Source organism: Apium graveolens, chromosome 9 (assembly GCF_009905375.1).
Source record: "Apium graveolens cultivar Ventura chromosome 9, ASM990537v1, whole genome shotgun sequence".
In the NCBI taxonomy this organism is placed as follows: Eukaryota; Viridiplantae; Streptophyta; class Magnoliopsida; order Apiales; family Apiaceae; genus Apium; species Apium graveolens.
Window position 1 is genome coordinate 240,568,434 of NC_133655.1, and position 72,089 is coordinate 240,640,522.

Genomic DNA, 72,089 nt, shown 5'->3' on the forward strand with positions numbered 1-72,089 from the left:
ATGGCATTGTCATAAGGAATAAAGCCAGATTGGTTGCTAAAGGCTATTCTCAACAAGAGGGAATAGATTTTGATGAGACATATGCTCCTGTTGCAAGACTTGAAGCCATCAGAATTTTTCTAGCCTATGCAGCCCATGCCAATTTCAAAGTCTAACAAATGGATGTCAAGAGTGCATTTCTAAATGGGAAATTGGAGGAAGAAGTTTATGTAAGTCAACCTCCAGGGTTTGAAGATCCAAATTTTCCAGACTATGTGTATTATCTGTTGAAAGCACTCTATGGACTGAAGCAAGCACCTAGAGCCTGGTATGAAACCTTATTAAAATTCCTTTTGGAGAATCACTTCACTAGAGGTACTGTTGATAAAACTCTCTTCTTTAGGAATGTTAATGGCTCTAGTATACTTGTTCAAATTTATGTAGATGACATAATATTTGGTTCTAAAGATAATAAACTTTGCAAAAAGTTTGCTAAGCTAATGCAAAGTAATTATGAAATGAGCCTGATGGGAGAACTAACCTATTTTCTTGGTTTACAAGTTAAACAAGTTAGTGATGGAATTTTTATTAGTCAAACTAAATATATTCATGATCTTTTAAAGAAGTTTGACTTAATGGAATGTTCATCTGCAAAAACTCCCATGGCCACTGCCACCAAACTTGAATTAAATAAGACTGAAAGGTCTGTGGACATTACAAGTTATAGAGGCATGGTTGGTTCACTTTTATATTTAACTGCCAGTAGATCAGATATAATGTTTGCTACATGTCTGTGTGCTAGATTTCAAGCTAATCCTAGGGAGTCTCACTTAATTGCTATCAAGAGGATTTTCAGATATCTCAAGGGTACACCAAATTTAGGTATTTGGTATCCTAGAGAATCTGGCTTTGATTTAATTGGTTATTCAGATGCAGACTATGCAGGTTGCAAAATAGACAGGAAAAGTACAACAGGCTCCTGCCAATTCCTGGGAAACAAGCTTGTATCATGGTTTAGCAAAAAGCAAAATTCAGTCTCTACTTCTACAGCTGAGGCTGAATACATTGCTGCTGGAAGTTGCTGCTCTCAAGTGTTATGGATGAGGAATCAACTCCTTGACTATGGACTTCATGTTGATAGAATTCCTATCTTTTGTGACAACACAAGTGCCATAGCCATAACAGAGAATCCTGTACAGCACTCAAGGACCAAACACATTGATATCAAGTACCACTTCATTAGGGAGCATGTCATGAATGGTACAGTGGAACTACATTTTGTTCCAAGTAAATAACAAATTGCATACATATTTACCAAGCCACTTGATGAATCAACATTCACAAGATTGGTAAGTGAGCTAGGTATGCTTAATTACTCTTAAAAATTCATGTCTTAACTGCAATTTGATTTGAAGCCTGAAATGTATTAGCTGCTAGAACAAATTTAATTTTTAACACAGATTATTCCATCAACGGATATTCCCTATCCGTTGAAAGTCAAAATTGTTCTGTCAACGGATGTTCATTATCCGTTGAAAGACATATACATTTCTGGAATTTTTATCCGTCAACGGATAAAACTGAAGTGCTCTTCAACGGATGATAGTTTACTTTATCCGTTGAAATATCACATCAGTTGATTCAGGTGTTTCACAACCGTTGATTCTATTTTCTTAACCGTTGATACTCATACATACAGCTGTATGTATTTGTTTTAAAGGTAGTTTTTAGAATACTTACAGTTTATTCTTAAACGGCTGAAATTCACTTAAATATATTTATTGTTTAATCTTTTATTTATGCTTTTTAATTTGAGAAAGTATATAAGCCCTTCTGATTTTTCATTTTTACTTTACGCTTTCTTGAAATTTCAAAGCTTTTACCATTTTCTCTCTGCAAAACCTTCAAGTTATTCTCTGTAATTTCTACTCACAACAATGGCACCAGTAGTAAAGATTATATCTCAATCTGGGTTCATCTATGAGAAGAACAATTTCATAGCTTTGGTAGAAAAGAATGAAGCCCACTCAGATTATCACAAAATGATGGACTTCATCAAAAACTGTAAAATTAGCTCTGCAATGCTGGAAGCCCCAACGATTTACTGTGAAGTAGTTGAGGAGATTTGGACAACTGCTGAGTTCAACTCAATAGATATGACTATCTCCTTCACTCTCAAAGGTAAAAATCACTGTGTTAACTGTGATGATTTACTAGCATGTTTTAAATTACCTGAGAACAATGCCATGACACCACACACTGATAATGATGTATCCAGCATGTTAGATTCCATAGGTTATTCTCTTAACTCTGCTAGTTTAGGGAGTATTAAAAGAAAAGGCCTTAGGAAAGAATGGAGTTTTCTTGGGGATGCCTTTATCAAGGTTTTCTCTGGGAAAATTAGCAATTTTGATGCCATAACTTCATCTCTTGTTAATATGCTCTATATGCTTGTTTCTGATAGGTATTTTAATTTTAGCAACTATGTAATGCTAGAATTGGGTACTAGATTAGGTAACAAAGCTAATAGACCTAATAACATCTATTATGCTAGATTCTTTATGTTATTGGCTAACCATGTTGCTGAAGGTTTGGTCATAACCAATGAGAATAATAAACTCAAGTGCTGGGCACAAGAGAAAAGAGTTCTTGCAGATTTAGTGAGAATGGATCTAAACAGCAGTGTGCCATTGGTATATTTACCAATCATGAATGCACCTCAGGTAAGTGAGGTAATTGCTTCTACAACTCCTACTTCTTCCAACCCCTCTATTTCTTTATCTTCTAGTGTGGCCATGGAATCTGTGACAATGCCCCAACAGATTCCTACCAAGGTCACCAAAACTAAACTTTCAAAATCAAAGACAAAGAAAACCACCTCTGTTGTTTCTCAAAAGACAACAGTTGTAACACCTACCATTAACCCTGAGGGGAGTGAACAGGGTGTGAGTGGTGATGGGAGGGGTGAACATCAAAGAAACCCCCAGGATAAGGAAGGAGAGATAAGTGCTTCCCAAGCTAGCCAAGCCACAGTTTCTCAAAAAGCTGTGGTGGTTGAAAAGGTTACTAGCATATCCCTAGCTGCATCCTCCCAAAGGGATGTAACTATTGAAAATAGTTCCCAACCAGGAACACAGAACAAATGAGGGAGGGACACTGAAGCCAAACACTCACCAACAAAAGCCTTTATTAGAAGAAAGAGAGCTAGAACCCAATCTTCTACACAGGGTGCACACACTGCACAGATACATCCATCTGTATCTATGCCTTCTCAAACTCAGTTTGATGTGGCTCCAACAAATGTGGAGTCACTGCCCCATTCTCTCACAATTAACACACATCAATCACCACACACTTCATCACCATCTCTGGATGTGGATATGTTATTCCCATCAATTCCTGATTCTCCCTCTTTACAACTCAGGGAGGAGCCCCACTCAAATACATGTGATCATCATCTTTTAGATGATTTGTTGGATCACCCGCAAATTCTTTCAGATGTAATTGAAGGATCTGTGTCACCAAAACTCACATCAATCTACACAGATTCAACAGTTATATCACTTTCAATTTCTACTTCTTTTCCTTCTTCAACAGATATCACTCATCCGTTGACAAGTGGTTTTTCTTCAACGGATAAGCTTAACAGCAGTTATCCGTTGATACCATCAGTTTCACCCTCAACGGCTATTCCGCATCCGTTGATAGTCTCTACACACACAACTGAAACAATTCCAAGTGTAGAAGACTTGATTACTGTACAATCACTTCTAGGACTGAGGGAAGGGAGTGACAATTTGAGTGAGAGGCTGGGTTGCTCCCAGGAAAAAGGAGAGATTGAGAGCTCAAATATGCATGCTATTTCTTCCAGCATGGCAAAAGTAAGTGAGAGGAGTACCACCTTAGTAGGTGAAGGTGAGGGAGTGAGTTGTGTGAGCCAGGGGGAGCCCCTGATGCAAGAACATAGAGAAATGAGAGAAAGGCAGGTACAGCAGATATAAGGGTGGATCCAGCCATTGCTAGTGAGTCAATGATTGTGGATGATGCTGAAAAGGAAAGACAATTACAGCAATATTACAAAGCTGTAATTGATAACATTTCCTTGGATGCTGACACTTTTACTCATCCTGTTTCAGCCTATCAATTATTGGCTGCACAGGGCAATGTGGAGGCAGAAAAGACACTACATCTAGTACATACAACAGAATCTCTTCAAAGGGATAAAGCTGCTATTAACAAGATGCCTTCTCAAGCTGGTGAGCCATCTGAAGAATTTGGAGTAAATTCTAATGATGATGACTCTAATTCTTTGAATGAGAGCATGAACTTAGGGGGAGTAGCAGGCCCAAGTTCTGTTCCTAGTCTTCCTGTATGGGCATGGGCAAAACTATCAACACCAGAAGAGTTTGGTGTCACTTTGGTCAAACAAGTCATGAAAATTCAGCAGGCCATTCAGGAGACTAAGGATGCTAGTACCAAGGCAATTCTTCAAGCTCATCTGGAATCTCTGCATCTCTTGCAGTTGCAGCATTACCAGCACAATCTCAGTGTGGATGAGCTCAAGCTAGACATTGCTGATCTGAAATCCTACAATGCTGAGAAATTGGATTCAGTAATACCCTATGGTACTATGCAAGATTTATTGGGGAGACTGAGGAAGGCATCTGATGCTGACAAGAGACTGGCCAGATTGGAAGATAGGGTTCAAATCATTGAAGACTCTATGGTCACCATTCTTCAGAATCAACAAACTCAAACAAATCTACTCATGTAGCTGGCACAAACACAAGGCTTGACCCCTACCCTTGATGATAACAAAAAGGGGGAGAATAAAGGGGAAGGGGAAGGAGAGCCATCTACAACAGTTCAGATTTCTCAAGTGCTAGTTCCTGTCATCACAACTTCTCCACCAATTCAAGTCAAAGGAAAGCTAGATGGAATTGATCTAATCCAGATAGCAGTAACTGAATTGCAATTCAAAGAGCAAAGGAAGAAGATTGATGAAAAGATGCAACTAATATTTGGTTCTACAACTTCTCAATCATAATCTGTGAAGCATAGCACAAAAGTAGAATCAATTATTATGGAACTCAAGCCAGTAGGGAGACATAAGGATGGAGAAGCTTCTTCCAAAGATCTGCAACCTATGATTCTCAAGCCCAACAACAGATCCAATAAGGACTCTACAAAGAATCCTTTAAAAGAGGTGGATTTTCATCTTCCAAAAGCTGATGAGAACAAGCTTTTAGGTAGAAGTATTGCATATCTCAAAGAGACCATGGATGAGGCTGTAAGGAGAAACATGGCTATTATCTTTAGAGAGGGAAATAGCATATGTGTGATGCAAGGACATCCCAAATTCTCAATAGCCAAGAGGGAAGAAACCAAAAGGTTGAAGGAAGAAGCCAAACAACTAAAGGCTGACAAAAGAGCACAAGCAAAGCTTGAACAACAGCTAAAGTCAAGTCTAGTTGAAGAAGAGAAAGGAATTGAAGTCAGGGGTGAAGACAAGATTGCAAACTTAGATGAGATTTTTGGGAGTATATTTGGTGAAAGTATGGAGGAAAAAGAGGAATGGCAGAAGGGAAACAGAAGAAAGGTCAAGGCACATAGAAGGAGTGAAGACAACACTGAAGAAACTAAATCAATATCTAAACCACTACCTTCCATACCTGAACCCTTTGTTGCTGATCCCACTATAAACATCCATGGTGAACCAATCATCCCAAAAGAGGAACCTATTGATTGGAACACCATCAATTTGCCTACCTTTTTAACCACTCTTCCACTACCAAAGAAACAGAAAAGAAAATCCAAATCTACACCTCCCCTAACCTCTAAGAAATTCACTCAAAAACAGAAACCTAACCCTAAGCCACCCATTTCTAAAGATGATTATGTTCACATCTGTGACATAAAAGAAATTTCAGATATTGAACTCTATCTGGATGAGCTGGAGGATGTAAGGGGAATAGCTGCCTACAGACAGCTACCAGAGAGATTGATGTTCAGATATAAAGGAGCCGGGGAAAGAACATGGCCTCTCTACAGGATTCTGAATGAAGGCTACTCTACCTTGATCAGAGTCTTTTCAGCCATACAAAAGGATTCTGGCTTTACCAGGACTGCCTAGACTGAAATTCTCAACAAGATTACCAACATAAGGAAAACTTGGAGGGAGCCCAATGCTTTGCCCAGAACCTTACTCATTCAAGAAAGGGGAACTACAATTCACAAATCACCTCATTGGTTGATGGAATTCAGAGATGATAAAGGAGTCAGAAGATTTTTCAGACTTGAAGACCAACTCAAGATTGCCAACAATGAAACTCTCAAGGAAATGCAATCTAAGTTGGATATCAGTGATGAAGATGAAGCTGAATTCTTCAGACAACTCCAACTCCAAATTGAGGAAAATGACAAAGGACTAGGAAAGAAAACCAGGGAACAAAGAAGAAAAAGATGATTTGCTCAGGCTAGAGGAGCACCCTTGGAAATACTGTAAATCTTCAATTACCTTCTAGTACATACACTTTTGCAGCACTTTTAAATTTCTACTTAGTTTCAGTTCATATATTTGTTAAGTGTTTTGTTATCATCAAGTTAACCCTGAATTTATGCCTACAATTCTTGTAGACATAAATAGGGGGAGATTGTTAGGAATATATGTGCATTAGTTTGATGATATGTTTAACAAAACACTTAAGTAGAAATCTAGTGTTTGTAGCCTCAACGGATAAGACCACTTTGGCTATCCGTTGATGGTGTAGCTTTACTTAGAAATAAGTCTAGTGTTGTAGCACATTTCAGTCTCTGAATTTGAGATATAATTCTTAAATGTTGAGGGAAATTATAAGTCATGTTGACTACTAGAGGATATGCAGATAGGAAGGCCAATTGTAAATATTTCATGCCTTGTAATTTTGTATAAATGAAGTGGTGTCAACGGATAACTTAAAGACCTTCAACGGATGAGAAACAAAGCTTCAACGGATGTCTCTAAAGCTTTAATGGATAACATCCTTCAACGGATGAGTGCATCAACGGATAAAGCTTCAACTGCTAACACATCAACGGATAAAGCCATCAACGGATGAAGGCTTCAACGGATGTTCTGTTAAATAGCAGTTGATAAGTGGTAGTTGTACCTACAAACAGAGGCACATGGGTTGACAGAGACAACTGAGATGTGGCAGCCTAATTTCAGGAACATCAGAAAAAGCAGCCGTTCTACTCTAGTACAAAGAGGCAATAGTCAACAATGCACTGGAGTAAAATGGAGAAGAAACAAGTGGAGAACTTATTTTATTATTGTATTTTATCTTTGTCTTCACTTGTACACTTGGTAATATATAAACCAAGCAGCAGCTAGTAATTAGATAAGAATTTTTCCAGAGCTGTTTAGAAAAATCTTGAGAGAAAAATTATCTAGTTTGTACTAGGACGCAGCTGTGATCAACTTCTTGAATCACAGATTTTCTGAAATACCATCTCTGGTGGAACAACAAATCCACCAGAAAAGTTTTTAAGGTCTGTTGTGTTCTGTACTTTTGTGTTTGAATATATATCTGTCTGTATTAGCTTAAAGTAATTCACACACTTGTTTATCTTAAACACATAGCCCTTGAAGCTGCTCAAAACTTGAAAAAGTTTTGAGATTTACATTCAACCCCCCTTCTGTAAATCTCATTGTTAGTTCACTAGGAATAACAGCCCCCAAATCTATTAACACTTTGGTACATAAAGAATTCACATTAAGCGTACCTGCCACGACATCAGTATCCTGGATAGCGTCCTTCACAGACATATCAAAAACTCTAGCCCTCGGAGTCTCATTTACTGCTGGAGTAGATACCATAATTCTCAATGCATTACTGACTGGGGCTGGTGTCTTGCAATCCCTGGCTATATGTCCTGGCTTCCCACATTTAAAGCATGTAAATCCAATAGATGGAACCTTAACTGCTAGATTACGGGTAGGCTGATCCTTGTTCACTAGTTCTCTCGCTGGTTGATTGCGGCACTCCCTCAAATAGTGCCCTTTCTGATTACACTTAAAACAAGCCACGTTCAACTTATTACAAACTCCTCCGTGCTTCTTCCCACATACCTGATAATCGGGAAAAGTTAACCTCAACTGATTCAGCTGATTCACATTGACTAGACGGTTGCCTTGGCCTCCGTCACCTGCATTTTGCTTCTTGAAATTAAAATTTCTCCCTGGCTGAAACTTGCTCTTTTTAAAATTTGGAAACTTCCCTGGTTGTGACTGTCCTTCATTCCCTTCAAACTTCCTCTTCTTACTTTTATTTTCTTTCTGTGACATCTCACTCTCAGTTTCTGCAATCATGGCCTTCTATACAACTCCTGCGTAGGTATCCAATTCAAATATGGCTACCTTCCCTCTAATCCATGGCTTCAGACCTTGCTGGAATCTCTTGGCCTTCTTCCTTTCAGTATCTACATATGATGGCACATACCTTGACAATTCTTCAAACTTACTTTCATAATCAGCTACCGATATATTTCCTTGCTTTAGCTCTATAAACTTTAGCTCCATTTGATCCTGAACAAACTGGGGAAAATACTTTTCTAAAAACAATTCTTTGAACCTCTCCCAAGTAATAACATCTGTACCTTCCAATGTCTTCACAGTCTCCCACCAATAGGTGGCCTCATTCTTCAAATAATAACTTGCAAACTCCACCTTTTATTCTTCCTTCACTTTAACTAAATAAAATAACTTCTCTATTTCCTTTAACCAAACATTCGCTTCAATTGGGTCTAAGAAACCCTTGAATTCTGGTGGGTTTACCGCCTGAAAAGTTTTGAAAGTTACCTGGTGATGGTTTGTCTTTGTTGTTGTTGAGTCAGGTGAACTGTTTGTTGAGCCAAGATTTGAAGAATCCGGGCTATTGCTGGGTCTATGGGTCCTGGGTTTGCATTCTGGTTGGTATCATCTTGGTTGTTATTGTTGTAGTTGGTTTCTTCATTCTGGGTGTTGGTGCGGGTATTTCTTCTGAGAGGCATTTTTTGTAAAGAATCAAACAACTTATTTAACTTTTAAATCAAATCCTTTGCATAAAAGAAAAGTTTTTTAAAACGGAAATATCTCTTGTTAAAAGCAGTTGTAACAATTGAACTAAATAAATTCCATGCTTCTTTACAGAATATAAATAATTAAGAGAATAGGGTATATGGTATCACATGGGTATAACTGGTGCAATAAATAAGGTAAAGTAAAACAGGCGCAGTAATGTAAATGACAATGCTGGAAAGGAAAAGGTACTGATATATATAGATCAAAAGTTTTAGGTAGTACAAGCGTTAAAACGCTTCGGAAGTAAAAGCAAAAGGGTACAACAAAGATCTAGTCTATAAATAGAACCCAAAAGTCTACTGATACATACTACACACTACTGTACATACTAAACAACCACAACAACACTGATCAGTATCTCCATCTCTGGATCTAACTTCAAGGAAACTCTGGTCCGCCTAGCCTATCAAGATCCTCCATCACCTCACTAGCCCATCCCATAAATGCATCAGGGCCTCGGCCAGGTAATGTAGCTCTATGTAGCCTAGCCTCAAGAACCCTCCGTGTCACATGAATCTCCTCTCGAAGCTCCCTCACACCATTATCAACATCTGTAGTCCGGATGATATGCTGTAGTTCTCGGATCTGGGCCAATAAGGAATCACGCTCCAATAGAAGGGCCTCATACCGGTAATAAGGAACATGATGCAATGTAGACTGGAATGGGGCACCCGCAACTGAATGCCCAGTGGAATTTGAATCAGCTGGTGGGGGTCCTCTAATAGATGGTCTCATGCCTCAGGGTGGAATAGCCTGCAGTGGTACGGGCTGCAATACAGGTGGAGGTAAAATATTCAACACTGGTAGAACAACAGGACGTGGATCTGAAGATGGTCCTCCAACTGAGGGCTCTGAGTGATCAGCTGGTACGGGGATGAAAGAGTTGGTCATCGCTGCTATCTGAAATCATATCGCAATATAAGAATCTCGAACCACAACGCGAATCATACTAATACCTGTTATACCGTCACACCCATCCTCTTGACGTTCTATTTTTTTCTACTTCTTACTTCTAATCCTAACCCTCTACCCATTCCCGTTAACCTCGGCTTGTGTCAGTGACTTTTAACCTGTAGCTCTGATACCAAACCTGTGGTGCCCTCCAAACCTGAGTTAGAAGTTTGGGGTCTACACACACACACCTTAATTATAACCTGCTTATAATAATAATAAAGATAATAATAATATGCAGTGACCCTACTTACCAACTACCATGGATCGCAACAGGTTAAAGTATGTACACAAGCCACACACACACACTTATTTTACAAACACCCAAATCCCAACTATTCAAACTTATAACTGAATATTAAACATTATTACAAACTTCATAAACTTAAACTATTCCAAAAGCTATTAGCTAGCTTAACTCGAACAACCTGGACCCCTAGCTCTCGCACTGGATTGGGGATCCTCGCTACCAACAGTTTCCTTCTTAACTGGAAAAGAACATAAACAACATCGCACAAATGAGCTAACTAGCTCAGCAAGTCACATTGACAAGACTGAGAATAATGATCATCAAGTGAAAAGAGTTAGGGTATCAAGTGAACAATGATTAATGATTTAGAATTGGATATTATATTTTCATTTTAAAAACCAAGTTTAAGCTGCTGATTAGTCACGCACTAACCCCGAGCAAGGCACACAACTCTGCTCTAATTACTGGATCCAAGGCACACATTGGCCTAACTTGACCACCAATCTGGTCCACAATTTTATAAAACAATCCAATTCTAACATAATAACATAATAAATAATGTAAAGCAGTAAACAAAATCATAAGCAACATTGGATTTCCAATAATGAGATGGTTTTAATCTTCACAAATGAAATATGGCTATCAAAAGAATCAAGGTTTTAAGGTTACAAGAATTTGATCTTTTAAAGTATAAGGTACAATGGTTTGAATATGTAAGCAATCTGATTCAGTATTTGGTATTTAGTTTATATGTATTTGTGGAGTAGTATCATGTATCTGTGATTCGTATTCGGGTATTCAACAATCAATGGTTCAGAAAGAATAAGGTTTATGGCTCAAATGTCAATAACTGGAATCAAGGTTTAGGGTTCAGTGCTTCAAAGCACTTGCACTATAGGACTATCAATAATCTACAATATATCTCGAGAAAGTTCAAAACACTTTCCTGGTACTAGCTTGCTATACTTCACCAATTTCCAATCACAATCTCCTACTCTTCGACTATCTGTTTCCCTTTCCTACGCCTTGCCTCTTTTTCTCACATAACATAAGTATCTATCAATACTCAACTCATATGATTCTATTCACTATACACTTCTATCTACCCTTCGTTTTACCCAAATCCGACTAACAGATTGAAAGTCATGCTAAAAACAAGTAAACACTGAATATATAGACCGACAGTCAAACAAACAAGTCATATATAACACATAGCACGTAAAACAATCAATGAAATTTCATTTATAAGGAAGTCTCGGGTCATAAACAGTCTTTCAAGTATTTAATATGATTTTTAAAATATTTTTCAAAGTCAAAACGGGTCGTTGGGTAGATTTTAAAGAAATAAACAGGGTTCCGTTGGCCACGCCTGGCTTTAAAATAATTTTCTAATAATTATCGAGCCTTGAAAACAATTTAAAATAATATTTTAAAGCTCGAAACTATTTTTCGGAATTTTTAAATCATTTATAAATAATTAAATCTAATTAAATAAATAATTAAATCAATTAATCAATTAATTTTCGAATTAATTGACCAATTAATCAATTATTTATTAACTAAAATTAATTAACTAATTAATTCAGATTTATTTTTGAATTAAAAATAATTTTTGGAATTAAAATAATAATTTTTGGAATTTTCAGTAATTAAAAATGAATTTTTATAATTAAAATAAATAGGAAATATGATTTTTAAATATTTTATAAACGGGGATCCAATTTTTGAAACTTCTGGAAACCTCAGGGACTTTATTGTTTCTTCTTCACAAGTACAGGTACTAAACTGCAAGTTTTACAGGGCTCGCCGGAAAACGATCGGGGTTCGCCGGAGATGGCGTTCCCGGAATCGTCACACATCCAGGAGCTCCAAATATCATCTAAAATTTATGAGAAACATAACCCAACCATCTATTCATCCTAATAACCCCAGAACTGGCCGGAAAATGGTCGGGAAGTTCACCGGTTTCCGGTGAACTTGACAAAACTTCAAAAGACAACTCCCTTCAAACCAGGGATCGTCTGTTAACGAGCTACACACCAATCGATTGCAAATTTCAAGAGGAACAAAACCAACCCATCTAGAATATCTAATAATCCCTGGAACAAAAAGCCCTAAATTTCAATTAAGAACATTCATGCGGGTTATAAACCCTAATTTCAAAATTCGAAAATCAAACTCAATTTTGAACATGTTATTGAACTCCAAATCAATCATATGACATACCAAAATCACCAGGAAAACAAGCTCTACAACATGCAAGCATCAAATTATTTAAACAATCATCCGTACAAAATTCATATTTTTAATCAAAATAATTTAAAAATAAAGAAAAATATATAAAATCAACCTTTGATTCTGCAGTAAAACGAGTTCTGGAATCTAATAGTACTCCTCAAACACTTCGATTTGGTTACTCGAGCTTTTCGAACAAAGATCAATAACACCTCCGATTTGCAGTTTGATTCTTGAAAGGTTATATGAATATATGTATTTTCTCTGTAAAATTCTATCATTACTGTTTGCAAATGATTTTCGGTACGAAATAAAATAAGGTAAAGGCTATTTATAATTACGGAAAATTAGTATCCCGTTGGATCATTCCGAAAATAAAATAGTACGTTTATTTATAAAAACAGATCTGAACGGTACTGGTTTTTGGGATAATTATCCAAATATGTATAATTTGTACTGCGGTCTTGGTCTCAGCGCCTGGTTACACGTATTACGAGGTGATAATTATAATAGTTTTATAAAAAGATCCCGTTTATAAAAAATACGAGTTTTATTGATTTACCAAAACGAATTTTGTATCGAAAATATTGCGCCGGGACCTGCACAGGACAAACCGTACGCCAGATCGAAAAAGTCGAAACATGGAAAATGCTCGAAATATTTCAATTAGGTTATGAAGGAGTTCTCGGAAGAGTTTTGGGTATAAAAACGTAAAAACGGGTGAAGTCGGCTGGTTCCCGATTATATAAAATAGTTTATGATTACTCGGAAAAAGAATTTATAAAATCCATAAATTTCCAATAAAATCATAAATCAACATAAAAATAAATAGGAAGATATGACAATTATCTATATTTTATTTTGGACATATAAAAATTAAAATACTCAATTTATATTATTTTTAAACATCCAATAACATATGCCACTTAACAAATACTTTATAGAATAAATACGGAAAATGTATAATATTTATTTATTTGCAAAATAATTACACGATATATCCCAGATATTACAGTATCAAATTCTTCTAAGGAGGCAAGATAATCACCATTTTCTGATTCATGAAGAACACTCCTGAACTTGGCGTACATACGACATGAAGCAGATAAAATTGCAGAAGAGATTCAACGAAAGCAACGATAGCAGGTAAATACCATTATTAACCGTATGTCTTTATTAGGAGACATGAAGCTCAAAGGTTCATTTAGTCCTTTCGTAACATGGTCCTGGCTTATCTCAAGATAGGACCTTCTAAGATAGATAGCCCGCTCACAGTGTTAACATGAATTAAATCTTTACCAAACTACTACTACTACAGTTGAGTATCGTACAATCATCAGAAGAAATATCAATCTTTCAAACCATAATACAACCTTCACGGCTTTAACCAACATCACTGTATTCCTCTGGCACGAGCGCCTATAATTGTCCTCTTACACTTAAAGTGTCGGCCACCTCTTTGGCCTTTCCTAGATAGTAAAATTTCCTTACAATCAATGTCATTTTAACCACCTCCAACTAAATTTTCTACCTCACTTCAATCAGTGCTTATGTGAAAATGCTTTTCTTAAGTCCCGGTGAGAAAAAAATCACCATTTTTCCATAAGTCATTGCCTTAGTCTTTAGATGTGAACATTGTCATGACTGACTCTCGATCATACTTAGGACGTCTCTTATCTTGGGTCCTTCTTGTTTTCGCCAATCTCGACCCTCATTGGATCGATCTATACTTTCTTATGGTTCAACACGTGCACCACCTGGCATTATATAATTATGTCATATTTCCTTTATCAAAATTTTTATTCTTGAGAACTTTGAATATTACCTTTCTCCTTGTAAAACCTCTAAGGTTATCCTTAAATCCTTCATCAGGTACACCCTAGGTACATGGCATATCAAGATACCATTTACTAATACCAGAATCATTGTCTATATAATTCTGAAAACTTTCTCCACTGATCTTTAAAGGTTGTTGTTGCCTTAGTCCTTTATTTCATACTACCCGAACTCATAATGTCCCTATTAAGGATGAAATGCCAACCTTTATGCATTCCCGCATGGTTCATCTCAAGTTATCGAGGTTCTATCCTTAATTCCACCTTTAAAAGGTACTTACATCCTCCCATAGATAAATCAAGTCATACATCCCTGATAAGGGTATCTTATTCAATCATATCTACCTCGATAGTCTAAACTTAATTTCACAATAGCATCCTTATTCAAACTGCGATCAATCCATATGGCCTCCAAAAGATAACAACGGTTATCCGCTTTTCTTGCTTTATTTGGTAATGATAACATGGATGTTCTGGAAGATACTGGTCGTGTTCAACGTGAACTTTTTTTTACTAAATCCTCATTTACTTTTGTTGTTTATCTCAACAGTCATCTCAATGTGGAGATATCTTCTATACTTGGTGTCTTCCTTTTGGGCATCAAGTCACAGGTCTTACATACAGTTCACATTCTTGAAAGTCACTTCCTTCATCCCATTTTCCTAATTTCTTGTTATCCTATCTCCTCAGTCCATCTATTTTTCCTTATTAATCCATCAGTCTATCTCAAAGTTTCATCGAATACTCTCAACTTAAAGGGGGATTAATTATATGTATCGCTTACGCCTTCAACCCTTGACTGTATTTCATGATCAGTCACCATCGCGCTGATGATGACACGCTTCTCTATATTTATTGCTAGGGTTTCTTAGGGTTTCACATACCTAACTCCCTTATCGCTTCTCAACTCTATTTCCTTTATATCCCTTTATACTCCTTCCCCTTTCAGTCTTTTATTTTCGTTTCTATTACAACCATTTCATGAACCAACACAACATAAGCATGATTTCAAACATCCCGTCAATCTGGATTCGTGTCCTTCATACGAACCTTGATGACTTTCACAACCTAGATTCATGATTCATCATACTTGTTCGCCTCTGGCCTGATTTTAAAACTTCTACACTATCTCTCTATCTTCCTCAGCCTTCCACCATCGGGTGGCCTCTCTCTTAGGAAAGTAAGTGGAAAAAAAGTCTTTTGCGCTTCGTCAATCATTTAGAATCTCAAATGATTCCTCTATTTCCTTTAGCTAGGCTCTTGCCTCGACTGTGTCAACTTGTTCCTTGGAACTCTGAGAGCTTAGCAACTTAAAGGTCCTGAAAGAATTTCCCACCGCATTATTTCCTCAAGGTGGTGGTTGGGGATAAAAGTATAAGTTTTGTTTAGGCAGGTCCATGAATTTCCCGATAGGAGTACCATCCTGGTTATCCCTATCTTGCTCGACTTCTGTTTTCTCAGTATGAAATATTTCATCTTTCTCCCATAATTGGGGTTATCTTATACGTTAAAATCCTTGTTTCCCACTTCAATAAGTTATGGGTTCCTTCTTTCCTGATGGAGACCTCCCTGACTATCACATTCAGGGTTTGCCCTAAATCTTAATCTTCGAACTATGGATTTCATCTAAGATCCATTCCTTAAGCTCTTAAACGTTTGGAACCCAAATTTTTTAGGAATACCTCGTTATTCCCTTATCATCTTTCCCGGTATTAATCTCTTCTCTAGTCATCACTTTTTCCTGGAACCATATGATCTTTTCCAATAATTCAGGCTACATTACAATCTCAACCAACTTTTCAGTACCGGCTCCGGTTACCTTCAATTCTATTTCCATTTCCTCAAAATCTCTTATCAACTCTCCCAAAGACATTATCATCTTGAGTCTCTCCTTTCTACTAAGGCGTTAGCCATCATATTGGCTTTCCCTGGATGAAAAAGAATCTCATAATCGTAATCCTCGATTAGCTCTAACCACCTCCTCTGGCGCATGTTGAGCTCTTTCTGTGTGAAAATATACTTGAGCTCTTGGGGTTTGCGTAAACCTCGCACCTCTCTCCATAAAAGTTGTACCTCTAATATTTAGGAAAAAACTTTTGCCGTGAGCCCAAGATCATGGGTGGGATATCGAATTTCATATTCCCTTAATTGTCTTGACGCATACGCGATTACCTTACCGTGCAACATAAGCACGCACCCTAAGCCCCTGTGCGAAGCGTCACTACAAATCATAAAATCTCCTTTTTCATCCGGCAACGCCAACCTAGGGGCCGTCACCAATCTTTGCCTCAGTTCTTGAAAGTTGTTCTCGCATTTCTCTGTCCACTCGAACTTCTCGGTCTTACGAGTAAGCCGCATTAAAGGGGCTACTATCTTTGCAAACTTGAACGAACCTCCGGTAGTAACCGGCCAATCCTACCTCTGGTAGTCGCCCTGGCCATGGTCATCAATTCCTCAGTGGTCCTTTCTTCATTCTTGTCAGGATCCTCCACGGGATCCTCCTCAGCAACAATCCCTTCTGGGACAACATCCTCAACTGCTACATCCTCAATATGAACATCATCTAGTCCCTCATTAGGGTACTCCATCGGATCCACGATCTGATCTCCAATATGTAATAAAACAACATCGCGTTGTTGCTCCTCAACCTCAGGGTTTGGTGCCCCGCTACATCGATCTATGTTAGTATCATGATATTTATAAGGGTTCCCATAAGGGTTTTAATTGTCAGTACTACGTTAGGTAGTTCGACTATGAACTTGGCAAGAGTTCTTATTATCTTAGTGAACTTATCATTTTAACGACGCATCATCTCTGAGGTTTATAACGCTTAGCTCTGATACCAATTCTATAACACCCCCAAATCCGGGTTCGGGGATCCGGGTTGTCACGAGTTCCATTTCCCTTAATAACACTTAATCTTAATAAACCACCAACTACTGCGTACTGTGAACCCACAATATACACACACACACCACAAGTTATAGTCTCAGAGATGAATACCAAATATAACACAAGTCATTTTATTCCACAATTATAAGTCATTACACCTCAAAAGGGTTTCTGAATAAATTTACATATTCTTTGCCATTATTACAATTCATAATATACATAAGTCTGGTACGTCAATAGTTGAAAACCTAGCCTATTGGTAGTTCCTACCTCAACTATAGCGGCATCAACGTCTACGAGAAATTGCGGAACATTTCCTATCCGCTCACGAATTGGGAGCTTGATCCTGTTCATCTTGTCTACCTGTTGTAGTGTGATGAAAGAAGAAAGCAAGGGTGAGCAACAAGCCCACCAAAATAACATGTATAATAATTTATAATATATGAGCATTCTCATAGTACTCATGAAAGTCTTGGTCAAGAGGAAATGAACCAAGTTTGATATCTTAATGCGACGAAGTCACAAAATATTCAGTATATATACACATATATACTTTTCAAAATCTTTGAAATCCTCTAACATGTATAATATACACAGAGTTCCAGTTTATAACTGTATGAAAATATCGTTGCAAGGTGATCTTATATATCTAACCTTGTCTCAACATTTTTCTGAAAATCTTTGTCATGCATAAGATAATCATTAACTAGATATAAGTTAAAAACATGAAGTTACGAGATACTCCAATATCCTTATATCTTTTTCGATTACTACTTGAACTACCATCGTTCAAGGTATAAATAGTTTATCCCGCAGATGAAGTTACAAGACATAACTTGTATAAAATCAATCTTTGAAATATCATCAAAAGGAAATGAAGTTACAAGATACTTCATTTGATGAAAACGTCATTTTGAAAACTCAACCCTGCCAACACTCAACGATCGCCCAACCGTAGCCTTTCTATCGAAGTGCTCTGAGTAGTGTTGCAGAAATATCCAACTGGATGATGAACTCATTACGGGAGTTTTCCGTGCTAGGAAGACCACTCACGATGATCAGTCGCAGTAGTGCAACCCCACCATTTTCTACATGTAGAGGAGAACAGTCGGATTTACTTGTCAACCGAACACTGGACTCCTAAGGAATGTACCGTCTTAGCGGAACTTCCGGGCCATTTGGGCCAATAAATAAGGCTGGGCCGGCGCCACTCGGCCACTTACGCCACTCCTAGTTCAGATGAAATCTATGACTCTAAAACGTAAAGCTCGTCTCCCCTTTCCCCAAGTAGAAACTTGTTGATACGGCTCCACCAAGAAGTCGTATCTAGTTGGAAAGGAAAACTCACCGATATTTCCCAGGCGATGCCTGTTAATGGATTAACTTATTCCAAGAATTTTACTTTCCGAGTGTTGGGTAAGTAATCAAAAACTCTTTTATCAAAATAACAACCTTGTTGCGAATATAAAAATACATCATGGAGCCGGATCCCTCAGATTTTTGAGCGAGTATTTAAATCCCTTTCGAAAGGAAGATCTTAAATTTGAAAACGAGTTTTGGGATCCGCTCTAACCTTTCATAAATAGTTTTGATAAAGTTTGGAAATAATCTCTGGAAATATTTAAAGTAAGAATGATTTGATAGTATCAATTATTTTCCGAATACTTGGAAAATATCGAAACATTATTCTTTAATAAAATAAAGAATATTATTTAATAAAATAAGCGGAGTCATAAGTCTTCGAATGAATATTCAAAATAATATTCATTAAATAAAATAAGCGGAGTCATAAGTCCTCGAATGAATATTCAAAATAATATTTATTAAATAAAATAAGCGGAGTCATAAGTCCTCGAATGAATATTCAAAATTATATTCATTAAATAAAATAAGCGGAATCATAAGTCCTCGAATAAATATTAAACATAATATTCATTTATAATATAAAACTATCGAATAAAAATTATTCAATTAATAGTTTTGAAAACTATTTATATATATATATATAATATACTCGAGAAATGTTCAACTCTTGGTGCCCTATACTAAGGGTATACTCAAGTACTGCTTATCTCTAGCATAGGTATTATGCAGTTCATAATCAATTCAATCAACAATGAGATATCAAGATTCCGAAACAGGCATGCATATTTATCATATCAACATGCTCCAATATAACACAAGATTTGCTAATAACAATCATGCACTTATGATAAGATAATGCATATACATATATACATCACAACAACAGTTATACGGGTAGAAAACTTGTCCGAGTGTTCCAGGATAGACTTAAGCTTAGAGTGGGTCCTGTAACCTATGAACAACAACATAATCCGAAATTAGATCACGGTCGCTTAAGAAACTAGTCAAAACTCACTCATACCCTAACGGTCGCTTACACGCTTAACGATTTGCGTTAATCGCTCGAGTACCCTCGGCTCCACCAATTTTAATAAATTAAACGTTACGAATTTTAAGGCGACTCTTTTGTGAATACTCTACCAACTGCCTAACCCCCCTTACATAATTTTTTCATAATCCAATTAGTCTTTTAAGGGCCTTAAACAAGGTCTCAAAGTAAAGCGAGGGGTAAAGGTCGTTCGCGAAACGCCGTAACTTAAAACAGCCGTTTCTCCTAAACCGTAAATCGGATCTAAGCGAACGAAATATCAAAACGAAGCATACGACACGATCTAGCTAAACATGGTAAAGTTTCAGATTAGTCAGTTGGCTTCTGTCCCGAACACTAAAACAAGCAGTTGAATGAAAACCGGCATTACGACAGCTATGTTTACGTGATTACCCATGTTCATACCACTCTAATTAACCACCAACCAACTCATAACCATCAATACAACAAAACTTCACCTGAACCAAACCACATCAGTCCATAACCTCCAAGTTTTTCAACTCAAACAACCACAATCAAGACCTATGAACTATAATCAAGCTTCAATTACCAAAACACTTCCAAATCAAACCAAAGTACTAATAATCACAATCCATGCTTCTCATTTCACAAAACCAACCATTAAACTAACTAACAAATAAATTAAAGGCTAGGGTTTCAAGTTTATACCTTCCTTGGTAGGTGTTAAGTTTCTAGGAAGTCTTAGGGAGCCTTAATCTAACCTCCTACAAGCTTGATCTTTCCAAAGAAATCAAGAACACAAAGTTAGGTTTTGAAGTTTCTAAAAGTCCGATTGAAAGAACTGTAAAAATGAGGGTTTTACCATGCTTATTTGGACGAGACTTGTGAACAAGAGTTGTAGGCCATCTCAATACCTTTCCAACGAGCTATAGAACACAACATTTGAGTGAGTATTGAAGGAGATATGCAGTTTGAAGTTGCTACTATTGTTTTGTCCGAGAGCTTTTGTTCTTGGAAGCAAAAGTCAACTTCTAATTTTTGTGTTTTATGATTTATTTTGGTTGCTTCTCTTTCTTTTATCTTGGCAAATCCTTTAGCTTTTTACCATGGTAAATTTTACATGGCTCATAATCAACCAACAAAACAAAACCCCTTGTCATGTTTATGTCATCATGCTTGTGTCATATTGTTAACACGTGTCTTCTCCTTGTGGTATGATGACATCATCATCCACTAACCTCTTTAATTAAACCATAATTACTTGGCTAATGACCGCTTATCTGTTATACGGTTCACTTAACTTTCATTTTGGTTCGTCATTTGAGGGATCATATCCAGGATCTTATTACTTGGGTTCCCCTAAACCTTTCTCAATATTTTATATTCCTTTTATGATCCTCTCTTATAATCCTTGAATTTAATCCTTTTAAACATGTTTCCTTATACTCAATTCTTTCGGTATCTGGTGGATTTTTGGGAAAAATCAAAGTGTTCGAATTTTGATCCTGACGATCTTTACATACACTCATTTACTTTATAGAATACTAATACGATTCTAGAATTTCCATAACAGTAGTCATATATAGCGTGGTATGATAATTTTTCTAAATCAGCATAGTCAACAAAAGTTACTATTCATCAGGGTTTTAAAAATTTCCAAAAATTGGGGTTATTACAAAAAGGGCTAGTGGCTGAGTATGAAGATCATCTCAGTCAGGATGAAATGGAGGACATAGATGAACATCTAGCTTTCCTATCAAGAAGGTTTTCCAAGCTCAAATTCAAAAAGAATTTTAGAGCAGCCAAGCCAAATAGAAACATGGTGGATAAATCCAAATTCAAAAGTTTCAAATGTGGCTTGAGTGGTCATTTTGCAAGTGAATGCAGAAAGTCTAATTCTGAGAGAAAGAAGTTTGAGCCTGTGGATTATAAAAAGGCTTTGAGCTGCTCAAACAAAAGGAAAAGAGTTTTCTTGACTCAAGAAAATGACTGGGCAGCTGATGGGGTAGATGAAGATGAAGAAACAAGTTATGTCAATCTAGCTCTAATGGCCAAATCAGATGAAACAGAGGTCAGTTCTTCAAGCAATCAGATAATCACTACTAACCTAGCACACATTTCTAAAGATGAGTATAATGATGCTATAAATGATATGTCAACACAATTATATCAATTGTGTGTTACACTTAAATCACTCACTAAAGAAAACACAAAAATTAAAGAGAATAATCTATTTTTAAGTGAGTGAAACACTGTGCTAGAAACCCAATTTGTTGATTTTGAGAAACTGAAGATAGAGTGTAGAATTACTATGGAGTAACTGACTGAATCTTTGAAGAAAGAAGAGGTTTTGAGAAAGCAGCTTGAACGAGAGCAAGAGTTAATCAAAGCTTGGAAGTCATCAAGAGATACATACCCAAATTGCTAAGGTTTAAGGTATATAATCATTTTGTGAAGAAGCCTGGAAAAAGATCAAGGAGTAAATGGATCCTGTTTTGGAAGAAGGATTTTCAACGGATGTGGATTCAATGGACAATGAAGATTATCTGTTGAGAGATAAAAAGGAACCACATCCGTCGAATGAAAGAAAACCAACTAGCAAAGCCAAGATGTCTAAACTCAATGAGAAATATGGATCAGTTTCCAAGAACTTTGTTACTGGATAATCAAGTCAAGTCAAGGAGAACAAAAGAGTTAATGTGGGTCATTTTTTAATTAAGCAACTGAATGACATATTGGAAAAAATTGAGGTTAAGGCAAAATCCAAAAAGAAAAATAACATGAACGGCAAAGTAGGAATTAACAAATATAAAAATTACACACCTGATAAATATGCACCAAGAAAAATCGGTGTGAAGTGTGGTAGTGTTAATCATTTGTCTGTTAATTGCAAATCTACTATGTCTGCACCTATGTCTGCACCTCCCACATTTCCCAACATGCCCACAATGCCTATGAATGTTATCCCTGCACAAAACTTGAATGCACATTTTGTTAGTCCCTAACAACGCATCAAGAATTATAGAAGGGGGGTTGAATGTAATTCTAGTAAACTTTTTCTTGAACTATAAAATGTTCTAACTCAAACTATATATATAAGTGTTTTGATTTGCAAGGTGCGGAATAACAAGTTAAGTGAATCAAAAACACAAAGTAATAAAAACACAAGCTTTTAAAACTTTTTTGTGGATTTGAAAGTATCCACCATATATATATATATATATATCGATTGAAGAACTCTGTGAAGAATAAATTGTCTCACAGCTGCTTTACAAGTGAACAAACAAACTACAGAGAAATTCTTAACAGTTACAGCCTTTTCTATTTCTCTTCTAAAAGTGTTTGCTTAATTATTTGTTTCACTAGCTACACTTGGTTTATATATCACCAAGTTTACATGGTAATAGGACAGGATAATAAAACAAAACTATCGAGTCAAACTCCATGCTGCTTCACTACTCTATTCCAGCATCTTTGAAAATCTTCTTAACTTGCATGGAAATGGTAATGCTTCTTTGTTCTTCATTTCCTGTTAAAAAGGCTCCCACATTTCTTTTGTAAACACCCAACGCATGTGACTGTGTTGTCACTGTCAACAGATGCTTGAATTGATCATCCGTCGGGTACATGTTTGTCATCCGTCGGGTTGCCTTGTTGATCATCCGTCGGGTAGCTTTGTTGATCATCCGTCGAGTGCTACATTTTTCACTAAGTTAAACCTACTAAGGTGTTTTGTTAATGTAATCATCAAGTTCACAACATATTCCCAACAATCTCCCCCAATTTATGTCTACTAGAATTGTAGCCATAAATTAAGAGAAACTTGATGATAACAAAACACCCTAAAAATACAGATTTATAAAGGTAGTAGATAAAACTAAAAAGTGCTGCATAATTTACTGAAAAATTTACAAGAAAAAGTGTACAAAGATTTGCTCACAATCATTTTCAAGGTGCTACCCTAGTCCGAGCAAATTGATCTATTTCCTTGATTTTCTGGATTTTTTCCCAAGCCTCCTGTTGTTTTCTTCTATTTGATTTTGGAGCTGTCTGTGGAATTCAAGTTCATCAGGTTCTGAGAGATCTAGCATTCCTTGCATTTCCAGAAGAGTCTCATTGCTAGAGATGTTCAACTGGTCTTCTAATCTGAAGAATCTTCTAACTCCCTTATCATCCATGAATTCCATCAGCCAGTAGGGCCTTAGATGCACTCTACTTCCTGTGTAAGGAATAATTAAAGTCTTTGGGAGTGCATCTTTGGATCTAATACTCCTCAGTTCTTCAATCTTCTTTAGGACTAATCTTCTAGCTGTCACATTGAATCCAAAGTTCTTTTTGAAGGATGAATAAACTTTTATCAGTACATATTGGCTCTCTTGAAGAATCCTCAGAAGTGGCCATGATATCACTTTTCCTCCCTTGTACTTGAATACTAACCTTTCAGGTAGATTCCTGTAAGCATCAATCCCTCTAACTTCTTCCAGTTCATCTAGATAGAGGTTTAGATCAGAGAATTCCTTGATGTCAAAGATGTACATGATATCTCCCTTGTTGACCTCGGTTTGAGCTTTGGTTAGGGACTTGGATCTGAGAGTTGAGGGCTTCACTTTCTTGACTGCTCTGGTCTTTGTTTTCTTTGGCTTTATGAAATGAGGTAGATTGAGTTCAGGAATTGGTAGACTATCCCAGTCTATTGGCTCATCCTTTGGAATGATAGGTTCACCATGGCAATTCTTGGATGGATCTATCTTGAATTCTTCATGTGCCACAGAGGGCATGGATGTTTGAGTTATTGTAGAAGTAGACTTTTTGGGAAACTGATCTTTCAATACTTCTTCATCAAAGTTCACTTTTCTCTTGGAGTGAAGTTTATATCTAAACCTTCTTTTCTGCTGTGATTTTTCTTGCATTTTCAGATCCTTAGATCCAGTGGTTTCAGATGGTTGTTCAGGAATTTGTTGTGTGGGTTTCACAGCTTAAAACTTGGCCAAGATAGCAGCTTGCTCCTTCTTTTGTTTGAGCTTTTTAGCATCTAGAGCAGCTTACTTCTTTTCTTGCTTCAATCTTGCCTTTTCTTCACTTTTTGATTTAGAAAATTGAGGGTGTCCAGCCACCACACAAATTTCCTTACCATTTCTGAAAACTTTGGCAATTCTCCTTTTCAATGCTGAATCAACTGGATCCTTGTAGAATGCAATAGATCTTGACAACAATTTCTTCTCTCAGGCTTTGGTATCTCATACACTGTGTCCAAAGGGTTCTTGAGTGAAGACTTTGGGTAGTTCACCTTTGTCTTCATAATTAGATCTGCCTTTAGGGATTTGATGCAGGATGTCTGACCTCTTTTCAGATAGTTCATGCTCATATCATTCACAGAAATTTACATGACTTGAGAGTAATGAATGGCTGATTTTTCTGGCTTCTTTTCTAGACCAAATTTATTTTGAATATCCTCATTAATTTTCTCCCAATTGATTATACTAAACTGCTTCTTCTCAGCTGCTCTCAAAGTGGCTGCTGCTTCATTTATCAGATCAATGCTATCTTTAGCTAGTGGCTTTGTGAAAGTAATTGTTGGCACAATTGCTTTCCTTACTTGAATGTTAAGCACTTTTTGCTCCCCCTCACTCCTAGAACTCTCTTTCTCCCCCTTTTTGTTATCATCAAGTTGAGTAGAGGAGGAGGTCTGTGCAGCCACCAGTTTCTGAAGCAAGTCTGTTTGTTGTGCTTGGTGGAGATGAATTGCTATGAGAGAGGCTTCCATTGCTGTCATTCTTGTATCCAAGGCATCTATCTTTGTGGCAAGATCAGAATTCTTCCTGAGTTGTCTCTTAATGTCAAGCATTGTAGCTTCTGGAAGTTTAGAGTCCGACCTTTCAGAAATGTCCCTTTTCATTTGATCAATATCACCTTTGATAGTGTTGACATCTTGAGTATGTTGAAGACCTTGGATTTATTGTAGTTGCAGAGAGGCAAGATGTGCTTGAAGGAACTTCTTGGTGCTGGCATTTGTTGTGGTTTGAAGAGCAGAATGTGTCTGATTTATAAGTTGAATCAGGGTTGTTTTAAAATAGTGTTCATCACACTGCTTTGAAAATGCCCAAGATGGCATACCTGGTCTGGAACTAGGGCCTACTTCTCCCCTATGTCCAATGGCTCTTCTTCACTATCTCCACCCTAACCTTCAAAGAATTCTTCTGAACCACCAGTCTAATAATCAACATCACCAGTTGTTGAAGGAAAAGCTGTGATGGCATCTTTAGCTCTTTGCATGGACTGTATGGTGTGCACCAAATTTAACATCCTTTCTGCATTGTCATTGCCTTGTCCAGCTAGAAGTTAATAGGCTGGAACAGGGTAAGTAAATGTCTCAGCATCTAAGGAGGTGGAATCTATAAAAGTTTGAGTTTGCTGAGATAGTCCCTCCCTGTCTGCATCCTGGACATTCATTAACTCACTTACAATGACATCCACCCTTATATCTCCAGTACCTGCATTTCTCTCATTATCTCTCTTTTCTTGCATCAAGGTCTCACCTTGGCTCCTCACCTTCACCATCTAAGGTGGGACTCCTCACACTCACTTTTGCCAGTCCTGAAGAAATGGACTGCATTGGATCACTCTTTTTCTCTCCTTTATCCTGGGAGCAACCCAAACTCTCACTCGAGTCACTACCTTCCCTCAATCCTAATAATGATTGTACAATTACTAAGTCATCTTCACTTGTAACTATAGTTGAACTTTGGAGTTGTGCAGAGACACCCGACGGATGAGAAATATCTATCGGGTTAGTAATTTGACTATCCAACGGATGACTGCTGTTAGGCACATCCGTCGGGATACAATCACTACTCAACAGATGAACAATATCCATCGAGTGAGTAGAAATGAATGAGTTTAGAGTGGAGACTATTATGGACTCTGTGCAGATTGATGAAAATTTTGGCACAGATATCTCAACAGTCTCAGAAAGAAATGGCAAGTGAGCCAATAAATCATCTAGAAGATGATGCTCACTTGCATGGACTTTTGGCTTCTCCAACAGAGTTAAAGATGGAGAATATGGTTGTGATGTTTGAATCATGTCAACATCCAAAGAGTGTGTGGGAGAATTTGGTGTTTGAGGTGTTTCAATTTGTACAGATTTTGGCTGTGACTCCACATTTGTTGGAGCCACATCAATTTGACTTTGAGATGGTGCAGTGACTGGGTCTTTAGCTCCAGTTTGCACTGTGTGTGTACCCTGTGCATCCCCAAGGGTTTTAGATTTCTTCTTTCTTGTGTAGGTTTGTGGTGAACTTGTGTCCCTACCCCTTTTATTCTGTGCTCCTGGTTGAGAGCTTGTTTCAATAGTTACATCCTTTTGGGAGGATGAAACTATAATTGAGCTTTTATCCTTATTAACAACCACAGTTTGTTGGGAAACTGTGGTGTGGCTTGGTTTGGGTACAGTATGCTCACCATACTTATCCTTAGGGCTTCTTTGATTTTCACCCTGTCCCTCACCTGTCTTTCCCACCTTCAAACTCCCCTCTTTGTGTTTAGTGGATTTTACAACTGACATCTTTTGAGAGACACCAGAGGGGGCTTTCTTTGTCTTTGGTTTTGAAACTTTAGTTTTGGTAGCTTGGGTAGGCATCTGTCTGGTCATTGACACATATACCACTGCTACACTAGAAGGCAAAGAAATGGTTGAGGTTGGAAGAGTAGAGATAGTTGAAATTACCTCACTTACCTGAGGTGCCTCCATTACTGGAAAGTAGAAGAGTGCCACCACTTTGTGGTGATCTGCTCTATTGAGATCTGCAATAATTCTTCTTTCTTGAACCCAATAATCTAACTTGTTGGTTGGGTTTTCAAGCACAATATCCTCAGAGAGGTGGTTAGCAAGCATCATGAAAAATCTAGCATAATAAACATTTGTACCTCTCTTATTAAGCTCTCCTAACTTAATCCCCAACTCAAATAAGACTAGATCACTAAAATTGAAGTATTTATCAGTTACTAGCATGTTGAGCATATTATGCATTGAGATATTAACATAATCAAAGTTGCTAATTTTACCAGAAAATACTTTAGTAACTATATCACACAGATAACTCCATTCTTTCCTAAGACTCAATCTCCTAATTTCACTTAATTTAGAGATGGTGAGTGCATAACCCATGGAGTTTAACAAATTTACAATATCAGTGTCTGTGTGTGGAGTAGTGATAGTATTATCAACAATCTTAAAGCATGCTTTAACAATGTCACTATTAACACAGAATTCCTTACCTTTAATAGTGAAAGTGATGGTCTTGTCAGTTAAGTTGTACACTACAGTCGTCCAAATTTCCTCCACAACCTAACAGTAGATAGTGGGAGACTCCAATATGGCATATTTGAGCTTACAGCTTTGCACAAAATCCATCATTTTGTGGTAGTCGCCAGATTGTTGAATCCCCTTGTTCACTAGAGCCGTGAAATTGTTCTTCTCATAGATAAAGCCAGTTTGAGACATGATTTTGATGACTGGTGTCATTATTAGAGAGTAAAAGTTGCAGAGAGAGAGAGGGTAATTGCTTTTGAGAAAGAAAGAAGTTAGAGCAGATGAATTGAGAATAATAAAAGAAAAGAAATGAAAATGAATTTTGCTTTTATACTATCTCAAAAATAACTGTCAAAAATAATGAAGTAAAATAAAGTGACCAATAAAAATTGCCCAAAGTAGCCGTTTAAAAATAAACTGTAAAAATTCCATCACTTATCCGTCGTGTTATATTTACAAACTGTAAGTATACTCGATGGATAATGTTCAGAAAATCAACGACTAGGAATGAGACAATTCGACGGATGAGGATAAATCAGTTATCCGTCGAGATATAAAATATTCCAGAAAAATAATTGATTTTATTAGCAAATTGTATATCGACGGATGATCGAACTGATGGATAATGATCATCAGTTGGGATGTAAGTTTTGACTTAGCCAAAATTTCATCTAAGACTGAAAAATCAATTAAATTTCTGGTTGCTTCTCAACTTGCAAAATATCTGAAAAGATTCAAGAATAATTAAGCATACCTAACTCACTTACCAACCTTGAAAAGGTGGATTCATCCAGCGGCTTGGTAAATATATCTGCAAACTGTTTTTCACTTGGAACAAAACGTAGTTCCACAATACCATTCATTACATGTTCCCTTATGAAGTGGTACTTGATGTCTATGTGCTTTGTTCTTGAATGCTGTACTGGATTTTCAGTGATGGCAATTGCACTTGTGTTACTAAAGAAAATAGGAATTCTTTCCACTTGCAGACCATAGTCTAGCAGTTGGTTTTTCATCCACAAAATCTGTGCACAGCAACTGCCAGTAGCAATATATTCAGCTTCTACTGTAGAAGTGGAAACTGAATTTTACTTTTTACTGAACCAGGACACAAGCTTGTTTCCTAGAAATTGACAGGTTCCTGTTGTAATTTTTCTATCAATTCTACAACCTGCATAGTCTGCATCTGACTAACCAGTTAGATCAAAACCAGAATCTCTAGGGTACCAAATGCCAAGTTTTGGTGTACCTTTGAGATATCTGAAAATTCTCTTAATAACAATTAAATGAGATTCTCTAGAATCAGTCTGAAATCTAGCACAAAGACATGTATCAAACATTATATCTGGCCTACTAGCTGTTAAGTATAGAAGTGAGCCAACCATGCCTCTATAACTTGAAATATCCACAGACTTTTCAGTAGTGTTTAATTCAAGTTTAGTTGCAGTGGCCATGGGAGTTTTTGTAGATGTGCAATCCATTAGTTCAAACTTCTTTAAAAGATCATAAACGTATTTAGTTTAAATAATGAATATTCCATCACTAACTTGCTTAACTTATAAACCAAGAAAGTAAGTTAGTTCTCCCGTCATGCTCATTTCATACTTACTTTGCATCAATTTGGCAAACTTTTTACAAACTTTTTCATCTGTAGAGCCAAAAATAATGTCATCTACATAAATTTGAATAAGTATGCTAGAGCCATTAACATTTCTAAAGAATAAAGTTTTGTCTGCAGTACCTCTAGTGAAGTGATTCTCTAAAAGAAACTTTGACAAAGTGTCATACCAGGCTCAAGGTGCTTGCTTCAATCCATAGAGTGCTTTCAAAAGATAGTATACATGATCAGGTAGATTCGGATCTTCAAAACCAGGAGGCTGACAGACATAGACTTCCTCCTCCAAATCTCCATTTAGAAAAGCACTCTTGACATCCATTTGATAGACCTTGAAAATGGCATGGGCTGCATAGGCTAAGAAGATTCTGATGGCTTCAAGTCTTGCAACAGGAGCAAAGGTTTCATCAAAATCTATTCCTTCTTGCTGACAATAGCCCTTAGCAACCAATCTAGCTTTGTTCCTGACTACTATGCCATTTTCATCCATCTTGTTTCTGAATACCCATTTGGTGTCTATTGGATTCTTTCCTTTAGGCTTGGGTACCAGCTTCCAAACATTATTCCTTTCAAATTGGTTTAGTTCCTCCTGCATAGCTAAGATCAAATCAGGATCCAACAAAGCTTCTTCTACCTTCTTTATTTCTTCCTTAGATAGGAAACTGCTATGTAGACATTCTTCTTGAGTTGCTCTCCTTGTTTGAACTCTAGAAGATACATCACCAATGATGAGCTCAAAGGGGTGATCATTTATTCATTTTCTTTGTTGAGGTAGATTAGCTCTAGATGAAGAGGCCACATTGTTGACTTGATGTGAGATTGAGTTTTGATTATTAGAAACTCCCCCTGAGTTTGTGAATCTATGATTTGAGAAAGGGGAACTTTCTATAAGTAATCTATTCTGACTTATAGCTTCTTTTGATGACCCGACGGATGGTGTATTTTGAGTTCTGACGGATGAAGCTAACTGTCTCCCGATGGATGATGCAGATTGTCTGTCGATGGATGAAACATTTTGTAACTCGATGGATGTTGAGTTATTAGCTTCATTGGTTGTAGATTTTAATGCACTATCCTTAGTTGTAGTTTCTTGACCACTTTCATCATCACTGTCATCACTAACCATCTCCACATTGTCAAATTTGAGGCTCTCATGATAATCTCCATATTTTAGTCCTTCAATCTTTTTATCATCAAACACAACATGTATTGATTCCATAACAATGTTGGTTCTCAGATTGTAGACTCTGTATGCTTTACCAACATCATATCCAACAAAAATTCCTTCATCTGCTTTAGCATCAAACTTCCCATTTTGATCAGTTTGATTTCTCAAGATATAAGATTTGCAGCCAAAGACATAAAGAAAATTTAGAGTTGGCTTCTTGTTCTTGAACAATTGGTAGGGAGTCATGCATTTTGCTTGATTAACCAAAGAAATATTCTAAGTGTAGCATGCAGTATTTACAGCTTCAGCCCAGAAGTATGTTGGTAACTTTGATTCTTCAAGCATTGTCCTTGCAGCTTCAATAAGTGATCAGTTTTTCTTTCTACTACTCCATTTTGTTGTGGAGTTCTTGCTGCTGAAAACTCATGCATAATCCCATTCTCTTCACAAAATGCTCTCATGACAGAATTCTTGAACTCAGTTCCATTGTCACTTCTGATCCTTCTTACTTTGAAATCAGGGTGATTGTTGACTTTCCTTATGTGATTGATGATGATTTCACTAGCCTCATCTTTAGAATTTAGGAAATATGTCCAAGAGAACTTTGAGAAATCATCTACAATAACTAGGCAAAATCTTTTCCTTGAGATGGACAACACATTGACTGGTCCAAACAAATCCATGTATAGCAGTTGCAAAGGTTCTTCAATTGTTGAATCAAGTTCTTTCTGAATGATGCTTTGATTTGCTTTCCCTTTTGGCAAGCATCACACGGTCCATCCTTAGAAAACTCTACTTGAGGAATGCCTCTAACCAGTTCTTTCTTTACAAGCTCATTCATGGTCTTGAAGTTCAGATGGGATAGATTCTTGTACCATAGCCAACTTTCATCTTCACTTGCTTTACTGAGAAGACGAGTAACAGATTCTTCATTTGATGAGTTGAAGTCAGCTAGGTACACATTTCCTTTTCTCACTCAAGTGAGAACCACTTTGTTGCTCCTCTTGTTTGTCACAACAAAGGCTTCTGTATTGAAGGTTACTGAATTGCCTTTATCACAAAGTTGGCTGATACTCAACAAATTGTGCTTGAGACCATCCACTAAGGCAACCTCCTCAATGATGACATTGTCTTTTGAAATCAAGCCATATCCCACAGTATAACCCTTGATGTCATCTCCAAAAGTAATACTTGGGCCAACTCTCTCCTTGAACTCTGTGAGCAGGGTAGAATCTCCAGTCATGTGTCTTGAACAACCACTATCCAAGTACCACATATTCTTTCTATTTCCCTGCACACATTAAAACCAAATCAAGTTGATTTTGGTACCCAACTTTTCTTAGGTCCAGCCTTGTTAGCTTTCTTCTTCCGTTTCTTAGGTTTGATCTAATTTGACTTGGGGATATCAGATTCATCCTTAGTCATCTGAGTTGGACCTTTGAAACCATTCATTAAAATAGAATTATCATGCACATTTTGATTAACATGAAATGACATGCTATTTTTAAACATGTTATTCCAGTAGGGCATGCTAAATGGCATTTGAGGCATACTAAATGCAGCATAATAAGGTTTAGGTGTAAATGGCATATTAGCAAATTATGCATTCATATTCTATGTAGACATAGCATTCAAAGGCATATAAGGCATAACACTCATGTTGGGAAAAGAAGGTGGTACAGTCATGGAAGTAGGCATGGCAAGTTTGCAATTAACAGACAGATGATTAACACTACCACACTTAACCCAGATTTTTCTTGGAGCATACTTATCAGGTGTGTAGTTGTTATGTTTGTTAATACCTACTTTCCCATTTCTATTGTTTTTCTTTTTAGCCTCTGTTTTAACCTCAATCTTTTCTAGTCTGTTATTCAATTACTTGATGGATATATGACCAACATTCACTTTCTTCTCCTTTTTCACTTGACTAGATTCTCCTGAAATAAAGTTTTTGGAAACTGATCCATATTTTTTATTTAACTTGGAAAGTTTGGCTTTACTCACAGGTTTGCTCACAGCCGACAGATGAGGATTTATGTCACTCGACGGATAACCTTTTTGATTATCCGACGGATGACTCTCATCATCCGTCGAGTCTATATCTGTTAGCAATCCTTCAACCAAATTAGATTCCAGCTTTTCTTTACTCTTTTTCCAGGCTGCATCACAGAAGGACTCAATACCTTGAACTTTGGTGATTTGAGCATGGACATCTCTAGATGATTTCCATGCCTTAATCACCTCCTGTTCACGATCAAGCTGCTTCTTCAAAATTTCTTCTTAGTGAGGGACTTAAGTGTAACACGCAGGTGATATAATTCTGTAGACATGTCATTTATTGCATCATTACACTCAACTTTAGATAAATATGCAAGGTTAGTGGTGATTACCTGATTACTTGAAGAACTTGTCTCTGTTTCATCAGACTTGGCCATTAGGGTTAGATTGACATAACTGACATCTTCATCTTCATCCAGACCATCTGCTGCCCAGTCATTTTCTTGTTTAATAAAAGTTCTTTCCTTTTGTTTGAGCAAATCAAAATACTTCTGTTTATAATCCACATGCTCAAACTTCTTCTTGTTGGAATCTGACTTTCTACACTCACTGGCAAAGTGCCCTGCCAAGCCACATTTGAAACACTTGAATTTTGATTTATCCACCATGTTTCTATTTGGCTTAGCTGCTCCAAAGTTCTTCTTAAACTTGAGCTTGGCAAATCTTCTAGAAAGAAATGCAAGATGTTCATCAATATCATCCATATCTTTTTGGCTCAAAGAATCTTCATTTTCTGCTACTAGCCCTTTTCCCTTGTTTTCACAGACCTTTGAAGTAGACTCAACAGCTTCTATCTTCATCTCCTTCTCTTTCTCTAACTCAGCAACCAGTGCAATGGACCTTCCTTTCTTTCTCCCTTTCTCCATTCTTTCATCTTGCTCTATTTCAAGCTCATAAGTCTTTAGAATGCCATACCGTCTCTCTAGTGTAAACTCCTTGTATTCTTGTGAGTTTCTCAAGGAGACTGTCATTGGTTTCCATTCTTTAGGAATGGATCTCAGGAATTTGAGGTTAGAATCTTTGGTTTGGTAGACTCTTCCATGCAGTTTCAGAGCATTTAGTACCTTTTGAAATCTACTAAAGATATCAGTGAAAGTTTCATCTTCTTCACAGCAGAAATGCTCATATTGCTAAATTAGTAACTGCATCTTGTTTTCTCTAACTTGTTCAGTGCCATCACAAATTATTTCAATGGTGTCCCAAACCTCTTTGGTTGTCTTGCAATTGATGATGTTGTCAAACATGTCACCATCAACTCCATTGAATAAAATATTCATGGCCTTCTTGTCTTTCCTGACTTGTTCAATATTAGGGTCTCACCATTCATGCCTTGGCTTGGGAACTGATGGCTCATTTCCAGTTGCAGCTCTAATTGGTACATGAGGACCCCTCTCTATGCAATCCACATAGGCCTCATCTTGAGAAAGTAAATGAAGATGCATCTTTACCTTCCAATGATAGTAATTATCTTTGTCCAGAAAAGGAATCTTGACTCCAACATCCTTCTTGTTCATCTTGTTGTTTGTTGTGATCTTTAAACTCTTTGTGCTTCAAGAGCTTGCTCTGATACCAATTGTTAGTGTTACAACCGGCATTTTCGTGTAATATTAATTGTAAATTTGGTGTAATTTTAAAGCCGAATGCTAATATATTCAACTATTGTATGTTTGTGTGAATGAGAATTTCTGCATCTTAAATTTTTGTTATGTGGTATATGATTTTTCAAAGCAAAAGTTTATTTATTTCTTTTATTTTTGATTTATAAGGAATATTTTAAACCTTGAATAAACATCTTCTTAAAAGTTATTTTGTTCACAAATTTCAAAAGTGGTTTTATAAAATTTCTAAAAATCCAAGTTATTTTATGGTATAAATTTTATAATTTTTGAACTTGTATTTTATTTTATAAAAATAAATCTTTATAAATGTTAGTTGTCATAATTATCAAATTACATGGTTGTCCTTGCATGCAAATCTTTCTCTATTCAATTCAAAGGGCTAAAGAGACAATTCCAACTCCACTAACTCTTATTTTTCTAGCCAAATTCCTTCTTTACCCTTGCATGCAAAATGAACCAAGTATAAGTGGAGAAATAGTCTTGTCAATTCTCATTCCCACTCACATTTTCCAAATCAAAAAACCATAAAGCAAGCAATTGATATGATCATCCACTCCACTCACCATCACACTTTCTCCTCCCACCCTCCTCACTCCCTCACTCTCGGCCCTCCCCCTCATTCTCTCGATTTTTCAGCCGAAACCAACCCCCTCCCCTTTTTCTTTATTCCTCCACCAAGTTTCCACCTTCTACACAAGTAAATGTTACTTCCCATACCATGATCACATATATTCCAAAGAGTTTTGAGTAAAAAGTTTAAGTTTTAAAGTTGCATGTTAAGGTTTTAGTTGAAACTCAAAGTACAACCTTGATTTTTGTGGATTTAAGGTTGTTTTTGAGAGGACTACAAGGAATGGTGAAGTGCCAAGTCTTGAGAAAGAAACTCTTGATGTTAAATGGCCATTCCCTTCCATTTCATTCGGCCATGACCTTAAGGGAGCCGAATGAATGGTTCTAGAGATCATTCTTGTTGCTTGGTTCAATTTTTGTATGTTTATGTGATAATGGCATGAAACTTGTATTGAAAATTTGATAAAACTCTTTGCATGCTAAGTGATCATCTAGGTATAGCTTATGCTAGGCTTGCATGTCAATTTTATGATAGAATATATTTAGAAAATATGTTATTTTGGTTTGCAAAACTCGAAGTTATGCATGCATGTGGATTTGTCTTGAAATGTTGGAAGATTTTGATCATTAGGAAGGATTTTATTAGTAAGGTTTAATTTCAGTAGGAATAAGGAGTCAATATTGATTAATGCTTCTTGATGCATGATAATAATTCGTGTATATCTTTTATAAAAATGTATAACTTGTTGTTTCAAAAACTTGATAATTTGTGAGTTGTGAAATGTGGTTTCTTTTGTTTTTCCATGATTGCACCTTAGGTAAGGATGATCTCCACCAAGATTATTTTGAGTATAAGGGAGTTAGTTCAGTAGATCACCATTTTTAAGTCTTGGTTTGGGTATTGGGTTGTTGGTGGTTGAGTTTGTCAAGTAAAAACCTTAGAGAAAGGAGAGTTATAGTTTCTGCAGAAAATCAGTTTAGTACCCTGAGGTTTAGAGTGAGTTTTGACCATGTCATTGATGTGCACTTTGAGGCCCAAGCCACCAGAAGTTAGTATTAGGAGTATATAAAAGGTTTTAGGTGTTGGTTGGAGGTTTGCATGTCATTTGGTTAGGTGCACAAGTAGAATAACAAAATCTGTCCAGCAGGGGACAGTTTTGTTGTAACTTAGAAATAGGGAGATTTGACCATGTCATGGGTAGGCCCTCATTAGGCCCTGTTGGGCCTTAGTTAGAGGGAGTGTCAGAGAAGTTTTTCCAACCATAATTCATAGGATATGAGTTAGAACCATGTGTCACAAGTTAATTCAAGTCAGGGCGTTTTCTGCTCAGAAAACAGGGGAACCATGAACTTTAAGCTTAGGCCCAAGAAGGCCCAAGCCAGGCCCTTGAGCCACATCAAGTTTGGGAGATGCCCTAAGGTCAGGAGAGTCTTGTATAAGAGTTTTGGAGGAAAACTTGTAGTTTAAGAGTGTCTAATGCACTCAAGAAACCATAGATATCATTCTTAAATTTGCACCAGTGAGCACTTACACTTATCACATAGTTTAGAACACTTAGGAGTGAGATTTAGGTTGACCACTATAGTTGTAAGATAGTATAAGGTCATTAGAGCAAAAGGCCCAAGTGAGGGTCAATAGGTCTTGGATAGTCTAGTAAAGGCACATCGAGTTAGGAAGCCAAAAAAATTAGAAGACTTTGTCTAGTTTAGCGACTAAGTGACTTAAGTTGTGAGTCGAGATCATCCAAGCCAAGTGTTGCATTATGGTGTATATGGTGTTATTTGGTATTAATATATGATATGTGATTATGTGGCTATGTGTGTGCAATTATAATTTAAAGGTGAATATAAATTAAGTGCATATAGGCCTAAGTGCCATCCGTGTTTAAATTCGGGTTGTAAATAGGTTAAGTTGGTGAGAATATATTATAATGAGGATTATTATTATTTATGTAGGATCTCGAGACGAGGGAAAACTTGCCATAAAGGTCGAGTGAAGCTTCCAGTTGCTCCTACCAGTCAGACCAGACCAGCCTTTCTCAAGGCAAGTGATTCAACCTGTCTTTCGTATTCACTGTAAATAGTTCATTTATATCGATGCAACTATCCTGAGTCATTTTGATATATATATATATATATTTAAGTCAAGCATATCTTATGTTTATCTTTGAAATGCCATGAACCCTCGAGTACGTATTGCAAGTAGTTCAAAAGTCTTATCATGATAGTAAATTAAAGTAATTTGAATGCCATGATAAAAGAAAAGGTAGTTACAACTCTTGGTTGATTCTCTTGATTAACATGCTAATGATTCCTTAGTATTGATATCTCATCCTGATACTTGAACCCCTATAGAACCTTACCTTGAACCCTGAAAGCCAGATATTTATCAAAGTGATTCCTCATTGATTACCCCTCTTTCTTATCCTAAAGCTTGATAATTCTGATAAATCCTGAGCTAAAGATCATTTCTTCATACCTTAACACCCTTAGTATTCATGAAGCTTACCTTCTTGATGATCCATCACTTGAACCTTGATGAGAAACCATTGCTTTAAGCCCAGTTTTCGCATTACCCTTCATAATATCCAATAGCCTCGCTAAATTCCCTTGTCCAAACTTTGATATATGAAAACCATTCAGTTACCCTAATAGAGTATAGTTTTGCGGATCATGGCCCTGAAATTTAGTACCATATTTCTCGTGTTTCGAGTAGATCTATAATTCCTTGATAAAATGTTTCTGTTAAAAGAGATTTTGTTATAATTCGACATCAGTTTTTGAAATACATAAAACGTGGGTTTTCAGTCCCAAAGGGGATAAACGTTTTCTTGAATAGTGGATCTGGACTGAGACGCGAGTCCTTTCCACACTTATATTAGGCTTAAAAGTTGCCTAGGGATTCCCATTAATGTTGTAGAACCCAGCGAGGTTCGGGATTACTTCGCGGCTGATCACCGGCTGTAATCCGTAGCGTCATAAAATGATTTTGATTAAAAGTATGATTTTGAAATTGTTTTGATACAAACAAAATGATGCAACCACCCAAAAGTTTTATCTCTCGATATCATTGGTTATGTCCTCTCATTGACATTCTTTAATATATATCTCGACTTATGTTTTGTATCGTATTGATTAGCACTTGTTGAGCATTTGGCTCACTCCTTGCTTTACCCTGATGTTACAGCTAGCGGCTATGGTTAGATTTAAGCAGACCGCCCGTAAGACCTGTGATGCTGATGCTTATGTTCGAGCTCAGGTAGAATAAGAGATAGTAGTTTGTGTGAGGACTCGATATTAAAATCAGTTATAATAGATGGTAGTGTTGGGCTGTTCCAAACCCTAAACTGTAAGATCTTGGATTTGGTTATGGTTATTTATTTTTAAATGGTGTTATAGTTATGTTTACTTTGCTGTTTAAGTTGGGGGTGTGACAGGTTTTGGTATCAGAGCTACGGTTTAGAGTCCCTGGACAGCCCAAATAGGTTATAGGGTATATGTATAGGTTATAGATAATATGCGAGAGAGTAGGATAAGTAAGTTTATTATTAATACTCCTCTTATTGGTTTATCAACAAAGGGCGCATTCCTCGTCATCCTCTGGGTTGGACGACACTAGTGCTTTCTCCGTGTATGTTGAGTTGAGGCGCAAGTTTGACATGCTTCAGGGAAAGTATAACCGACTGATAGACAACCTGAAGAACGTGTACCCGGACAGCCGAAACTATGAAGGAAAGCCCAAGGAGCAAATGACTGCGAGACTTAAGACCTTGGTTCAGTACGTCAACACTAAGCTTGAGGAGATGCCAGCGCACCGAGACCGCACCAGCCAGTATGTCATTCAGATGGTGGCGGATGAGCTCTAGAGCATTGTGAAGACGCTTCGAGAGGAAAAGACTACCAAGCCCCGTTCAGATGGAGTGGAGCCTTAGTTTTTTCCATTTACCTTTTCATGTTGTTGTATTATCAGACTCCGTAGAATTCCCAGTTGTTTCCGTTATTTCCTTTAACAAAGCCTGTTGTTCCTAGAATCAGACTTTGTCCTAATCCTATGTATTGTGACCTTTAAATTTCAATAATCATGCTCTATTGTTCCATTTGCTCTCAACTGTTATTTTACACTTTTATATGCATCGCCATATCTGCTTAATTTGAAACTTGACCTCATAAGTAAATAAGAATGTCATGCGATACCCTCAAATTATTTTAATCATTCATATCTATTTTGACATAACTCTTATTTCAGGATTATGCCTCCCAAAAAGAAGAACCCTACAACCACATCCACCACAGACCCAAATATTCTTCGATTACTGGAAGCTTTGCAACAACAAATTAAAGCTATAGCTCAACGACAACTAACCCTTCAACAGCGAATTGAAAACCAAGATAACCATGAACCACACCAACCACCTGAACCACCAGTACCACCTAGACAAGTTGTCACTTTCAAAGCTTTTCAGAATGTGAATCTACCTGCATTCCATGATACCACTGATCCAGTAATAGCTAACACATGGATTAAGGAAATGGAAAGGGCTTTTGAGTTGGTACAGTTAGGAGACGATCAGAAGACGCCGTATGCTACTTACTTCTTGAAGAGTGAAGTCATCTATTGGTGGGAATCAGTAAAAGCTATGGAAGCAACTCAACAAGTTTCTTGGGAGAGATTTAAGAAGTTATTTTTGGACAAGTATTACCCTAAGTACATGCAGAATCAGATGGAGCTTAAAATTCTTGAGTTGAAGCAAGGGAACATGACTGTATTGGAATATGAGAAGAAGTTCACTGAGTTGTCAAGGTTTATAACAAAATATACCAGTACCGAGGAGGAAAAAGTGAAGAAATTTCAGCAAGGATTGGAGCCTTAGATCAGAGATAGAGTGGCTATGTTTGAGCTTGAAACTTATGCGGGAGTAGTACAGAAAGCTGCTATGATTGAGAATAATGGGACGCAGTCAAGGCAGGAAAGGGATAACAAGAAGAGGAAGGTTCCATTTTATGAAGAAAAGTCTGAAGCCGGAAGTTCACAAGATCGGAATGTAAAGAGGATCAGATTCCATAAGGGCGGACATTTTCAAAAGAAGGGAAATTTGGGCAAAAGGCAAGAATTAAAGGGGAACAACCAGTCAAGCCAAGGACAAGTTGGAGAAAACCGGTTCCAGAGACCAGAATGCAAGCACTGTGGAAGAAGACACCCCGGAGTGTGTAATAAGTTGAGCATGACATGCTATAGGTGCAATCAGAAGGGACATTTGGCGAATGAGTGCAAGATGCCGAAGCCAGGAGTTACGTGCTACAAGTGTGGGAAGACTGGACACATGGCTAGGGAGTGTAAGGCAATCAGACCAGTCAAAGCTCTAATGAATGTGGCAAGTACCAGTGCGAGCGTGCCGGCTGAGGTATTGACATTACCTCCACCACCCGCACCAACCCCGCAAGCAACAACAAGGACATTTGATCTGAAAATGAAGGATGCTATTCAGAATTCTGAGGTGATAGCAGGTACACTTTTACTCAATGATGTCAAAGCTAAAGTATTGATTGATTCGGGAGCAACAAGATCTTTCATATCAGAATCTTTTGTTGATAAGCTTCAATGTGATAAAATGATTATGTGTGAGGTAGTAAATGTGGTAATTGCGAACCAAGAGAAGATTCCTGTGAATCAATTCTGTCCGAAGTGTGAGATCGATATTTCAGGATAAAAGTTTTCAGCCGACTTGATACTCTTCAAGTTGGGGGAGTTTGATATAATTCTTGGTATGGATTGGTTAGGGGAGAATTACGCTCAGATTAATTGTAAGACCAAGAAAGTGTATTTAAAGACGAAGAGTGGAGAGAAGGTAGTATTTAAGGGGCAGAGGCAAGAACAACTATTTCTTACAATCGTTCAGGCTAAGAAGCTATCTAAAAAAGGTTGTGAGTCATTCCTAGAGTATGTAGTGGATTCAGAAAAAGGCAGTCCCAGCATAGAAGATATCCCCGTAGTTAACGAGTTTCCCGACGTGTTTCCAGACGAACTACCAGGCTTACAGATCGACAAATTGAGTTCGAGATCAACCTTGCTCCAGACACAAAACCAGTTTCAAAGGCCCCATATAGGATGACACCAGCAGAAATGAAAGAGTTGGCAAGCCAGCTACAAGAATTGTTAGATAAAGGAGTGATACGGCCAAGTACGTCGCCATGGGGAGCACCTGTTCTGTTTGTCAAGAAGAAAGATGGGAGTATGCAGCTATGCATAGATTATCGGGAGTTGAATAAGGTAACGATCAAGAACCGCTACCCGCTACCAAGAATAGATGACCTTTTTGATCAGCTGAAGGGAGCAAAATGCTTTTTAAAGATCGACTTGAGATCGGGATACCATCAATTAAAGATCAAAGAAGAAGATATTCCCAAGACAACATTTAGGACCAGATATGGGCATTATGAATTCCTAGTAATGCCGTTTGGATTGACCAATACCCCGGCCGCATTTATGGATCTGATGAATCGAGTATTTAAGAAGTATTTGGACAAGTTTATCGTGGTATTCATTGATGACATCCTTATTTATTCTAAGTCGGAAGAAGAACATAAACAGCACCTCTGGATAGCATTGGAGATACTTCGGCAAGAGAAGTTGTATGCCAAGTTTATCAAATGTGAGTTTTAGATAAAGGAAGTTCAATTTTTGGGGCTTGTCATTGGAAATGAAGGAGTTAAAGTGGATCCGGCAAAGATTGAGGCAGTTATGAGTTGGGAGAGGCCAAAGACTCCTACGGAAGTGCGAAGTTTTCTAGGATTGGCAGGATATTATAGAAGGTTCGTCAAGGATTTTTCGAAAATCGCCACACCATTGACCAAGTTAACCAGAAACAATCAAAAGTTTGAATGGAGTGCAGAATGTAAGGATAGCTTTCAAGAGTTAAAGCAGAGATTGGTAACAGCTCCGGTGTTAGTGCTTCCAGATGACCAAGGAAACTTTGTGATATTCAGTGACGCTTCACATAAGGGATTGGGCTGTGTGTTAATGCAATATAGTAAGGTGATTGCGAATGCGTCAAGACAGTTGAAACCGCATGAGTTGAAGTACCCCACGCATGACTTGGAACTAGCCGCCATAGTGTTCGCACTTAAGATTTGGAGACATTACCTCTACGGAGAAAAGTGTGAAATCTACACAGATCAGAAGAGTTTAAAGTACATTTTCACTCAGAAGGAGCTCAATATGAGGCAGAGGAGATGGTTGGAATTGATCAAGGACTATGATTGCTCGATAAATTATCATCCTGGAAAGGCGAATGTTATGGCCGATGCTCTAAGTAGGAAGGAGAGACTGAATATGATGACAACATCAAAGGAATTATCTGAAGAAATCAAGAGATTTGAACTGGAACTTTGTGATTGCGGAAAAGTTGAGGAAGTTTTTCGTGCAATGACCTTTCAGCCAACACTAGTGGAAAAAATAAAGAAGTGTCAAGAAGAAGTAATGGAGAAAGAGAAGAATCAGTTATCTAGAGAGGAGATTAATACTCAAAGGGATGAGCAAGGGATACTAAGGTTTTCTTCCAGAATTTGGATTCCTCATGTACCTGAATTAAAGAATGAGATCCTACACGAAGCCCACAATTCGAAATTTTCAATCCACCCTGGGAGTACCAAGATGTATCGGGACTTAAAGAAAAACTTTTGGTGGCCAAATATGAAGCGAGACGTAGCGGAATGGGTTGCGAAGTGTTATACTTGTCAGAAAGTGAAGGCAGAACATCAAAGACCAAGCGGATTAATTCAGCCCCTAAAGATTCCAGAATGGAAATGGGAAAATATCGCTATGGACTTTATAGTAGGACTACCGCGAACGAAATCCGGTCATGACGCTATATGGGTTATAATTGATCGTCTTACGAAGTCAGCGCATTTCCCTCCAATTAATGAAAAGTCGTTATTAGACAAATTGGTTCATCTGTATGTGCGCGAAATCGTACTAAGGCATGGAGTACCTGTATCAATAGTTTCAGACAGAGATCCCCGATTTAACTCGAGATTCTGGAAGCAATTTCAAGAATGTCTTGGCACGAAGTTGAATATGAGCACGGCGTACCACCCGCAGACTGATGGTCAGAGCGAAAGGACAATTCAAACAATCGAAGACATGTTGCGCAGTTGTGCAATCGATTTTGCAGAAAGTTGGGACGACCACTTGCCGTTGATTGAATTCTCTTACAACAATAGCTATCATTCCAGTATTGGCATGCCACCATACGAAGCTTTGTATGGGAAAAAATGTAGATCACCAACAAGTTGGGATGAAGTAGGAGAAGGAAGGATTCTCGGCTCAGAATTGGTACAGCAGTTGCATGACACAGTCAAGTTAATTCAAAAAAGGTTGCTTGCTGCTCAAGATAGACAGAGGAAGAGTGCGGATCCAGCGCGTAAGGATGTTCGATTCCAAATTGGCGAAGCTGTTTTGTTGAAGGTGTCACCTAGAAAAGGGTTGTCTAGATTTGGCAAGAAAGGGAAGTTAGCACCTAGATATATAGGTCCTTTTGAAATTTTGAGTCAAGTGGGGAAGGTGGCCTACGAGTTGGCCTTACCACCTCATTATCAGCATGTGCATAATGTGTTCCATGTGTCGTTGCTTAAGAATTATAATCCTGACGCTAGCCATGCGATAGAATATGAACCAGTAGAAATTCAGGCAGACCTGTCATTTGTGGAGCAACCGGTCAAAACTGAGAATAATGATCATCAATAGAACATGATTATGATATCAAGTGAACAATAGATTATGATTTAGAATTGGATATTATACTTTTAATTTAAAAACCAAGGTTAGGCTGCTGATCAGTCACGCACTAACCCCGAGCAAGGCACACAACATTGCTCTAACTACTGGATCCAACGCACACATTGGCCTAACTTGACCATTATATGGTCTAACCATGAATCTGGTCCACAATTTTATAAAAATAATCCAATTCTAACATAATAACTGAATAAGCAATAATAAACAATAACCAGAATCATTAACAACAATGACTGTTTAACAATGAAAGGGTTTCAATCCTTGTAAGGATCAATAAAGTAACTTGGATGCTGGGTAATGAAAGAATTGGATAACAAAGGAATCAATGTTTCAGGGTTTCAAGGATTTGGTCTTTCAAAGCATAAGATATCATGGATTGAGTATATATGTAATTCAGTTCAGCGTTTGGTATTTAGTTTGTATGTATTTGTGGAGTAGTATCGTAGATTCGTGGTTCGTGTTTGGGTATACAACAATCAATGGTCTAGAAAGAATCAGGTTACGGCTCAAGATCAATAACTGGAATCAGGGTTTAGGTTTTTGTGCTTCAAAGCACTTGCAATATCACAGGATTATCAAGTACCACAATATCTCGAGAAAGTTCAGAACACTTGCCTGGTACTAGCTTACTATTCTGCTCTCGCTTCCAATCACAATCGTCTTATTCCTCAACTACCTGTTTTCCTTTCCTACGCCTTGCCTCTTCTGCTCACATATCATAAACATCTATCAATAATCGACTCATAGAGTTCTATTTAACACATACTTCTATCTACCCTTCGTTTTACCCAAATCCGATTAACAGATTGAAAGTTATGCAATAATCAAGTAATCGCCGAATATATAAACCGAGAGTCAATCAACAAGTCACGTATAACACATAATACATCACGAAATCAATGACATATCATTTATAAAGAAGTCCCGGGTCATAAATAGGCTTTCTGGTATTCAATTCTGGCTCCGAAACAATTTTATACTAATTATCGAGCCTTGGAAATAATTTAGAATAATATTTTAAAGCTCGAAACTATTTTTCGGAATTTTTAAATCATTTTTAAGTAAATATATCTAATTAAATAATTAATTAAAATCAATTAATAATTAATTAAATCAATTAATCAATTAATTTCCAAATTAATTGACCAATTAATCGATTAAAAATTAACTGAAATTAATTAACTAATTAATTCAGATTTATTTCTGAATTAAAAATAATTTTCGGAATTAAAATACTAATTTTTAGAATTTTCAGAAATTAAAAACGAATTTTTTATAATAAAAATAAATAGGAAATATGATTTTTAAACATTTTTAAAACAGGAATCCAATTTTTGCAAAGTCTGGAAACCTGGGGAACCAAACTTCATCGTTTTCAAAAGTACAGGGACCAAACTGCAATTTTGCAGTTCCAGTCGCTGGAAAAGTCGGGGGTGGCCGGAGAATTCACCTCCGGCATCCTCCCACCACCATCACCTCCAGAATTAAACTACACAACACCAGGAACCTATATCTGCAATCAAAATTCATCAATAACCCCAGACTTGGCCGGAATTTGATCAAGAAACTCGTCGGTTTCCGGCGGGTTCGACGTAAACTTCAGAACACAACTCCCTTCTCTACAGACCTCGTTGATTCATGAAACTTGTACGACTAGATTGCAAATTTCACAGAGAATACAATACACTATACCACAACATCAATCTATTTCAGAATAAGAAACCCCCAAATTTCAATTAAGAACATTCATACGGGTTATAAATCCTAATTTTAAAATTCAAAAATCAAACTCAAATTTGAACATGTTATTGAACTCCAAATCAGACGTATAATATATCAAAATCATCAAGAAAACAAGCTCTACAACATGTAATCATCAAATCATACAAACAATCATCCGAACAAAAATTCATATTTTTAATAAATTTAATTCGAAAATAAATAAATTTCTAGAAAATAAACTTTTGATTCTGCAGTGAAACAAAGCTCAGAATCTGATAGAACACTTCAAATCCTTCTTTTTGGTTACTCAAGCTTTGAAAACAGAGATCGGTAACGCCTTCGTTTTGCTGTTTGATTCTTAGAACAGTTTTTTGTAAATATGGTTTTTCTCTGAAAATTATAGAATTAACTATCTGCAAATGATTTTGATACGAAATAAAATACGGAAAAAGGCTATTTATAATTACGGAAAATTAGTATCCCGTTGGATCATTCCGGATATAAAACGGTACATTTATTTATAAAAACTGATCCAAACGGTATCGGTTTTCGGGATAATTATCCAAATCTGTACAATTTGTACTGCGGTCTTGGTCTCAGCGCCTGGTTACACGTACTACGAAGTGATAATTGGGATAGTTTAATAAAAAGCTCCCGTTTATCGAAAATACGGGTTTTATTGATTTACCGAAATGAATATTGTATTGAAAATGTTGCGCCGGGACCCGCGCAAAACAAACCGTACGCCGGATCGAAAAAGTCGAAACATGGAATATGCTCATAATATTACAATTAGGTTAGGAAGGAGTTCTCGGAAGAGTTTCGGGTTCCAAAAACGTAACAACGGATGACGTCGATTGGGTCCCGTTTTTATAAAATAGATTTTAAATACTCGAAAAAAGATTTTATAAATTTCATATGATCCTTATAAATCCATAAATCAACATAAAAATAATTAGGAAGATATGACAATTATCTATATTTTATTTTGGACAGATAACAATTAAAATACTCAATTAATATTATTTTTGAGTATCCAAGTACAGATAACACTTAACAATTAACTCACAGAATTGATACTGAATACACATAATAATTATTTAAGAGCAAAAAGAATCACACGATATATCCCGGATATTACATCCTTCCTCCCTTAAACGGATTCTGTCCTCAGAATCTCCTAAGAAAACAAATGAGGGTACTTTTCTCTCATATCACTTTCTAACTCCCAGGTTGACTCTTCAACCTTTGGGTTTCTCCACAATACTCTTACTAACTTTACCACTTTATTTCTCAATACTTTCTCTCTCTCCTCTATAATCTCCATTGAACTCTCTACATATGATAAATCTGCCTGAAGCTCTATTGGCTCATATTCTATTACATGCCTGGAGTCTGGATTATATTTCTTGAGCATCGATACATGAAAAACATTGTGAATGTGCTCTATGTGCGGTGGTAACGCCAACTCGTAAGCTACTTTGCCAACGCGCTTTAAAATCTCAAAAGGTCCGACATATCTTGGGCTTAGCTTCCCTTTCTTCCCAAACCTTGTTAGTCCTTTCCATGGTGATATTTTCAGTAATACCAAGCTTCCTTCTTCAAATTCCATGTCTTTCCTTGACTGATCTGCATATTTCCTCTGACGATCTTGTGCAGCTATCAATCTCTTCTGGATAATTTCAACAATTTCCTTTGTCTGCTGTACCAATTCAGGTCCAAGTATCTTGCGTTCTCCTACTTCGTCCCAATATATTGGAGATCTACATTTGCGTCCATAAAGGGCTTCATAGGGTGGCATCCCAATGCTGGCATGATAACTGTTGTTGTAAGCAAACTCTACCAGAGGTAAATGTTCGTCCCAACTTCCTTTGAAATCAATAGCACAAACACGCAACATGTCCTCGATTGTCTGGATCGTTCTTTCACTTTGGCCATCCGTCTGGGGGTGATAGGCCGTACTCATATTCAGTCTTGTTCCCAAACATTCTTGAAAACTCTTCCAAAATCTTGAATTAAACCTTGGGTCTCGATCAGATACAATAGATACAGGAACTCCATGACGAACTATAATTTCTTTCAAATACATATGGACCAACTTGTCGAGCGAAAATCTTTCATTTATAGGCAGAAAATGAGCTGACTTGGTAAGTCTATCCACTATAACCCAAATGGCATCATGATTAGCCCTTGTCCTTGGTAATCCAACTATGAAATCCATGGCAATATGTTCCCATTTCCACTCTGGAATCTCCAATGGCTGTAATAATTCACTTGGTCTCTGATGCTCTGCTTTAACTCTCTGACAGGTATAACATTTGCTAATCCATTCCGCGATTTCCCTCTTCATGTCTGGCCACCAATAATTCTTCTTTAAATCTCTGTACATTTTGGTACTCCCTGGATGGATGGAATACCTTGAATTATGTGCCTCCTGTAAAATTTCATTTTTCAGCTCCGTCACTGGTGGAATCCAAATTCTAGATGAAAACCTCAGAATACCTTGATCATCCTTTTGCGTGTATAACTCTTCACCTACCAAATGATTTATATCTTGATCCATTACATCTTCCTGACATTTCTTTATTTTCTCAAATAATTTCGGTTGGAAAGTCATACTGTATACTTTCGCTTCCTCAGGCTTGCAAACTTTAATCTCCAATTCCAATTTCTGAAATTCCTTATATATATATCTTTAGGTACTGATAACACATTCAACCTTTCCTTCCGACTCAATGCGTCTGCTACCACGTTCGCTTTACCGGGATTATAATTAATCAAGCAATCATAGTCTTTGATCTACTCTAACCATCTCCTTTGCCTCATATTAAGTCCCTTCTGTGTGAATATGTACTTTAAGTTTTTGTGATCCGTGAAAATCTCGCACTTTTCTCCATACAAATAATGTCTCCAAATCTTCAAAGCGAAAACTATGACTGCTAGCTCCAAATCATGAGTAGGATACTTTTGTTCGTGTGGTTTCAATTGCCTTGACGCATACGCAATCACCTTTTCGTGCTGCATTAGAACACATCCTAATCCTTTGTGAGAAGCATCCCTATAAATTACGAAATTCCCTTGATCATCTCGAAGTGAAAAAACAGGTGCCGTGATCAATCGTCGCTTCAACTCCTGAAAACTTTCCTCGCATTTGTCGTTCCATATAAACTTCTCTTTCTTTCATGTAAGCTTTGTTAATGGTGTGGCAATCCTCGAGAAATTTTGAACAAATCGACGATAATATCCCGCCAATCCTAAGAAACTTCTTACCTCGGTGGGTGTTTTCGGTCTCTCCCAATTCGTAATTGCCTCGATCTTTGCCGGGTCCACTTTGATCCCTTCATTACTAACTATGTGTCCTAACAACTGAACTTCCTGTAGCCAAAACTCACACTTCGAGAATTTAGCATATAACTTCTTTTTCTTTAAAATTTCCAAAGTTGTCCTCAAATGTTCTGCATGATGCTCTTCCGTTTTTGAATAGATTAAAAATATCGTCTATAAACACAATAACAAACTTATCAAAATACTCCTTGAAAATTCTGTTCATCAGGTCCATAAACGCTGCCGGGGCATTGGTCAATCCAAAAGACATCACTAAAAACTCGTAATGTCCATACCTTGTTCTGAAAGCTGTCTTTGGTATATCTTCTGGCTTGATCTTTAGTTGATGATATCCTGATCTTAAATCAATTTTGGAGAAATACTTGGCTCCCTTCAACTGGTCGAACAGATCGTTAATTCTGGGTAACGGATACTTGTTCTTGATTGTCAGCTTGTTGAGCTCCCTATAGTCAATACACAGTCTCATGCTTTCATCTTTCTTCTTGACAAATAATACTGGGGCTCCCCACGGGGATACACTGGGTCTGATTACTCCTTTCTCTAACAGCTCTTACAATTGCTTCGCTAGCTCTTTCATCTCAATAGGCGCCATTCTGTACGGGGCCTTGGATACTGGTTCTGTTCCAGGTGCTAAGTCGATCGCAAATTCAATTTCTCTATCTGGAGGAAGTCCTGGTAACTCGTCGGGAAGTACTTCTGGAAATTCATTCACAACTGGAATATCTTCAAGTTTTGTTGGTTCTTGACTTCTGTCAATCACATATGCCATGAAATGCTCACATCCTTGTCGTAGTAACTTCTTGGCTTGAATCATCGTTAAAAACTTTTTTACTTGTTTTTGACCCTTGAACGTTATTATCCTTTCGTCAGGCATCCTCACCATTACCTTCTTATTTCGACAATCTATCTGGGCAGCGTGCTTAGATAACCAATCCATCCCTAATATAACGTCAAATTCTCCTAACTTAAATGGTATCAAATCTACACAAAACTTACTACCAGAAATCTCAATCTCACAATTCCCACAAACTTGATTAACAGTTACATGTTCTTGATTTGCTAATTCCACAGTCATTATTTCATTTAAACACTCAACTGGACAATTTAACTTACTAATAAAATCTTGTGAAACAAATGATCGAGTTGCTCCCGAATCTAGTAACACTTTGGCACATAAAGAATTCACATTAAGCGTACCTGCCACGACATCCGTATCTTGGATCGCATCCTTCACCGACATGTCAAAAACTCTAGCCCTTGGAGTCTCATTCACTGCTGGGGTAGATCCCATAATCCTTAATGTATTACTGACTGGGGCTAGTGTCTTGCAATCCCTGGCCATATGTCCTCGCTTCCCACATTTAAAACACATAAATCCAATGGCTGGAACCTTTACTGCTGGATTCCGGATAGGTTGATCCTTACTTTTTGGTTCTCTTGCTGGCTGATTTCGGCACTCCCTCGAATAGTGCCCTTTCTGGTTGCATTTAAAACATACCACATTTAACTTATTACAAACTCCTCCATGCTTCTTTCCACATACTTGACAATCTGGAAAAGTTAGTCTCAACTGATTTGACTGATTTGTATTAACTGGACGGTTGCTCTGACCTCCGTCTCCTGCATTCTGTTTTCTGAAATTAAAATTTCTCCCTGGCTGAAACTTGCCCTTCTTAAAATTTGGAAACTTCCCTGGTTATGACTGGCCCTCATTCCCTTCAAATTTCCTTTTCTTGCTTTCCTTTTCCTTCTGAAACATCTCACTCTCTGTCTCTGCGATCATAGCCTTCTGTACTACTCCTGCATAGGTATCCAATTCAAAAATGGCTACCTTCCCTCTGATCCATGGTTTCAAACCTTGCTGGAATCTCTTAGCCTTCTTCCTGTCAGTATCCACATACGATGGTACATACCTTGACAATTCCTCAAACTTACCCTCATTATCTGTTACTGACATATTCCCTTGCTTTAATTCTAAAAACTTCAGCTCCATTTGATCCTGAACAAACTGAGGAAAATACTTTTCTAAAAATAATTCCTTAAACCTTTCCCAAGTAATAACATCTGTACCTTCCAATGTCTTCACCATCTCCCATCAATAGGTGGCTTCATTCTTCAGATAGTAACTTGCAAACTCAACTTTCTATTCCTCCTTTACTTTCACTAAGGCAAATGCCTTCTCTATTTCCTTTAACCACACATTTGCTTCAATTGGCTCTAAGGAACCCTTGAATTCTGGTGGGTTTACTGCTTAAAAAGTTTTAAAAGTTACCTGGGGGTTGGTCTGTCTTTGTTATTGTTGTGCCAGGTGAACTGTTTGTTGGGCCAAGATTTGAATAATCTGGGCTATTGCGGGGTCCATAGGTCCTGGGTTCACATTCGGGTTTGTATCATCTTGGTTGTTATTGTTGTTGGTTCCTTCATTCTGGGTGTTGGTGCGGGTATTTCTTCTGGGAGGCATTTTCTGTAAAGAATCAAACAACTTATTCAGCTTTTGAATCAAATCTTTGTATAAAAGAAAAGTTTTGTAAAACAGAGGTATCTCTTTTTGAAAACAGTTGTAACTAAATAAATTGCATGCTTCTTTATAGAATATAAATAGTTATGGAAAACAGGGTACATGGTATCACAGGGGTATAACTGGTGCAATAGATAAGGTAAGGTAAAACAGGTGCAATAAAATAAATGACAGTACTGGAAAGGAAAAAGGTACTGATATATATAGATCAAAAGTTTTAGGTAGTACAAGCGTAAAGACGGTTCGGAAGTAAAAGCAAAAGGGTACAACAACCTACTCACTAGTCAGCATAGCTAGTTTATAAAGATAACTCAAAAGTCTACTGATACACACTACACACTACTGTACATACTATATAACCATAACAACACTGCTCAGCATCTCCATCTCTAAATCTCTGACTCAGCTCCAGGGAAACTCTGGTCCTTCCAGCCTCTCAAAGTCCTCCATCACCTCAATAGCCCAACCCATCAGTACATCAGGGCCTCTGCCAGGTAATGTAGCTCCATGTAGCCTAGCCTCAAGAACCCTCTGTGTCACATGAATCTCCTCTCGAAGTTCCCTCACACCACGATCAACCTCAGTAGTCCTAATGATATGCTGTAGCTCTCTGATCTGGGCCAACAAGGAATCACGCTCCAATATAAGAGCCTCATACCGGTAGTAAGGAACTGGGGGCAATGTAGACTGGAATGGGGCACTTGCAACTGAATGCCCAGTGGAATCTGAATCAGCTGGTGGGGGTCCTCTGATAGGTAGCCTCATGCCTGGAGGTGGAATAGCCTGCAATGGTACGGGCTACAACACATGTGAGGTAGTATAGCCAACACTGATGGAACAACAGGACGTGGATCCGAAGACGACACTCCTACTGAAGGCTCTGAGTGATCAGTTGATACGGGAATAAAAGAGTCGGCCATCGCTGCTATCTGAAATCATATCGCAATATCAGAATCTCAACCCATAACATGAATTACACTAATACCAGATATACCAAAGCACTCAACCTCTCGACGTTCTATCTTTCTATTCCTTACTTCTAATCCTAACCCTCTACCCATTCCCGTCAACCTAGGCTTGTGTCAGTGACTTATATTCCTGTAGCTTTGATACCAAACCTGTGGCGCCCTCCAAACCCGGGTCAGAAGTTTGGGGTCCACACACACACCTTATTTATAACCTGCTTATAATAATAATAAAGATAATAATAATATGCAGTGACCCTACTTACCAACTACCACAGATCGCAACAGGCTAAAGTATGCACACAAGCCACACATCTACTTATATTATATACCGTTCAAATCCCAACTATTCCAAACTCAAAACTGAGTATTAAACTTTATTACAAACTTTTACAGACTTAAATTATTCCAAAAGAAGCCTACTAGCTCAGCTTTCTCAACCTGAACCCCTAGCTCTCGCGCTGGACTGGGGATCCTCGTTACCAACTGGTTCCTTTTTAGCTGGAAAGAATATAAACAACATCGCACAAATGAGCTAACTAGCTCAGCAAGTCACAATGACAAAACTGAGAATAATGATCATCAATAGAACATGATTATGATATCAAGTGAACAATGGATTATGATTTAGAATTGGATATTATACTTTTAATTTAAAAACCAAGGTTAGGCTGCTGATCAGTCACACACTAACCCCGAGCAAGGCACACATCATTGCTCTAACTACTAGATCCAAGGCACACATTGGCCTAACTTGACCATTATATGGTCTGACCACGAATCTGGTCCACAATTTTATAAAAACAATCCAATTCTAACATAATAACTGAATAAGCAATAATAAACAATAACCAGAATCATTAACAACAATGAGTGTTTAACAATGAAAGGGTTTCAATCCTTGTAAGGATCAATAAAGTAATTTCAAAGCTTGGATGCTGGGTAATGAAAGAATTGGATAACAAAGGAATAAATGTTTCAGGGTTTCAAGGATTTGGTCTTTCAAAGCATAAGATATCATGGATTGAGTATATAAGTAATTCAGTTCAGCGTTTGGTATTTAGTTTGTATGTATTTGTGGAGTAGTATCGTAGATTCGTGGTTCGTGTTTGGGTATACAACAATCAATGGTCTAGAAAGAATCAGGTTACGGCTCAAGATCAATAACTGGAATCAGGGTTTAGGTTTCTGTGCTTCAAAGCACTTGCAATATCACAGGATTATCAAGTACCACAATATCTCGAGAAAGTTCAGAACACTTCCCTGGTACTAGCTTACTATTCTGCTCTCGCTTCCAATCACAATCGTCTTATTCCTCAACTACCTGTTTACCTTTCCTACGCCTTGCCTCTTCTGCTCACATATCATAAACATCTATCAATAATCGACTCATAGAGTTCTATTCAACACATACTTCTATCTACCCTTCGTTTTACCCAAATCCGATTAACGGATTGAAAGTTATGCAATAATCAAGTAATCGCCGAATATATAAACCGATAGTCAATCAACAAGTCACGTATAACACATAATACATCACGAAATCAATGACATATCATTTATAAAGAAGTCTCGGGTCATAAATAGGCTATCTGGTATTTAAAATGATTTTTAAAACATTTTTCGGAATTAAAACGGGTCGTTGGATCAATTTCAGGTTAATGAACAGGGTTCGGTTGGCCAATTCTGGCTCCGAAACAATTTTATAATAATTATCGAGCCTTGGAAATAATTTAGAATAATATTTTAAAGCTCGAAACTATTTTTCGGAATTTTTAAATCTTTTTTAAGTAATTATATCTAATTAAATAATTAATTAAATCAATTAATCAATTAACTTCCAAATTAATTGACCAATTAATCGATTAAAAATTAACTGAAATTAATTAACTAATTAATTCAGATTTATTTCTGAATTAAAAATAATTTTCGGAATTAAAATACTAATTTTTAGAATTTTCAGAAATTAAAAACGAATTTTTTATAATAAAAATAAATAGGAAATATGATTTTTAAACATTTTTAAAACATGAATCCAATTTTTGCAAAGTCTGGAAACCTGGGGGACCAAACTTCATCGTTTTCAAAAGTACAGGGACCAAACTGCAATTTTGCAGTTCCAGTCGCCGGAAAAGTCGGGGGTGACCGGAGAATTCACCTTCGGCATCCTCCCACCACCATCACCTCCAGAATTAAACTACACAACACCAGGAACCTATATCTGCAATCAAAATTCATCAATAACCCCAGACTTGGCCGGAATTTGATCAAGAAACTCGCCGATTTCCGGCGGGTTCGACGTAAACTTCAAAACACAACTCCCTTCTCTACAGACCTCGTTGATTCATGAAACTTGTACGACTAGATTGCAAATTTCACAGATAATACAATACACTATACCACAACATCAATCTATTTCACCCCCAAATTTTAATTAAGAACATCCATACGGGTTATAAATCCTAATTTTAAAATTCGAAAATCAAACTCAAATTTGAACATGTTATTGAACTCCAAATCAGACGTATAATATATCAAAAGCATCAGGAAAACAAGCTCTACAACATGCAATCATCAAATCATACAAACAATCATCCGAACAAAAATTCATATTTTTAATAAATTTAATTCGAAAATAAATAAATTTCCAGAAAATAAACTTTTGATTCTGCAGTGAAACAAAGCTCAGAATCTGATAGAACACTTCAAATCCTTCATTTTGGTTACTCAAGCTTTGAAAACAGAGATCGGTAACGCCTTCGTTTTGCTATTTGATTCTTAGAACAGTTGTTTGTAATTAGGGTTTTTCTCTGAAAATTATAGAATTAACTATCTGCAAATGATTTTGATACGAAATAAAATATGGAAAAAGGCTATTTATAATTACGGAAAATTAGTATCCCGTTGGATCATTCCGGATATAAAACGATACGTTTATTTATAAAAACTGATCCAAACGGTATCGGTTTTCGGGATAATTATCCAAATCAGTACAATTTGTACTGCGGTCTTGGTCTCAGCGCCTGGTTACACGTACTACGAAGTGATAATTGGGATAGTTTAATAAAAAGCTCCCGTTTATCAAAAATACGGGTTTTACTAATTTACCGAAACGAATATTGTATCGAAAATGTTGCGCCGGGACCCGCGCAAAACAAACCGTACGCCGGATCGAAAAAGTCGAAACATGGAATATGCTCGGAATATTACAATTAGGTTAGGAAGGAGTTCTCGGAAGAGTTTCGGGTTCCAAAAACGTAACAACGGATGACGTCGATTGGTTCCCGTTTTTATAAAATAGATTTTAAATACTCGGAAAAATATTTTATAAATTTCATATGATCCTTATAAATCCATAAATCAACATAAAAATAATTAGGAAGATATGACAATAATCTATATTTTATTTTGGACATATAACAATTAAAATACTCAATTAATATTATTTTTGAATATTCAAGTACAGATAACACTTAACAATTAACTCACAGAATAGATACTAAATACACATAATAATTATTTAAGAGCAAAAAGAATCACAAGATATATCCCGGATATTACAGAATGCCCAGTGAACAAACCAGCATCTTCAGGAGCAAGCAGGGCTGCTTCCAATAAGCCACCTACTGCAAGGACTTTGACAGTTCAAGATGCTATGAAAGACTCAAATGTGATAGCAGGTACCCTTTCTCTAAATTCAGTTGGTGCAAATGTTTTATTTGATTCGGGAGAAACTAAATCTTTTATATCGAGGGACTTTGCACATAAATTAAGGCTTAAAGCTAAACCCCTGATAGAGCCCTTACAAGTAGAAATATCTAACCACGAGTTTATCCCTTTTAACCAGATTCACCCGCCTGCGAGTTAGGCATAGGGGAACAATCTTTTAGTGTTGATCTGATTCCTTTTAAATTAGGGGAATTTGACATAATTTTGGAAATGGACTGGCTAACTAGCAATGATGCTCAGATAGACTGTAAAGTGAAGAAAGTTAAGTTGAACGTCCCAGGAAAGAAAGGAGTCATATTCAGAGGGAAGAGATAGACGCATAAATTTTTGACCATGACCTAGGCCAAGAAGATGCTACGAAAAGGAAATGGGGCTTACTTAGCCTATATGATGGACACCCAGAGGGAGGTGCCCAACTTGCAAGACAGTCCAGTAGTCAACGAATTTGAAGATGTATTCCCACAAGACCTTCCGGGACTACCACCCGATAGACTGATTAAATTTGCTATTGACTTGGCCCCAGGGACGACGCCAATTTTGAAGGCACCATACCGGTTAGCCCCATTAAAAATGAAGGAATTAATGACTCAACTACAGGAAATATTGGAGAAGGGTATGATAAGCCCCGGTTTGTCCCCTTGGGGAGCACCAGTGTTGTTCGTTAAGAAGAAAGACAGAAGCATGAGGCTGTGCATCGACTACCGAGAGTTGAACAAGCTAACCATAAAGAATAGGTACCCGCTACCCAGAATAGATGATTTATTCGACCAACTAAAGGATGTTGCCTAATTTTCTAAGATTGACCTAAGGACTGGATATCATCAACTAAAGATTAAACCCGAAGATATTCCAAAGATGACATTCCGTACTAGGTAAGGGCACTATGAGTTCTTGGTGATGTCCTTTGGATCAACCAACGCCCCAGCGACTTTCATGGATTTAATGAATAGAGTATTCAAGAAGTATTTAGACAAGTGTGTAATAGTTTTTATTGATGATATTTTGATCTACTCAAGGACCGAGGCAGAACATGCAGGAATACTCAGAGAAGAACAGTTGTATGCCAAATTCTCGAAGTATGAATTCTGGCGGAATGAAGTACAATTTTTAGGGCATGTGATCAACAAAGAAGGAGTATTGGTCGACCCCTCCAAGATAGAAGCGGTCTCAAATTGGGAAAGGCCAACCACACCCACAGAGGTAAGAAGTTTCATAGGATTGGCCGGCTACTACCGAAGGTTTGTTCAGGATTTTGCGAAGATCGCAGCCCCTCTAACCCAACTTACTCGTAAGACTGAGAAGTTTGAATGAACCGAGAAATGTGAGAACAACTTCAAAGAATTGAAGAGAATATTGGTAACGGCCCCTGTGTTGGCGTTGCCAGATGGAAAATGAGATTTTGTGATATATAGTGATGCGTCACATAAGGGATTAGGGTGCGTGCTTATGCAGCACGACAAGGTGATCGCCTATGCGTCGAGGCAACTGAAGGAATATGAGATTAGATATCCTACCCATGATCTTGAGCTCGCGGAAATAGTTTTTGCCTTAAAGATTTGGAGGCACTACTTGTATGAAGAGAAGTGCGAGATTTTCACAGACCATAAGAGCCTCAAGTACATTTTCACGCCGAAAGAGCTCAACATGCGCCAGAGAAGATGGTTAGAGCTAATCAAGGATTATGATTGTGAGATTCTCTATCATCCAGAGAAAGCCAATGTGGTGGCTGACGCCCTTAGTAGGAAGGAGAGACTCAAGATGATAATGTCTTCAAAAGAGTTGATAAGAGATTTTGAGAAAATAGAAATAGAAGTAAAGGTAATCGCAGCCGGTACTGAAAAGCTGTTTGAGATTGCAATGTAGCCAGAGTTATTGGAGAAGATCAGACTGTGCCAAGAAAAAGTGACGAATGAAGGCAGAAAGTCAATGAATGGAGAAGAGATCCATACCGAGAGAGATGATAAGGGAATAATGAGGTATTCCTACCGGATTTGGGTTCCGAATGTTCAAGAGCTTAAAGACGAGATTTTGGATGAAAGCCATAGTTCAAGGTATTCCATTCACCCGGGGAGCACCAAGATGTATAGGGATTTGAAGGAATATTACCGGTGGCCCAACATGAAGAGGGACGTAGCAGAATGGGTAAGCAAATATTTGACTTGCCAAAGAATAAAGGTGGAGCACCAGAGACCTAGGGGACTTTTACGACCCCTAGAGATTCCCGAATGGAAATGGGAACAGATGGACATGGATTTTATTGTAGGCTTACTAAGGACGAAAGCCAATAATGATTCCATTATATACTATGCCAAAGTTTTCTTCTTTCCAAATTCATTGGGTATTACAACTATGTTTATACTTTTCATAACAGAGGTTTTCAAGGAAAGTATGAGATATATATATATATATATGTGAGTTTATATATATCGACATTTAATGAAGTATCTCGTAACTTCATTTCTTTAATTGATATTTCAAAGATTAATTCTATACAAGTTTTATCTTGTAGCTCCTCTGTATGATGAGCTTTTGAAAACTTATTATACTTTGAACAGTGGTAGTTCAAGTAGTTTTCTAAAAAAAAGGTATAAGTATTTGAAGTATTTTGTAACTTCTTCTTCTTTTAAGCTTATATTCAGTAAGTAATCATCTTATACTTGATAAAGATTTTCAGTAAATTATCAATTCAGATACTTGCATTATTGATTAAACTATATATTATCTTGCGAGCTGTAATGCTCACTCTTGCTTCATTTCTTCATCACACAACAATAGTTAGGAAGGATGGCCAGACTCAAGCAAACCCAGCGTAAGAGCGTGGGAAATGTCCTGCGTCTTCCCGTTGATATCATACCTTTCATAGCTGCAGAGGTAGATCTATCTATAGACCAGACATTCTACTTTTGGGAATCAACTATGTATAATTATAACTACTGTTGGATAATGGCAACAAACGGTAAAGTTATTAAGTGATCATTTTTGGTTGTAATAACTTTTAATTTATGGATTTCAACGACTTTACTTTTTCAATTTAATCTCTGAGACTATAACATGTTGTGGTGTGTGTTATTGTGGGGTCAAGCATGAGGTTATTTATTTTTAATTAAGTTAAGTGATATTCATGGAAAGAAAGACCGTGATGACCCGGATCCCCAACCCCGGATCTGGGGGTGTTACAAGGACTGCAAGATGAAGGTTTCCATGAAAGCCTCAAATTTGACAATATTGAAATGAACAGTGATGATGGTGATGATGAAATTGATCAAGAAATAATCTCAAAGGATAATGCAGAAAAGTCAGCCACAAATGAAGCACATAATTCTACATTCGTTGAGAGACAAGGTGCATCATCCGTTGAAAGAAAAACCGCATCATCCGTCGAAAGGCAAAAATCAACATCCATTGAGCCATCAATAGAAGTTGAAAGTCAATATAGATCACACACAGAAAGGACCCCAACTTCAAGTCAAAGATCCACAAACTCATGGGGTGTTTCTTCTAATCAAAACTCAGTCACACATCAAGAAAACTTTGAGGCCTCTTCATCTAGAGCTAATCTACCACAACAAAGGAAATGGACTAGAGATCACCCATTTGAACTAATTATTGGTGATGCATCTTCAAGATTTCAAACAAGAAAAGCAACTCAAGAAGAATGTCTATATAGCAGCTTCCTATCACAGGAAGACCCAAAGAAGGTAGAAGAAGCTTTGTTGGATCCTGATTGGGTTTTAGATATGCTGGAAGAGCTAAATAAATTTGAAAGGAATAAGGTATGGAAGCTGGTACCCAAACCTAAAGGCAAGAATCCTATTGACACCAAATGGGTATTCAGAAACAAGATGGATGAAAATGGCATAATAGTCAGGAACAAAGCTAGATTGGTTGCTAAGGGCTATTGTCAACAAGAAGGAATAGATTTTGATGAGACCTTTGCTCCTGTTGCAAGATTTGAAGCCATCAGAATCTTTCTAGCCTATTCAGCCCATGCCAATTTCAAGGTCTATCAAATGTGTAATAACCCCAATTTTTGGAAATTTTTAAAACCCTGATGAATAGTAACTTTTGCTAACTATGCTGATTGAGGAAAATTATCATGTCACACTATGTAGGAGTTCTTTTATTGATATTTTGAGATCTTATTAGCACTTCATAGAGTATATGAGTGTATGTAAAGATCGTCAGAATTCAAATTCGGACACTTAATTTTTCCCGAAAATCCACTGGATACCGAGAGAATTAAGTATAAGGTAACGTTATTAAAAGGATTTCAATTCAAAGATTATAACAGAGGATTATTAAAGGAATATAAAATATTAAGAAATGGTTAGGGAAGCCTAAGTAATAAGATACCGGATATGATCCCTCAAACGATTAACAAAATTGAGCAACGAATGAATAATGAAACAAAGGAAAACCAAATAAGGAATTAGAGTGTAAGTATTGAGAGCATCTTTTATGAAAGGTTAAAAATAAAAAGCAAGAGGACTAGAGGCATGAAATTGTAATTAGTAAAAGTGAGTGGGAGCAACCAATATAAGCCACACAATTAGTAGCTTGTAGTTGCCTTGGTGGCCAAATAAACACCACATGTTTAGCATATAGGAAGCTAGATATTTAGCAAATAAAACATCACACCAATTAACCAAGGCAAATCAAAGAAACATTTCATCACCCCATTTTTCAAAGCTTGCTCTCGGCCAAAACCAACTGCCATATCTCCTTCAATACTCACTCAAATAATATGTTCTATAGCTCTTTGGAACGGTATTGAGATGGCCGACAACTCTTGTTTACAAGTCTCATCCAAATAATCATGGTAAGACCCTCATTTTGACAGTTCTTTCAATAGGACTTTTAGAAACTTCAAAATCTAAGTTTGTGTTTTCTTGATTGTGAGATTCGAGCTTGTATAAGGATTAATCAAGGTTTTAAGGCTTCCTAGAACTTTCCCCTCATAAATAAAGGTATAAAACTTCTGGACCTTTACGTACTAAGTTTGTTTTCTTGAATTTTGGGATGGTTTGGATGGATGAGTAGTTGTTTGAATGATTAAGCTTGAATTGAACTTTGATTGTTAAGTAGATTAGTTGATTATGGAGATGGTATAATATTGAATTGGATTTATATTATTGAGCTTGTTTTGGATAATATCAGTAGCCTAGGTTTGAATCTTGAAGTTGTGGATAGATTGTAGTTGGAAGGGATTGATTTGGAGTGGTAAAAATATTGGAAATCGCTAAGTTTTAGCCGTCTTAATGCCCAATTTTCCTTAACTGTTTATGTGCTTAAATTTAGGACCCTTCAACTCACTATAAGATTCTGACCTTTGCCATGTCTAGATAGTCCATGTTACGAGCTTCATTTCGATATGTCGTTCGCCTAAATCCGAGTTACGAGCGATGAGAAACGACCATTTTAAGTAACGGCGTTTCGCGAGCGAACCCCGAAACCTCGAGTAACTTTGAGACCATAATTGAGACCCTTATGTTAGATATATTTGATAATGTCATGGCTAATGTGATTTATGTTTAGTTTTCAGATCTTACTTAAACAGGATAAATCAGTACTTACTGGAAGTCAGGACTTAAGGATATCAGTACTTATATTATCATGAGATAATTATCAGAAGATGGATATCAGAACTTAAGTACTGAAGGATGTTCAGATAAGGAAGGCAGCCGGTTAAAGGAAAGAAGATCGAGACAAACATAAGAAGAGATATGCATGAAGAAGGAATTCTATGAAGAATATAATACTTGGAAGAAAAGATATCTGATTGATATATTTTAGGAAGCAGAATTATATTCCATATCAATTAGCGATTACCTTGTAACTATGTAGTATATAAACACAGACATAGGGTTTACACTATAAGTGTTATCACAATCGAGAAGATTATTTTTTGTAACCCTGGCAGCTCTCGTGATATTTGTTCATCACTGAGAGAGAATAGTTCCATACTGTAACAGAGTTTATTGTTTCAATAAAGTTTGTTTTCTGTTACTTGAGTTATTAAAGTTCGATTTGATTGTGCTATACACTGTATTCACCCCCCTCTACAGTGTGTGTGTGACCTAACAAGTGGTATCAGAGCCTATCTGTTAACACACAAACAGTTTAAGATCCAAACACAATCATGTCTGAAGCAGAAACTCCAACTAAGCCCACCAAAGCTGAAGAACCTCCAAAGACACAAATTTAAAGTCGATATGAGACTATTAGAGTTCCCATATTGAGACCATCTGAATATGCCATATGGAAGGTGAGGATGACCATGTTTCTGGAAGCTACAGATCCAGAATATCTTGATAGAATCAAGGAAGGACCTCACAAACCAACCAAGCTCGCAGTTGCTGTTGCAGGTGAAACAGCAAAGTTTGTATCAAAAGAGAAGAGTGATTACACTGCTGAAGATATCGCATCAATTGCTAAGGATGCTAAGGTACGACACTTAGTGCATAGTGCTATTGATAATGTAATGTCAAACAGGGTAATAAACTGCAAGACTGCAAAGGAGATATGGGATGCCTTGGAAACAAGATGTCAGGGAACATATACGATTAAGAAGAACAGGAAGACAATACTCACTCAAGAGTATGAACACTTTGACTCAAAGGCTAATGAGTCATTGACTGATTTATATGATAGATTTGTCAAACTCTTGAATGATTTGTCACTGGTTAATAAGGTGTATGATCTTGAAGATTCAAACCTTAAATTCCTGTTAGCTCTTCCTGAATGCGGGGATTTGAAGGCAACAACAATAAGAGACAACTATAATCTTGATGAAACAACTCTTGATGAAATTTATGGAATGCTCAAGACTCATGAACTTGAGATGGAACAAAGAAGCAAGAGGAAAGGAGGAAAGTCAAGGATAGTTGCTCTTAAGGCTGAAGAAGAATCCCCCAAGGCAGCTACCTCAAGGAAAGACAAGGGTAAAGCTCTCTTCACAAAGTCTGATACTGAGTCATCAAGTTCTGAAAGTGATGATGACTCAGAACCTGAAAGCTTGCCTGAAACGGATGCTGATGAAGAGATGATGAAGCTGTGTGCTCTTATGGTGAAAAGAATCACAAAGATTGCATACAGGAAGTTCAGGAAGGGAAAGAAGTTTTCCAGGAAAGGCACAAGTTCTGATAAGAAGAATTTCAGAAAATTTGAGGGCAGAGGAGGAAAGTCTGACAAAGGAGATTATACAAATGTCAAATGTTACAACTGTGGTGAGAAAGGCCATATATCTCCTGATTGCAAGAAAGTGAAGAGTGACAAAGGCAAGGCTCTTATCACAAAGAAGAAAAGCTGGACAGACACCTCAGATTCTGAAAGTGAGGAGAATTATGCCTTGATGGCAAATGCTGATAAGGCAAGTGCTGAAAGCAGTTCTGAAGCTGCTGAATTAAAGGTACCTCAGACTACTTATGCCTTTCATACTGATGATATTAATGAGTTGAGAAGATATCTTAAAACCATGTTCATTAGTTATAGAGATCAAACTTTAACATGTGAAATATTAACTTCTGAAAATCTTGCTTGTAAAAAGAGGAATGATTATTTAGAAAAAGAGTTAGTCATGTTCCATCAAACTCAGAAAGATAGAGATGATGCTTTCTATGTTAGGGATGAAGTACTTAAAATGAATGAATCTCTAAAAGCTGAGTTAGAAAAGGAAAGAGAGATTATCAGGACTTGGACTAACTCTGGCAGAACAACTCAGAATTTGTTAAGTAGTGAAAACTGGAAAGAGGGTTTAGGTTATGGAGAGGATAAGAATGATAAAGGAACTGTAGATATTAAGCCTGTTGTTGTTAAACAAAAGCCAAAGTTAAAACCTGTTAAGTTTGTAGCTGTAAATTCTGATAATGAGAAATCAGAAGTTAAAAAGGAATTAACTTCTGACAAACTAAAACAGGAAAAGACAACTGAAATAAATGTAGGCTTAATGACTAAGAAACAGCTTAAGCATAAGCTGAAAGATGTTAAGAATGCAAACAAGGTAAAATCACCTAGGAAAAATAGGAATGGAAAGGAAGGTGTGAATAAAAGCAATGATTATAAGCCTGTTCCTGAAGCTCCTAGGAAAACATGTCATAACTGTGGAAGTTCTAACCATCTGGCTTCTTTTTGCAGGAAGAATAAGAACATAAACTCCTTACCTTCAAAGTCAGGAGTTAAGAGTCAGTTTGTTAGATATAAGCCACAAAATCCTTGTTTTCATTGTGGTAGTTTATGGCATTCCATTTATACTTGTAAGGGATATCATAGTTTGTACTATGATTATTATCAAATAAAACCTTCTTTAAAGAAAGTTACCATTGTTCTTTCTAGTGTAAGTTCTTAATATAAAGTCTGATAGTGTAAATTCTGATAAGAAAAATGTTAACATAAACTCTGATGCTAAATCCGCTGCAAATGTTAACAGACTTAATAAGGCCAAAGGATCCAAGCATGTCTCGGTCCTTAAAACTAATCATTAGTGATCTTTGTGATTGCAGGGCAACAGGAAAAACATCCTAGTTCTGGACGGTGGATGTTCAGGACATATGACTGGAAATAAAGCTCTGCTATCAGACTTTGTGGAGAAGGCTGGCCTAAGTGTTTCTTATGGAGATGGCAACATTGGAAAAACATTGGGATATGCCAATATCAATCTTGGGAATGTCATCATTAAAGAAGTAGCTCTGGTCTCAGGACTTAAACACAATCTGCTGAGTGTTAGTCAAATCTGTGACAAAGGTTATCATGTGGATTTCTTTGAAGAACACTGTGAAGTTGTAAGTAAATCTACAGGAAAAGTTGTTCTGAAAGGATATAGGCGTGGTAATATTTGTGAAGCCAAGCTTTCAACAAGTACTGATGGTTCTGCAATCTGTCTGATGATTAGAGCATCAATTGAAGAAAGCTGGAATTGGCACAAGAAACTCTCTCATTTAATTTTCAACAATATAAATGAACTAGTCAAGAAAGATCTTGTGAGAGGACTGCCAAAGTTAGTATTTGCTCCTGATGGCCTTTGTGATTCTTGTCAGAAGGCTAAACAAAGGAAATCCTCATTCAAGAGCAAGACTGAATCATCAATTCTTGAGCCTTATCACCTTCTACATGTTGATCTATTTGGTCCAGTAAATGTCATGTCTATTGCAAAGAAGAAATATGCCATGGTCATAGTGGATGAGTTCACCAGATACACATGGGTGTATTTCTTGCACACAAAAAGTGAAACTGCATCTTTTTTGATTGATCATGTCAAGCAACTGGATAAATTGGTCAAAGACTCAGTGAAGATAATAAGAAGTGATAATGGTACTGAGTTCAAGAATTTGATAATGGAAGAGTTCTGCAAAAACCATGGAATCAAACAGGAATTCTCTGCTCCTGGAACTCCACAGCAAAATGGAGTTGTTGAAAGGAAGAATAGAACTCTCATTGAAGCTGCACGTACAATGCTTGATGAAGCAAAGCTTCCAACCTATTTCTGGGTTGAAGCTGTGCAGACTGCTTGTTTTACTCAGAATGCAACACTCATTAACAAGCAAGGAAAGACACCATATGAGATGGTGAAGAAAAAGAAGCCAAATCTGAAGTATTTTCATGTATTTGGATGCAAGTGTTTTGTTCTTAAGACTCATCCTGAACAACTATCCAAATTTGATCTAAAAGCTGATGAAATAATCTTTGTTGGATATCCACTTTCCACAAAAGCCTTCAGAGTCTATAACTTGAGAACAAGAGTGGTCATGGAATCTATCAATGTCTCTTTTGATGATAAGAAGATTACTGGACTTGAAGATTTTATTGATCATGATCAGCTGAGATTTGAAAATGAAGACTCAAATTCTGATACTGAAAATCCTGACAATCTAAATCCTGATACTGCAAACTCTAATGGATTAAACTCTGATGTTATTGAAACTGTGGTGACTACGCCAAAGGAAGATGCACCTATGCAGGGGGAGCATACTCAAGATATAACCACATCTCAAGAAGCATCAGAACATACATCTGGCTCTTCAAGTTCTGTTTCGTCAAGTTCTGATAGTTCTGAAAATATAAATTCTGAAGAATCCAACTCAGAGAGCATAGTTTCAGGGGGAGCATCAGAAATTGTTAATGAAGACAGCATGGATCATGGGGGAGCATCCAGTTCTAGAGAAAACCTTCCATCTGCAAGGAAGTGGACTAAATCATATACACCTGATTTGATAATTGGAAATCCTGATGCAGGTGTCAGAACTAGAACAACTACTTCAAGTGAATGTCTTTACAATTCTTTTCTTTCTCAGACTGAACCAAAGAAAGTGGAAGAAGCTCTTCAAGATGTTGATTGGGTGCAAGCAATGCAGGAAGAGTTAAATGAATTTGAAAGAAACAAAGTCTGGACCCTAGTGCCAAGACCAAAGAACAGATCTGTTATTTGTACAAAGTGGGTATTCAGAAATAAAACTGATAGTGATGGCATAATTACAAGGAATAAGGCAAGGCTGGTTGCAAAAGGATATTCTCAACATGAGGGAATTGATTATGATGAAACATTTGCACCAGTTCCTAGATTGGAAGCCATAAGGATATTTTTGGCTTATGCTGCTCATAAAAAGTTTACTGTCTTTCAAATGGATGTGAAAAGTGCTTTTCTCAATGGAGAATTGGAGGAAGAAGTATATGTTGAACAACCTCCAGGCGTTGTAGATTCCAAATATCCAGATTATGTCTACAGGCTTGATAAAACACTTTATGGACTTAAGCAAGCTCCAAGAGCATGGTATGAGACTTTAGCTCAGTTTCTTCTGGAAAGTAGATTTAACAGAAGAACAATAGACAAAACACTGTTCTACCTCAACCATGGAAAGGACTTACTTCTGGTCCAGATTTATGTTGATGATATCATTTTTGGTTCTACAAATGACAGACTTTGCAAGAAGTTTACCAAACTGATGCAGTCAAGATATCAAATGAGTATGATGGGGGAACTTAGCTATTTTCTGGGCCTTCAAGTCAAGTAGAATGAAGAAGGCACTTTTATTTGTCAAACTAAGTACACCAAAAATTTGCTGAAGAAATTTGGAATGCAAGATTGTTCAAGTGCATCCACTCCCATGGCCACTGCAACAAAACTGGATAAGGATACTGGTAAATCAGTAGATATTACTGATTACAGAGGTATGATTGGCTCTCTACTCTATCTAACTTCTAGTAGACCTGATATCATGTATGCTACCTGTCTTTGTGCAAGATTTCAAGCAGATCCAAGAGAACCTCACTTAACAGCTGTGAAAAGATTTTTCAAGTATCTTAAGGGAACAATTGATCTGGGATTGTGGTATCCCAGAGAATCAGATTTTAAACTAATAGGTTACTCAGATGCAGATTTTGCAGGTTGCAAAATTGACAGGAAAAGCACAAGTGGAAGCTGCCAATTTCTTGGAGGCAGATTAATTTCTTGGTTTAGCAAGAAACAAAAGTCAATTTCCACATCAACTGCGGAAGCAGAGTACATTGCTGCAGGAAGCTGTTGTGCACAGATTCTTTGGATGAAGAATCAGTTACCGGATTATGGGTTAACATATTTTAAAATCCCTATTTACTGTGATAATCAAAGTGCTATTGCTATGATAGGTAATCCAGTTCAACACTCAATGACAAAGCACATCAGCATAAGGTACCACTTCATAAGGGAACATGTGGATGAAGGTATAGTGGAATTGCACTTTGTTCCAACAGATCAACAACTAGCAGATATCTTCATAAAACCACTGTGTGAAGCTACTTTTACAAGATTGGTAAATGAACTTGGAATGGTTTCAAGTTCTTTTTCTAAATCTGCTTAGTTTTGTTCTGATGCATCAGACTTTATGCTCAGTATTTACAGAAAATACTCTCTTTGTGTATTCTGTGCTTAATTGAAAATTGCTTAAGTACTGACTGTTGTCTGATGTGACTTTCTAAACTCTGATAGTGATATGACTGTTTATGTAACTATTCAATCCTATGAGGATACCTGTACTAGATGCTGACCTAGTAGTCTTCAATACACTAGAGATCCCACGTTAGAAGTAATTATTTCTGTGGAAATCTATTGACACACGCAAATTCTGATATTGAGCTTCGTTGAGTTTACTTTGTCTATCTTATTACTAAGTCACAAACTAGAATGATGCCTCTCTTCTGTTAAGTTCTGATGCTAGTAAATCTGTTGAATGTACTAAGTGCTGATAAACCTCACTTATCAAAAGAAAAATGGAAAAGAAAAAGAAATAAAAATCAGGTACTCCTTTGAGGTCTAGAGTAAAAATGTGGAAGGGACGACCCAAGTGCACTGCTGGTATTAAGTAATATGCATCAAAAAAGCAAAATATTTTCTTGGTGACTTTTCACACTCTATGATTACTGGAGAAATACTCTGATAATAGCATAAATTCTGATAAGCAGTCGTGACTCACTTACACTGAGAAGCCACTATAAACTGGAATTTAAAAAGATGCACAAAAATTAGCACAAAACAGTTGAGGTGGACTCAAGCATGAACTCATTCAATAGTAGGCTTCAGAATAATGACAGATTTTTAGTAAAGTTTTAGTTATGCCTTATTTCTAAGATGTCCTGAAGTGGACTTTACTCTTTGTCTGATATTTAGCTTAATGAACACACTAAACACTCCATATGAATGATGAAAATTACTGTGGTGATCTATGTTATTTTAGATGAATAGTTTATGTGTCAAATTGCATAAATTCTTAGGACAAGTTCTGTTGAACGTTCTGATGATTAAGTTCTGAAGAATCTATATCAGAATTTGTGTGAAGAATTACAAAGATAAGCATTCATTTTTCGAGTTAAGAAATCATGTTCTGATAACTGTTAAGTTCTGATATAAGTCTAAGTTCTGATATTAAATTCTGATCCTTTACTTGACTTATTTGTGGATAAAATCTAAAAACAGTCTCATTTTAAATCAGAATATGTTTGGACGGAATATTAACAGTCAATATATTTAGGGATAGTGGTACACGTACATGCACAGTAATTTTTACTTGTTTCTTGTGCGCATTAAACCCTGTTTTACCTTTCCAACGACTGTTTTTCTTCTTCCAAGTCTAGGGAGACGAGGTAGAATTATTTCTACCTATCATCATTAAATCTCCTTGCGTCTCCTGGCATTCTCTTGCCTATATAAACAAACACTTCACAACAGCCTACACATCATTTTTTTCTCACATACTCACCTTCCTTTCCTTCATACCAACAAAACCATGGTCAATTACAATATGTTTTTGAACTATGAAACCTTCAACATGGAGCTGAGCTGTGAGGCATGGCAACAGGAATGGCACGTGACTGTCATTCCTGATGAGATTTGGGACTCGGTTCCCCAGGAGGTTCTCACCCACCTCCTGTTCTTTTACATGGACTACCATCGCCATCTGGAGCGATTAGAGGAAGAAACGCTGGAAGCTCTCCGCCAGCAAGAGCGAATCATCAGACTCGCTATTCTTTTTGTAGAGAGTAGGAAGAAGAAATAACTTATTTTCTTCTTCCTGTTTTTCTTCATCGTCAGCCTTGCCCTGCTTCTTGATCTAGGACAAAGGCTGTTGATGTTAGGTTTAGAAGCTTAGGACAATCTTGTAATGTTCTGATGTAATTTGAATTTCATGAATGTATTCTCTTAATATATTAATGGAATTTCTACTTTTTGCAAGTTTTTGTCTCTGAGATGTTTGTAATTTAAATGCACTGATAAATCTTGATATATTCATATTCTGATGACCATTTCATTTTTGATTTAAATTAAGTTCTGATCTTAAAATATCAGTATTTGTTTACTTGATTTATTTTGGTCATTCTCACACTCGAATTTTTTCTCAGAATATTGGTGTTGCAGTGAAAATAATTGAATAAGTGGGAACATTTTAAATTTTGAATTAAAACTGACTTACCTTGTAATAACCCCAAAATTTTGAACTTTTTGTAACCCTTAAGAATAGTGTTTTTGCTGATATTGCTGAATAAGAAAACTTTTCATGCTACATTATGTAGGGGTTCTTTTATTGTTACTCTGAGATCGTAATAGTACTCTTTATGATAAATAAGTGTATGTAAAGATCGTCAGAATCCAAATCCGAACACTTTGATTTTTCCCGAAAATCCACCAGATATCGAAAGAATTGAGTATAAGGTAACAGGATAAAAAAGATTTAAATTCAAGGATTGTAAGAGAGGATCATAAAAGGAATATAATGTATTGAGAAAGGTTAAGGGAACCCAAGTAATAAGATCCCGGGTATGATCCCTCAAACGATAAACGAAAACGAAAGTTAAGTGAACCGTATAACAGATCAGCGGTCATTATCCAAGTAATTAGAAGCTAATCAAAGAGATTAGTGGGGATGATGTCATCAAACCGATGAGAAGAGGACAAAGGTGGGAGGGTGACATCACATGGTGACATAAGCATGACCAAAGCAAGTGTGTTGTTGGTTGAATTAGAACCACACAAAAGTTACCATGGTAAAAGGTAAGAAAACAAAACAAAACAAATCAAAATCAACCAACCAACAAATCATTTCACCAAAACACAAAATTATTTCATTTCTTCATCCAAAAAGCTCTCGGCTTTTTCTTCTTCTTCAAAGCAAGAAATTCAAAATCTTAGTTCCAAGCTTTGATAATTAGCAAGGTAATTATCCAAGACTCCTTATGCATAGAGATAGCTATCCTATAAGTTTGATCTCCTAAATCATTCACAATCTCTTCCTAAAAATCATGGAAGAAGATGGTGAATAGTGTTTTTCAAGAACTAAAATTTTTGTTCTTCAGTTTTTGTTTAGATTAAGCTTGGATAAGGACTTTTAAGGGTGACTCCAAGCTAGTTACTTGATTCTCCACTCTCCAAGGAAGGTATAACCCCTCAAAACCCTAACTTTACTTGAGTATTAGGTTTAGTTATGTTGTTATAGTTCATGAGAGGCTTGTTTGTTGTGAATGTAGAGGATAGTTGATGTTGTAATGTTTTGGAGTTGTAATTCTTGGAGTATTGATTAATGAACTTAAGTATAGTTTAAATTCATGTTTGAGAATAGTATAAATTGATGATGTTGAGTTGTTGGGGCTGTTATAGTGAAGTATGGATGGATTTTTGATTGGGTTGTGATTGTGGGTTGATTGTGGGTTGGTTTGGAGTAGAATAAAATTGGTAATCGCGTAAACATAGCCGTCGTAATGTCCGATTTACTTTAGACTGTTTTTGCTCTTAACATTAGTACCCGTGAACTCACTGCTAGGTTTTGACCATTTCTATGGTTAGATAGTTCATGTTACGAGCTTCGTTTTGATATGTGGTTCGTTTGATTCCGATGTACGGTTTATGAGAAACGACCGTTTTAAGTAACGGTATTTCGCGAACGAACCATTACCCCTCGCCTTACTTTGAAACATAGGTTAAAGACCTTAAAGACTAATTGGAGTATGAAAAATTTATGTAAAGTGTAATAGGCAGTTGGTAAGACACTCGCGAAAGAATCGCCTTAAAACTCATAATGGTTAATTTATTAAAAATGGTGGAGCCGAGGGTACTCGAGCTACTTAAGAGAATCAGTAAGCGCAAAGCGAGCGTTAGAGTCTAAATTGGTTAAAGTATAGATTTATAAGTGACTTTGATTTAATTCCAACTTATATGTTGTTTATAGGTTACCAGACTCGTCCCAAGCCATTTGTAACCCCCAGTCGCTCAGGCAAGTTTTCTACCCGTATAACTGTTGTTGTGATGTATATGTGTATATGCATTATCTTGTGATAGATGCATGATTGTTATTAGCAAATTCTTGCGATATATTGGAGCATGTGATATGGTATATATGCATGTCTGTTTCGTAATCTTGATATATATCTGTTGGTTCAAATGCTTATAGTTGCATAATACCTATGCTAGAGATAAGCAGTAGTTGCGTATACCCTGAGGATAGGGGACCCAAAGGTGAACCTTTTTCTAAAACCGGGAGTAGATGTTCCCGAATATATGATATATATATATATATATATATTTATATATATATATATTGATAT